General features: G+C 43.3%; 1 protein-coding gene across 1 annotated transcript; it reads left to right on the top strand.

Moving 5' to 3' along the window:
- Window positions 1–22,423: 22,423 nt before the first annotated feature.
- LOC115468671 (tissue factor pathway inhibitor 2-like) lies at window positions 22,424–44,196 on the top strand. Its single transcript, XM_030200560.1, has 5 exons — window positions 22,424–22,552; window positions 24,229–24,408; window positions 30,396–30,575; window positions 40,167–40,340; window positions 42,483–44,196. Exons 1-5 carry the CDS (start codon window positions 22,483–22,485, stop codon window positions 42,533–42,535), a joined length of 657 nt encoding a protein of 218 aa, XP_030056420.1. The 5' UTR covers window positions 22,424–22,482; the 3' UTR covers window positions 42,536–44,196.
- The last annotated feature ends 27,893 nt before the right edge of the window (window positions 44,197–72,089 follow it).

Here is a 72,089-nt window from a genome sequence, read left to right as displayed (position 1 = left end):
GGCTCACTCTATCTGCTGGCATTAAGAAAACTAAGATGACCATTTCCATGCTGCGTTTGTTACATCAATAAGTCACTATTTGCAACTATAGGGAAGTAAGTACTGTTTCGCAGTAGTTATTCCATTACAAAATAGTATCTTCTTTCAAGTAAATAGGTTTTGTCTTAGATAAACAAATACCAAAGTACCAAATTCTGACTCACACTTCTCAGACTAAAGGAACCTTAGCTATCTAATCCCCTGCACTGAGAAAGGCTAAATTAGGCCACCATATAACTTTCTGTGTCACAGTCTCTGGAAGGCTTTTGCACAGGGTAGCTGACCAATTATTCAAAGTCGTTAAATTGCGGGCCGATTGTGAAAAATTACAAGAGGACCTTACGAGACTGGGCGTCTAAATGGCAGATGACGTTTAATGTGAGCAAGTGCAAAGTGATGCATGTGGGAAAGAGGAACCCGAATTATAGCTACATCATGCAAGGTTCCATGTTAGGACTCAGGGACCAAGAAAGGGATCTAGGTATCGTCGTTGATGATACGTTGAAATCTTCTGCTCAGTGTGCTGCTGCGGCTAAGAAAGCAAATAGAATGTTAGGTATTATTAGGAAAGGAATGGAAAACAAAAATGAGGCTGTTATAATGCCTTTGTATCGCTCCATGGTGCGACTGCACCTCGAATATTGTGTTCAATTCTGGTCGCCGCATCTCAAAAAAGATATAGTGGAATTAGAAAATGTGCAGAAAAGGGCAACGAAAATGATAAAGGGGATGGGACAACTTCCCTATGAGGAAAGGCTAAAGCATCTAGGGCTCTTCAGCTTGGAGAAAAGGAGGCTGAGGGGAGATATGATAGAGGTCTATAAAATAATGAGTGGAGTTGAACGGGTAGATGTGAAGCGTCTGTATACACTTTCCAAAAATAAAAAATACTAGGACTAGGGGGCATGCGATGAAGCTACAATGTAGTAAATTTAAAACGAATCGGAGAAAAGTTTTCTTCACTCAGCGTGTAATTAAACTCTGGAATTCGTTGCCAGAGAATGTGGTAAAGGCGGTTAGCTTAGTGGAGTTTAAAAAAGGTTTGGACAGCTTCCTAAAGGAAAAGTCCATAGACCATTATTAAATGGACTTGGGGAAAATCCACTATTTCTGGGATAAGCAGTATAAAATGTTTTGTACTTTTTTGGGATCTTGCCAGGTGTTTGTGACCTGGATTGGCCACTGTTGGAAACAGGATGCTGGGCTTGATGGACATTTGGTCTTTCTCAGTATGACAATACTTATGTACTTATGCAGCATGTGCTAAGGCCACTTTTTAACTCAGGGCTCCTTTTACTATGCGGCTGCAGCAGCCCAGCTGTACTTCCCACCCCTAGTACGCTTTCATTTCCGGCACTACAAAAATGTATTTATTTTTGTAGCGCTGGAGTGTAACTGGCAATTACCGCCAGGTTAACGCGGGAGCCCTTATCACCACCTAAATGGGTGGTGGTAAGTGCTCCACCCCGAAATGGCCACACAGCAAGTGCTTTACTTGCATGGCCATTTCCTGCAGGAAGGGGAGACTTCCCTTTTACCAGTTACGCAGTGGCGTTCCGAGGGGCACTGACACCCGGGGCGGATCGCCGATGCACTCTGCCCCCCCGGGTGCAGCGCCCCCCCGTGCAGCGTGACACCCCCCGGTGAAGGGACACCCCCCCACCCTGGCGAAAGAACCCCCCCTGGTGCACGCCACTGGGGGGGATGCCACGTGCCGGTCAGCGTCGTTCGTTTCCATGCTCCCTCTGCCCCGGAACAGGTTCCTGTTCCGGGGCAGAGGGAGCATGGAAACGAACGACGCTGACCGGCGCGTGGCACCCCGCCAGCGGCGTGCACCTGGGGCGGACCGCCCCCCCTTGGTATTCCACTGCAGCTACTGTAAAAGGGGGCCTCGGCGTGGGTGTAAAACATGCACCGACACCAGCGCTGGACCCCTTTTTGCCACAACTTGGTAAAAGGGGCCCATAGTTATTATTTATTATTCTTTTATTATCTGTTACATTTGTATCCCACATTTTCCCACCTATTTGCAGGCTCAATGTGGCTTACATGTTACCGTACAAGCGATCGCTAATATCGTATGAACAAATACAGAGTGATGTTGTGGCAGAGTAGAGTTCATATGTGACAGACACATTGGGTAATCATAAGGAGGAAGAGTTATGTCCTGCATGAGCTTTGGTTACGTTATGTTGCAGAGTTAAGACATTTAAGTTGGATCGTTAGGGTATGCCTTTTTGAACAGGTTAGTTTTTAGTAGTTTCTGGAAGTTTAGGTGGTCATATGTTGCTTTCACGGCGTTTGGTAGTGCGTTCCATAGTTATGTGCTTATATAGGAGAAGCTGGATGCATAGGTTGATTTGTATTTGAGGCCTTTGCAGCTTGGGTAGTGGAGATTTAGATATGTTCGTGTTGATCTTGTTGTATTTCTAGTTGGTAGGTCTATGATGTCTGTCATGTATCCCGGGGCTTCGCCGTAGATGATTTTATGAACCAGGGTGCAGATTTTGAACGCAATATGTTCTTTGATTGGGAGCCAGTGCAGTTTTTCTTGTAGGGGTTTGGTGCTTTCGAATCTTGCTTTTCCAAATATTAGCCCGGCTGCTGTGTTTTGAGCAGTTTGGAGTTTTTTAAATAATTTGTTCTTTGCACCCCACATAGATGCCGTTGCAGTAGTCTAGGTGGCTTAGTACCATGGATTACACCAAGTTTGGTAAAAGGGCCCCTACATATAGGAAGGAACTTAAGAGCCATTTTTCTAAGCTACAGGAAGTGCTACCACGTGCTTATCACAGCTTAAAATGGCATAACACTGGGGGTCACTTGGGTGTCTTATGGTAACTGCCAAATTGGTGCCCTCTAAACATGGGCTACAAAATACTTTTGGGCCAAAATTCAGCCACTGACCATAAGCATTTTGCTCACCACTGATGGTGTTATTCCCGGATATTCAAAGCCTGGACCTGTGGGGCTTCGGATATGAATATACAGTTATTTTTAAGCTGGCTAACACATAGCCACTGAAGTCAATATTCATCACTTAAGTGGCCATGGGTTACCACATAAAAATAGGACAGACTTTTGTGCGGTAAACCTGGCCGCTTACCCGCTAAAATGCTGGCATTCTGTGCATTTACATGCAGTTCTAGAATTGTCCTTTAAGGGGGGTAGTTCCAAGGAGTTGCCCAAAGTTAGAACATGCATAAAGGCCAAGTATTCTAGTCATGTTTGTGCATATGTGTGCGTGCATGTAAAGGACTAGCATACTGGCTAAGCAACATTCTGGAAACATATGCATATGTGCCATATAAGGTGTAGTTTATGGGTGGGCGTTGGCATAGGCAGAGTTTGGCCAATGCATGGGTGGGGCACACATTGGCATATGCAGATTATAGAACACTATTATCATCTGTGTCCGTACTGTAGTGATCTAGTCATGATCATTTGTGGCTGGTGTATGACATATAGCTGTGTTTTTGTCATGATACACTGATATTCTATCCAGAAAAGGAGCCTATTTTTCTTGCAGAACAGACTCCAAATAGGCGTGTTATAGAGGGTCAAAGGGTTATGGATTTGATATACTACCTTTCTGTGATACAACCAAAGTGGTGGTTTACATTTATTATAGACCACAATGTACAAGAATAAGATGAAAATGATACAGAAAACTATTATCACCCTAGCATCCCTTAATCTTCACTATTTCAACTAATGTGGAGAAAAAGGACCTCAGCAAAAGGTGAAATTTCAAGATTAAATCAACATTAAATCAAAGTGACGTTCACATACCAGCCATCGTAGGTCCTAAAAGACTCCAAGTCCATCCATCAACTTTCTCAGTAAATTGTTTTCAATACATTTTTATATTTTTACATTCATACTTTTATATTTTTAATATAGTCAATTTAAAAAAGGATATATAATAAATGGCATTTATCTTGCAGCTACTGTTTTTGTCAGTGCTGGGCTCACAATTTAAGTCATTTTTTACAAAGGCATGCTCGTGTTTTTATAACATGTGTTAAATAGGTGTGCGCTAAATGCTACCCTTGCCCATATATTCCTATGGGCGGCTCTAGCGTTTAGAACATGCTAAAAACGCTAGTGCATCTTTGTAAAAAAAAACCCAAAGATTTTGTACTTGGGCCAAGGAAGGGTTAAGTGACTTGGCCAGGGTCAGAAGGAGCTGCAGTGGCAACCAAACCCAGTTCCCCAGGTTTTGAGCCCACTGTACGAACCATTAGGCACCTAAATGGAGACACTGCTTTATAGACAGCCTCCACATGATTAATTAGTCAGTAAACATGCAAATATGTATGACATGAATTTCTGAATGTCTGATCGTTATTGTGTCTGTGTTACTTGCCTGAGAGTGACTCTGTATAATTTTGGTCGTGGGCTGGATAGCTCATCTAAGCTTTCTGTGGTTGTGCAGGACTCTGTGCATCTTCTTTTAAGTCTTAGGGCCCTGTTTACTAAACCGCACTGAACTCCCACTGGCAACTGGAAAATAAAGATCAACAGGATGAGTCAGAAGAAACAAACTTATTGGGTATGATAGAGTATTTAGGAAAGTTTTATTTAGAAGTGGTGGCACCATCTACCTTAGTTAGGGCCATGTTTACTAAGCTGCGTTATAGGCGAGTTAGCATCTTTAATGCGCGTTAACCATGTATGCACCTACAATATCCCTATAGGTGCCTACATGGTTAGCGTGTGCAGAAATTGTAGGTGTGTTAAAAACACTAATGTGCCTTAGTAAACAGGGCCCTTAGTCTGTTTGGCCTGACATTCCGACCATGATTTATTGCTTTATGTGATTTATTTATTTATTGTTTCGGGAAAAGATATGTAGCTAAAACAACTCAACAGAAAAGGGAAAGGGGATGAGTTTACATATTATATACAGGTATTTATTTTGTACATGTGGAAGTGGAGGGTTAACTGACTTGCCCAGAGTCATAAGGAGCCGCAGTGGGAACTGAACCCAGTTCCCCTGGTTCTCAGGCCACTACACTAAGCATTATTACTCTTATGATTTTTGAAAATGAAATCTAAAGGTGCTTCAGATGGGTCTCCCTTTCTCCTTAGACACCTGTAAATGTAATATTAAGTAGCAGTGAGTGAGATGCATTTTTTTCAACCTGCTCAATTGACTTCTCTTCTCCGTAATAAACAGGATTGTGATGATGGTTAATCCCTTCTGAGATGACAGTAGATTGTGCGACCTGATGATTTAAGGTGGCATTTGGGATAGTCCCAGTTGCTGCTCTTTTCTTTCACATTTGAGATTGGATTTAGCTGAATGGATAATGTTTACAGGACCCCATTTGTGGGCTTGTAATTTCCATGTGGTGTTTATTGTCCTGCTGTTTCCTTTGTTTTCCTTATGTAAATGGACAAAATTGAGATAATCTTTTTCCTTTGCTAATTTTCTTGGGAAATATTTTGTAAAAAGCATAAATAAAAACAATACAAAAGAAACCTGGGTCTCTGTTTACTAAGCAGCATTAAGGGCGTGCTAGCATTTTTAGCACGTGCAAACAGCGCGCAATAAACGCTAAAGACATCCATAGGAATATATGGGCATCTCTAGCATTTAGCTTGCACTAATTTTAGGTGTGCACTAAAAACACTAGCATGTCTTAGAAAACAGGGCGGTTTCTTTTTTAGATTTCTTAAAACATTTTGGCTTCACTGTACAGAACCATTAAAGTTTCATTCATTAAAGGCCTGATTTTCTGATTACGCTTTATTCCCATAGACAGAGAGGAGGAGAAAAGGCTTAGGCCCAAGGAGGATGCTTTTTGAAGTGATGGATCAGTAGAAATTTTGATGATAAGCTTCCTCACCACAAAGAAGGTCTTAGCACTCTGAGAGAATGCCCTGTGAAACTGAAATAAGAAGGTACTTGGAATGCACTTAGGACTAGCTTCAGTAAATCAAGCAGAAAAATCTGCATGAAAAAATTATGTGTTAAGCAATATTCTTTAAAGGGTTTCTGCACGTTATAGAATAGTGCCTAATCCATGCCCAACTTAAGTCACCTGAATTTACGCCTGCTGAAAGTCTGGATCGGGCATATTCTATGAGAATTCACATAATTCACAGGAACACCCAAAATGCCTCCAAACAGGCCCCCCCCCCCCCCAAAAAAAAAGCCTGTGGGTGTCCACAGGCAGTTGGGTTTTCAGAATATTCCTGAATATGCATGAGAGAGATCTGCATACCTGTCATCTCCATTATATGCAAATCTCTCTCATGTACAGTATAGTTTAGGAATATCCCAACCGGCCTGTGGACTCCTTTGAGTACCCCTGTTCTAAGGCATGTGCATACAACCCTGGAAAGCATTCCTCAGACAGCTGTGCATACTGCATCTAGTCCTTTGCAGGACCCAATAAAGCTGGAGGAGCAGCAGGAATCCATGTCATTACTGACACCACTCTGGGCCACCCCTGTGGGCGTGTTTTGCATTAAAGGAAGGGAAAGGAGAGAACTGCAAAAGAGGAGGACAGATTTGAAGGGATTAGGGAGGAACAAAAGCACATGGAATCACAGTTATTAATGGTGGAAATAAGGCATCTTGCATGTCACTTTTTCTGTTTGGCCCGATCTCCTACATTCTTTTTTTTTTTTGCTCTAATATTGTTCTGTCCTCTGACAGCCTCGCACTAGTTTATAATGTGATCCTAAAATGTGTGTAATGCCTTTACTGTTATTCTCATTTCTAAGGACTATCATTGCTGCAGTTCTCACTCTGCATAGATACGTGAGCAAGGCATTGTGTGTAATGTAGTTCACAGGCAATGCAGCCACACTTGTCTGTCTGTATAAGAACGGTTACCACTGGTTGTGAGGCTGCCCAGGCCTTCTCTCTCTGTCAGCCAAGCTTGGCCCCTTTGTCTACCTGCTATCATTTCATGGTCATTCTTACTATCTCTGTCCTGAGAGGTCAGCCAGGTATGATTGTTCCCTCCAATCGAAGACCATCCTCTAGCACCTCCCTTGCCACCCGGTGGCAAGCTCTGTCCCTGTTGGTCCTTACCTGCTCCTCCCTGAGCCTGTGAGGCTTTTTGACCTCCTTGTCCCTTTCGCCATGAGGCATTCACCATCTTGCTTCAGACATGAGGCATTCACCATCTTGCTTCAGACATGAGGCATTCACCATCTTGCTTCAGACAGCACTGCCCTGCTGAAACTCCCTGCAATGATTATGGGAATGAGGTAGATTATTATCAGTAGCTTGCTAGTATTCATATTTATAATGCAATGCACTTAGAGACAGTTATGATCCTGCATTAGGAGCAATACATTTAGAAACAATTATAAGTTGTCGCTAAAAGCAGTGCAAATGAGACATTTAAAAATATAACAATAACTAACAATATGAGCTTTACTTTACACTCAGGCAGAGTAGCAAGCAGATCTAGCGATTAAACAGACATTTAGAGTCTTTTGCATTGTGATCATCAATCTGCACTGCTTTGAGAAACCCCCTGAACTTAGCAGTGGATACCACATCTATTTGCAGAAAGTGCTAGTATAAATCATACGCTTTTCTGCTTTGCTACAAGACTCATTTAGTTATTTTTTTTCTTGTGGCTTTCAAAGAATGGAATATTAGCATGAAATACTGTAACAAACTTTAGCATATAACCAGAGAAATGAATGCAATTAATGTGATACCCTAATGAGATATCGCACACTCCAGTCACCCAGCTTTGAGCCATTTCTATATGTTCAACTATCTTTCACCTCTGCAATAAAGCTACCTCTCTTCAGATCTCCACTTCCAACCACTGAAACAGCTCTCAGGATTACGGAGTCTCTGTGCCCTGGGGCAATACTTCTGAACATCTGACTGTGAGTAAATTACCTGTGTTTATGCAATAAAGGAAACTTCAGAAAATGATAGAGACTTCAGGTGTCTGGTGTGACAAGGTTATACTCCAAGATATGAGACTTTAAGTTAACAAGCCTCAAGAGTCTTGACAAATATATTTGAGGGTAGGGGAGAAAAAAGTGAAAGCACTGGGGGGAGAAAGGTATGACATTACCTCTGGGAAAAAGGGGAAAGTAGATTAGAACATCGGGGGGGGGGGGGGGGGGGAGTGTGGCAAAGAGGGAAGAATGAGAGAATGGGGATAGAGAGAGAGGGATTAGAGCAATCAAGATAGGTGAACAGTGGGGGGTGGATTCTATGTGTGATTTGGAGGGGCTTTAATAACCCCTTGCATCGGGCTTAGTTGATCATTGCTTTGCTTTCGGCTTACTAATGCAGTGTAGGAAATCTGAATACACCATAAACCATAATAAAGAAAAAAATTTACTTGCCAATACGGTCAGCAAATAGTATGCAAATAAGCTGTGCAGAAAAATGTGTGGTAACATGGGAGACCAGTCTGGTTCTATGCACAATTGGATCAATTGAGCAGCTATAGTTGAGAACATACATGTAACCTAAGGGTTAATATTAAAAATAAATACTTACCTGGGCTGGATCTGGTTTCCCAGGATGGATTGTGTCCAGTTCGGGCCATGTTGCAGGTCTTCGGGCTTTCTGGGGTGTTTTGGGGTTCGGGGGCTGGTGGTCTGGCAGTGCTGGAATATTTTTGGCCGATGGAGGCCGTCGCGATGGGGTCCGAGTTGCTAGTGGCGTTTCAGAGTGGAAACAGCACTGGTTTTCAGGTCGTTGGGGTGGCTCAGAAGCGCTCCAGCGCTGGGAGCACAGTTGGGCCCGCATTGGAGCCGTGTCGATGCCGTTCGGGAGCACCATAGGTTGTCAAAGGACTTCGGGCATTGTGGTGGGTTTTGGGGCCCCGGGGTTTTGGCCTTATCTTTGGGCCTGAAGAGAGCGGCGTCCCAGGGTCTGGTGATGCGTGCCACCTGGGACGGAGAGTGAGAGGAGAGCCGCAGGAGGAGAGAGGTAGGAGGTAGCACTGGGAATTGCGGTGGCCCGGGGACGGTTACGCATATCCTTAGGCATAATGGTGAAACATGGGTGGTTGGCGGAGAACCAGGACGCCCAGGCAGCGGAGGAAGAATCGGGCTCCTGATTTGCATCTGCTGCGATAACGCGGGGACACAGAAGACAGAGGTTCAGGGAACGGAGAAGCCGATTTTGGGGCTGGTCAGTTTGGAAGAAGGAGCAGAGTGGAGGAGGTGCACTTGCACGTGCGTCACGTGAGCACGTTTGTTCTGCCGCTTTCGGAGCTCTGGTTAGGCTGAGGCCTAGGCCTCGATTTTTATATGGCCTGGCTGGAGTTCCAGGAAATCAGCAGTTTTCGGGGTTATTTTTCTTTTAGCTCTGTTTTTGGATTGGGACATCGGTGACCAGAACCAGCGGTGGTCGTTTGGTAAGGGGAAAATCTGGATTAAGGTAAGGGGTTTTTTTGGCCCAAAATCTTGATTGGTTAATTTTAAAATTGTAAAAATGGAGATTTTGATTTTTTAAAAAATAGGGGTTAATGGGATTTGAATTTTGTTTGGGGATTTGGGTTCAGGGAATTTTATTGAATTGTTCTGGTGGGTTAAATTTAGAATTCAAATATTTTTAGGGGAAGTTTTGGAAAGGGGGCTTAAAAAAGGAGTTCTTCAAGGGTTAAAAGTTTAAATTCAACGTGGTAGGTAAAGAGTAAGTTAATTAAGTTTTTGATATATATTTTAATTTAATTTGGGATTTTAAAAGGGGTTTGGGGTGAGGAAATAGTAGGGTGGATATTAAAAATGATTATTTTCAAAAACTAAAAATATAATTCAGGAGGGAGAGAGGGGTTTAATTGTTGGGGAAAATTTGGTGTAATTTGGGTTAAGTTTGAATGGTTTTGTTGGAAGTAATTTAGTTTTTCCATTATTTCCTATGGAAAGATTGAAAGAAAAAATGGAGATTAAGTTGTACTGTGCAGAATTCCGTGGGTCAGGAAAAAAAATGGAATTCTAAAAGTGCCTTTTCATTGGCTGGGATGCTTCAGGTGAGCAAGCCAAGGTTCTGTTGGCTTGGAAACCACCCAGCTGACAGTTGGGCAGAGGAGCTGGAGCAGTGGAAGAGAGAGGTTGTGTGGTACTGGGTGTCTGTGTCCCTATGTTTGCAAGTATAAATATAGTACCTGAATAGGAGAGTAGTGGAGTGCAAGAAGCTATTGAGAAGTTAACACTTTGGGAAAATAAAATTAGAACTTACTAAGACAAAGCTACAGAAAATAAAAGAAATACTTACCTAAATCCACAGTGGAGGGCGATGAGCTTGTAGAAGTGTCTGTGCAAAGATAAACAGGGACCCCCCCCCCCCCCCACACACACAAATAATCAGATTCTTGATGAATTCAATGAAGAGCGTGAATGGTTAGTTTTGAAAACTTGTATTAAAATTGATATTTATGGAAAATACTTATCTGATGATAGCTTCAGGATGACATAAGAGGTTCCTGTTATAAGCAAAGAAGTTTACAATGGTTACTGAAGAGGTATAAATTAATACACATTTAAAAATTGAGTTCTCCTGCTTAAAATAGTGATCAATTACATTTGTTTCTACCTGTTAAATAAAACTTTCCAATTGTTTAAGAAAATCTGATTCCAATTGTTTTCCAACATATAATTCAGGGAAAATTCCAACTTTAGTTTCTTTTCCTCTCTCGCCCTTAGAGAGCGGGAGGTGAGGTTAGTGATCTGTACCGTTCTCTGTACACAGTAGTGTGTTCCCAATACCAGGTACGACTACTAACAACGGGTTTTGGGTATCACACAGTTCCAAACTGGGGCAGAAGGGGGTGTGTAACACACACACACATTGCACTGTGTGGCAATGCATGTATATACTGTACATCTGTGCATGTATTGGAATGTTATTCTGTGCATACAATTTTTGCAATACCAAAAATAGCTATTGGCACATGGGAAGTTGTATGCACATACATCTTTCTTTCTTTATCAATTTAATTAATACATTTCCAAACTTAATTATGCACAATGAAAAGAGAAAATCAAGCTCATAATCAGAAAAAGAGAGCAAATGCTACAGACTAAATAAACTACAAGATGTACAAAATAAAATGAAAGAATTTCAAAAGGAAATATGAGGAGTCCAGAGGGGGAAAAAGAAAGAAAGAAAAAAGACAATATAGATAAATTAACTCACAGTATATCCTGTCAAAGTAATAAGTGCCTCTTAAACCCTGAGCTACTGGAGTGGACTAAAACTGACCTTCCTCATCCTGTCTTACTATCTTCGTTTCACAAGCCTGGCTAAGGTCCCATAGTTGTAATAGAGAAAAGAAAACACACTCTTTCCCCTGATAAGTAATTACACACTTTCTAGGAAATTTAGGAATAAAAGACATACCCAAAGATAAACCTTTGGGTCTAATCTCTTGAGTATTAGGGGATAACACTGGATGAACCCCGAACTACACTGCCATGTAATTAGGAAGATATTTCCTTCAAAAATGAAAACAGAACTATCTCTTTCAGAGACTGGCAAAAGATACCACCACAGTGCCATATTGCTAGCTTCTTGTGCCAAAGTTTCCTGTATTTGATTAGCTGAATCCTCCCAAATATTCTTAATAGGAAAAAGAATATAAAACCCTCAAGATCTGCTTGTATTATTTGCAACAACTATGCTGTTTCTTTTCTTACATTGAAAAGGCAAACCTTATCCCAATTGTGCATGCTGTGATAACATCAAGCCTGAATTACTATAATGTATTCTATACTGGTCTAACTACAAAAAGACTGCACCAATTCTAATGGATTCACCAAAACTAATGAAAGAATACAGGTGATATGACTACATCACACCACTTTTATAAAAACTTTACTAGCTAGCAATATAATTGAGATAGGGAGGGTGTACATCCCCTCCCTGGGAAACAAATCCCCAGACAAGAAAACGGGTCTTTAACTAGGAAAACCACCTGGGTGTAGTCCATTTCCATTCTACTTGGGGTAGACCCCTGGGATCCTGTTGGGGTGGTTGTAGTCCAAGTTAGAGACTATGTGGGAGGTGCAGGGACAGACTACCCCAGTGCTGAAAGGCGGGGATTGGATTAGTAACGTGAGAAGAATCTATGGAAGAAATTACATTGACTGGACTAGTGATCTGCAAGCATATTTGCATACTTGGGCAAACTAAGAGTTTGGTCTGATTTAAAATCCCCAGGAGAGGGGGAGTTGGACCCATTGGTTTTCAGGGCTCAACTGAAATCCTAGACATATCTGGGGTGACCTGGATGAGGGGTGGTTGATGTGGAACCATTTCACCTTGAGGAAGAAAGGGACCCGTGAAGATGACCTAGCAGCCCAAGAAGCATAGGAAAGTTGAGTAGGACTCCTTCAGAGACTTGTATTTTAGTTTTTATTTGTGTTAGTGGTGGATTTAGGAAATAGGGCTCTGTATTTTGGGTTATGTTTGAAGTAGAGAATAGTGAATTTGGTTTCTGTTATCAGTAAGTAGTGTTCAGCTTACAATTTGTATTTCTGTACACAATCCTTTGTGACTTCAGCTACTTTCAGGTCTACACTGTTGGGTAGGTGGCCATTTTCTGGCAGTGCTGGTATTGCTGATACAGTTGAATGAGATTGGACCCAGATATATGTCCTCTTGGAGAAGGTGCTCCTTACCTGCCTCAGCAGGTAAAGGGTACTTAGGCTGGGGGGGAGTGTCGCGGCCCTGATGCCACTCTGAGGTAGGTGAGCTCTTAAGTTCTCCTGAGCCTCACTAGTCCCAGGAGATTACCGCGCACCCCGACTCTTCACCCGCGGCGACCGCCGTTCACCGAGGGTTGAGCCCTCAGCTGCTGGCGGCCAGCAGGACTGCTGGAACCATGGGGTGACGGTTGGCCGGACTAGGTGATAGCCGAGGCAGGGACAGTCTAGGAAACAGTTTGTAGGCCGGCTGGCCTCCACAAAGGAGAAACACAGTCTTGGGGATCGCTAGCAGGGCGGCTAGCCTCTTCGAGGAACAAACACAGACTTGGCAGTTGGCTAGCAGGGCGGCTAGCCTCATCAAGGAACTAACACAGACTTGGCAATGGGCTAGCAGGACGGCTAGCCTCTTCAAGGAACAACCACAGGCTTGGTAGTGGCTAGCAGGACGGCTAGCCTCCTCAAGGAACAAACACAGGCTTGGTAATGAGCTAGCAGGACGGCTAGCCTCTTCAAGGAATAAACACAGGCTTGGTAATGGCTAGCAGAACGGCTAGCCTCATCAAGGAATCAACTCCGACTTAGCAATCGTAACCGGAAGGCTTCTAACACGAAAACGGAAGCACTGGACCCTCTCCGTGCTTCAGTTTAAATTCCCCGCTCGACCTGGCCTGGGGAACAGCTGGAACCAATCCTCGCCGCCCAGGCCGGCAGCGGTTCCCGGATTGGCCCTCCTATCCGAAGGGCGGAGTTCCCTCGTGGATGCGCCAATCCGGCGCGAGTGGGCGGAGCCTCCTCTCGAGTGCTGCTGCTGTGAGGAGGGCGTCGACGCCGGCGCCGCCATCTTGGCCGGCGGATCTCCCTCTCCGAGACCGGCGCTAGTTCCCTGGAGTCGCCGGCCTCGGAGCACCTTGCGGTCGCGGCGATCTCCGCGACCGCCCTCCCTGGTCGGCCCGGAGTCCTCGGGCGCCACAGTCTCCCGCTCCGGCCCGTGGAGCCCCAGGTAAGGGCCCGGAACGGGACAGTATCCTCCCCGGACGCCCCCCTCCTCCGGGGCCCGGGTTTGGATGGATATCGGGCGTGGAAGGCTTGGACCAATCTTGGAGCATGAACATTAGCCTCGGGTTCCCAGGAATTATCTTCGGAACCAAAAGATTTCCATGACAACAAATAATACAGTCTTCCCCGCCGCCATTTAGAGTCAAGAATCTCCTCCACCTCGAATTCCGGTTCTGGGGACACCTGGAGATCTCTCTCCGGGACGGGAGGCGGGTGCCACCTGGACTCTTGAAACCTCTTGAGGAGTGAGATGTGGAAGGCGTTATGCACCCGTAGAGTGGCGGGTAGACGTAATCGATATGTTACGGGTCCGATTCGTTCTTGGATCGCATAAGGTCCCGCATATCTCTGTCCTAGCCTTCGGGAGGATCCTGGGATTCTTAGGTGTTTCGTGCTTAACCATACTCTTTGTCCAGGGTGAAGCACGGGAGCGGCCCGCCGGTGGCGATCCGCAAAGCGCTTGTCCTTAATCGCGGTCTTCTGTAGTTGCTCTCTAGCAATCCTCCAGACCTTCTTTAGATCGGCTACTACCTGGTCCCCGGCTGGTGTCATGGCGGTAGTCGAGAATGGCCCTGGAAGCCTTGGATGTCGTCCATATACCAGGAAAAATGGGGACTGTCTTGAGGATGAGTGGTCACTTTGGTTATACGCGAACTCGGCCCATGGAAGTAGCGAGACCCAGTTGTCCTGTCGTTGGTTGACAAAAGCTCTTAAGAAGTTCTTCAGGGTTTGGTTTAACCTCTCGACTAGGCCGTTGGTCTGCGGATGGTACGCGGATGAGAAATGACTCTCCATCCCCAAGGCTTTGCATAATCCTCTCCAGAAGCGAGAGGTGAATTGAGGACCTCGATCACTAATGACCCGAATGGGTAGTCCATGTAATCGAAAAATGTGGTGGATGAAGGCTTGAGCTAGGGCTGCTGCTGTCGGAACGCTCGTGAAGGGAACAAAGTGAGCCATCTTCGAGAATCGATCTATCACCACCCAGATCACCGTCTGACCCTGGGAACGAGGCAAATCGGTGATGAAATCCATGGAAATCTCCGACCAAGGGCTGGTCGGTATGGGTAACGGTTGCAGGTCTCCCACCGGGGGTCCTCCTACTGGCTTGGTCCAGGCACATACTGGGCACGAGGTGACAAACTGGAAGATGTCTCGTCTCATTTGTGGCCATCGAAATTGCCTCGTGATGAACTGAAGGGTCTTGTGGAACCCGAAGTGTCCCGCGTACTTAGACGCATGTCCCCATTGCAACACTCTTTTCCGGTCGGCGGCCACCACGAATCTCTTGACCGGGGCGACCTCCCCTGTGGCCGTACTGACACAAGCGGGATCTAACATAGGTTGAGTCTCCTGAGTCTCCTCGGGGATTTCAAAGGCCCGGGAGAGTGCATCTGCCGGAGTGTTTTGGGAAGCCGCTCGGAATACTAGTTGAAAATGGAATCGAGAGAAGAATAATGACCATCGGGCCTGTCGGGGATTCAACCGCTGGGCCTCTTGAAGGTATAGGAGGTTTTTATGGTCCGTGATAACCGTGAACCGGTGTTCTGCTCCCTCCAGTAAATGCCTCCACTCTTGCAGTGCGAGTTTCAAGGCCAAGAGTTCCCTGTCTCCAACTGTATAATTCCGTTCGGCTGCAGAAAATTTGCGTGAGAAGAAGGAGCACGGTTGGCGCCGACCCTCGGGGTTAATCTGGGAAATGACTGCCCCGGCCCCTAAAGCGGACGCGTCCACCTCCACCGTGAATGGCTTCTCAGGATCGGGGGTTAGAAGAATGGGCGCGGTTTCAAAAGCCTCTTTGACCTGCTGGAACGCCGCCTGCGCCTCAAGTGGCCAGTCCCGGACCCGAGCGTCCTTCCGGGTGAGCTCCGTCAGCGGGATGGTCAACCTGGAATACTGTGGGATAAACTGGCGATAATAATTAGCAAATCCCAAGAATCGTTGTAAGGCTTTCAGCCCCTTTGGTTGTGGCCATTCGCGAATGGCCCGGAGCTTGTCTGGTTCCATTTTTAACCCCCCTGGAAGTAAGATATGCCCCAAGAAAGGTAGCGATCGTCGATGGAACGCGCACTTACTTAACTTCGCGAATAGGTGGGCTTGGCGTAAGCGGTCCAGCACCGCACGGACATGCCCCGGATGTTCCCTGGGGTCCTTAGAGTAGATGAGGATATCATCCAGATAGACGATCACTGTGGAAGTGAGCAAATCTTCTAGGACACTATTGATAAGCCGTTGAAACACCGCAGGAGCATTACATAGTCCGAATGGCATTACCCGATATTCAAAATGCCCTTCATGGGTATTGAAGGCCGTCTTCCATTCGTCCCCTGATCGGATTCGTACTAGATTGTAAGCTCCCCGTAAGTCCAACTTCGTGAAGATCTGAGCTCCCTGCAGACGGTCCAAGAGTTCGGGAATCAGGGGTAACGGGAATCGGTCCTTTACGGTGATGGCATTTAGTCTCCGATAGTCTATGCAAGGTCTCAAGGTCCCATCCTTCTTGGTGACAAAGAAAAACCCTGCTCCGGCTGGGGAAGTCGACGGCTGGATGAACCCCTTCCGGAGGTTCTCGTGGACATACTCCCGCATCGCCTTAACCTCCCCTCGGGACAATTTGTATGGGCGACCCCGGGGAGGAACTGTATCGGTCTTCAAATTAATGGCACAGTCAAAAGGCCGGTGTGGGGGTAATACCTCCGCCTCCTTGGAGCTAAACACATCAGCAAAGTCTTTATACTCTAGAGGCAGGGAGCCCAATGCATCCGCTCCCTCCCCGGGCAATAAATTTAAGGCCGGACAGCTACCACCCCGGTCCTTACAGCAGGTCTCCTGGCAGGTCTTGCCCCAAACTTGAATCTCTCCCCTGGTCCAGTTAATTACCGGGTTGTGGTGTCGTAGCCAAGGCAAGCCCAGAACCACCGGGTGGATGGTCCGGGGTAATACTAGGAACTCAGCCTCCTCTCGATGGCCCTCCCCTACCTGCAAACCCAACATAGGCGTGATCTCAGTGACCGGCTGGGGCAGAGTAGTACCCTGGATGGAGGTGATCCGCAGGATCGGCTTGCGGGGCAGCGTAGGCCATCCCATCTGCTGCAACAGTTCGAGCCCAATAAAGTTACCCCCAGATCCCGAGTCCACCAGGGCTCGGGTATGAACCTGGGCCTCTTGCCACCGTAAAGTCACTGGTAGGATGAGCAAAGTCTCAGGTAGGGGAGCAGAGTGCCCCAAGAACCCTCCCCTCAGGGTGCCTTGGGGAGCGCATTTTCCCGGGCGGATGGAGCAAGTCCGGATGAAATGCCCAGCCTGCCCACAGTAGAAGCACAGTCCTTTAGACTGTCGGTGCTGTCTCTCGGCAGGGTTCAACCGTTGTCGGCCCAACACCATGGGCTCCTCTCCGGGCTCCGCCGAGTCTCGGTTCACCTGACGGGGCGCCGGCCCCCTGCTCGTCCTGGCGGAACCTCGTCCCCACTTCTGCCGCTCCACCCGGTCTCTGGCCCGCTCTTGGAATCGGGTGTCCACCCGGATACAGAGGGAAATGAGGACATCCAGAGACCCGGGAGTCTCCCTTCCTGCCAATTCATCCTTGATTCGTTCGTGTAACCCCTCTCTAAAAATGGCCGTCAAGGACTCCGGATCCCACCGCAGCTCAGCGGCTAACGTACGAAACCGGATAGCATAGTCGGCCACTGTCCCCTCCCCCTGACGAATCCGGAGCAGCTCGGATGCCACGGAGGAGGGTCGTCCCGGAATATCGAACACCATCCGGAACCGGCGCTGAAATTCGTTATAATCCCCCAAAATGGGGTCATGCTGGTCGTCCAGAGGAACCACCCAGTCCCGGGCCTTCCCCGTACAAAGACCCATGACATAACCAACCTTACTCTGATCTGACGCAAAACTCTCTGGTTGCATCCGGAAGGCTAGATTGCACTGATGAAGGAACCCCCGACATCCCTCCGGGTTCCCATCGTAACGTGCTGGCTCAGGGAACCGAGGTCCCATGCGGAACCCTCCCATACGGGGAACCGCTACGGCCTCAGGGACCGCAGCGGCCTGGTTCTGTACCTGGAGCGTGGAGAGTTGGGAGCAAACATTCTGGAGAGCCCCGGACAGGGCATTAAGCTGTTCCTGTTGCTGCTGGAGCACCTTAGCCAGGTCCCGTAGATCAGGTTGCGTCGGCGAGCTCATGGCTTCCGTTTTCTGTCGCGGCCCTGATGCCACTCTGAGGTAGGTGAGCTCTTAAGTTCTCCTGAGCCTCACTAGTCCCAGGAGATTACCGCGCACCCCGACTCTTCACCCGCGGCGACCGCCGTTCACCGAGGGTTGAGCCCTCAGCTGCTGGCGGCCAGCAGGACTGCTGGAACCACGGGGTGACGGTTGGCCGGACTAGGTGATAGCCGAGGCAGGGACAGTCTAGGAAACAGTTTGTAGGCCGGCTGGCCTCCACAAAGGAGAAACACAGTCTTGGGGATCGCTAGCAGGGCGGCTAGCCTCTTCGAGGAACAAACACAGACTTGGCAGTTGGCTAGCAGGGCGGCTAGCCTCATCAAGGAACTAACACAGACTTGGCAATGGGCTAGCAGGACGGCTAGCCTCTTCAAGGAACAACCACAGGCTTGGTAGTGGCTAGCAGGACGGCTAGCCTCCTCAAGGAACAAACACAGGCTTGGTAATGAGCTAGCAGGACGGCTAGCCTCTTCAAGGAATAAACACAGGCTTGGTAATGGCTAGCAGAACGGCTAGCCTCATCAAGGAATCAACTCCGACTTAGCAATCGTAACCGGAAGGCTTCTAACACGAAAACGGAAGCACTGGACCCTCTCCGTGCTTCAGTTTAAATTCCCCGCTCGACCTGGCCTGGGGAACAGCTGGAACCAATCCTCGCCGCCCAGGCCGGCAGCGGTTCCCGGATTGGCCCTCCTATCCGAAGGGCGGAGTTCCCTCGTGGATGCGCCAATCCGGCGCGAGTGGGCGGAGCCTCCTCTCGAGTGCTGCTGCTGTGAGGAGGGCGTCGACGCCGGCGCCGCCATCTTGGCCGGCGGATCTCCCTCTCCGAGACCGGCGCTAGTTCCCTGGAGTCGCCGGCCTCGGAGCACCTTGCGGTCGCGGCGATCTCCGCGACCGCCCTCCCTGGTCGGCCCGGAGTCCTCGGGCGCCACAGTCTCCCGCTCCGGCCCGTGGAGCCCCAGGTAAGGGCCCGGAACGGGACAGGGAGTGTGTTTTTCCTAGGAGGATGGCATCAGAAGCGGTCCTGAAATGGATGGCCGACCAGATACAAACCCAGCAAGAGGCATTTCTCCCAAGTTCTGGAGCGGTAGTTGCAACAACAACAGCCCTGATTTTACTCATCAATATCTGCGCTGCAGGTTCCAAAATGCATCAGGTTAGGATTATCAGAAATCCAAGACTGGTCTAAAATCTTACTCATGGAACTAGATAACTTGGAAAATCTGTGTGGAGGTAAGTTCCATACAATATAAAACTGTGCAATGCAGGGGTGTAGCTTGGTGGGGCCACAGGGGCCTGGCCCTCCAAAAAAATTTGCTCTGGGCCCCTGATTGGCTGGTGGGGGTCACCACCCCTGCCAGCTGAAGACTTCGTCTAACACTGATCTGCGGCAGCCCCATGGTGGCGCTGAAGACCAGTGCTAGACAAAGTCTTCAGCTGGGGGGGGGGGGACCCCCGCCAGCCAAGGTATTTGCAGCGGCGGTGCTTCAGCTGGCGGGAGTTGGGGATCCCCACCAGTCAAGATGTACAGCGGTGGCAATGGGTGGCAGTGAGGGGGGGGGGCAGCGAGGTGGCGGCAGGGCAGTGACCAAAATGTGCCCCCCTTCACCTTGGGATCTGGCCCCCTCCCACCTCGAGGTCTGGCTACATCCCTGGTAGGCAACACTAGGTAAGTGGATTTAGGGTCCCTAATTGCAAGGTGATGGAGGAGTGCTGTCATATGGCACTGTGACTTAGCTGAGGCCTTAAGTATGTAAAATTTGGGAGTGGGGGGAGTTATATAGGGCATGGCTATAAATGAAGACTCCAGATTCCAGCCCTGGGATCCAGTGGCGTACCAAGGGCGGGGCGGTGGTGGCGGTCCGCCCCGGGTGTCAGCAGGTGGGGGGGGGGGGATGCTCCGGTCCCGCTGTTCCCACCCTTTAAAAAAAATCTGTGAAGCGGCGTGGCAGGCAGCGCCTTGCGTCTGTCCTGCTTGTAAAAGAAGCAAATTTCGTCATCATCAGGCCTTCCTTCACTGTGTCCTGCCCTCCTCTGAGGTAACTTCCTAATTCCACGAGGGCGGGACACAGTGAGGGAAGGCCCGACGACGAGGAGATTTGCTTCTTTTACAAGCAGGGCAGACGCAAGGCGCTGCCTGCCACACCGCTTCACAGATTTTTTTAAAAGGTAGGGTGGTGGCAGGAGAAGAGGGCTGTGGTCTGTCGATGGAGCTGGTAATTGGGTTGGGTCGGGGGGGTTCTCAGATAGGAGAAGGGGACGGGTGGGGGTTCTCAGATGGGAGAAGGGGACCAGGAGGGCGTTCTCAGATGGGAGAAGGGGGGGTTCTTAGATGGGAGAAGGGGAGGGGGCTCTCTCAGATGGGAGAAGGGGGGCTGGGGAGAGGGTTCTCAGATGGAAGAAGGGGACTGGGGTGGGGAGGGGAGGGGTTCTCAGATGGGAGAAGGGGGCTAGAACTGGGGTCTGAGAAGGGGCCATGAGGGAAAATGGGGGCCATGCCTGGGGCTAGTGGGAAAATGGGGCATGCCTGGATCCGGTGGGAGAATGGGTCTGGGGCTGAAAAGGGGGGCCCTAATGCAAGGCATGTGGATGAAGGGAGCTGGAACTGGGGGCTGAAAAGGAGGGTAGGTGGGATAAGGGGGCTATTACTGGGACTGGGGGCTGAAAAGGGGCAGAGGCTGAAACTGGGGACTGGGGGCTAAAAAGGAGACAGGGGGAAGTGGTTGGGGCTGAAGCTGAGGACTGGTGAGAGAAAAGGGCTGGGGTTGAAACCGGGGGCTGAAAAGGGGGGGGGGGGCAGGTAGGAGATGTGGCCTGGGGCTAGAACTAGGGGCAGGTGGGATAAGGGGGCTGGAACTGGGGGCTGAAAAAAGGGGCAGAGAGAGGGGACAGATCCTGGATGGAAGGGGGAGCGAGAGGGAGGGCAGACAGGGGCAGATGTGGATGGAAGAAACAGGGAGAGAGGGCAGACATTGGATGGAGGGGACAGCAGAGAGGGCAGACACTGGATGGTAGAGAGAGAACGAACACAGATGCTGGATGGAAGGAAGACAGTGAAAAGAAGATGAGAAAAGCAGAAACCAGAGTCAACAAACTGTAAATAAAATATATATTTTTATTTTTTTTGCTTTAGGATAAAGTAGTATTGTAGCTGTGTTAATAAATGTTTATAATAGAACATGTAAACAAGGTAATCTTTTTATTGGACTAATTTTAATACATTTTGACTAACTTTCGGAGAACAAAACCCCCCTTCCTCAGGTCAGGATAGGATACTGTAACAGCACTATACTGTATTGACCTGAGGAAGGAGGTTTTGGCCTCTGAAAGCTAAATGTATTAGTCCAATAAAATAGTATTATTTTCTTTTCTTTTTTTGTTTTATTTCTGTTTGTTAATTTGTAAAGTGGTAATTGGTATTTGTTAGTTTTTTTTTTCAAATTTACATCTGCTGTCTTTATATTTTGTACAGTACTGGGGGACATTTTCTGTTTCTGTGGCGTTGCATTGTATGCAGAGTCTGGCATCTTGGGGGTTCAGTTTAATTTTTGTCTAAATAGAAAGTTTATTATTACTTATTCTATAGTGGATTAGAGTGTATCTGTGTTTGTGAAAAAGACATGACTTTCAGTTGGCATTGACTGTGCAGGACAGACGATCTGTACTATTCTGTCTGGTTTTGTTTTACAATAGGTGAATTGATGTTCTAGTGCTCACTGTAGTGTTTAAGATGCTTTCCTTTTCCTTGTGTGACTTGTAGAAATGACTGCTTATGGTAGGGTAGAATTGCTCTATAGGTCCTGAGTGTTTTGTATTCTCGGCATGCCTAGTACTGAATTTTGGAGGAAGGTGTTAAAAAATGACCAGCCCCGGGTGTCAACGACCCTAGGTACGCCACTGCTGGGATCCAAATGGGAGTGGGGGAGTTTGAACAGAAGGCGATGTTGGAGGAGAAACAGCATGGGCTAACTTCAACACACGGGCCCCAATCACGCACTCACATACACAACCCCATCCGGGGTCCCGACCTAATATACACACAATCCACCAACTCAAATACACTGCATTCACCCACTAACTCACTGGCCACTAAACTCTACATGGAGCTATTATTAGGCATTGCGGGTCCCACGAAGGTCTCTTTGGTGGTTATAGAGTGGTAAAGCAATGTGCAAACTCCCCTTTCTAGATTTCTTCTCATTTGGTGAGGGGTTTTCTTACTAGCATGGCACGTTTAGATAATTTTTCCACTCATATTTACCATACTCGGATAAATACTGAACCCCCCACCCGCATACGTGTTGTTACCACAGTTCGCCTTACTTTTTTTCTATCACGACACTAAGGTCTCGGTGCCCCCACATCGCGCAAGGTCCGCTCGCGCTCGCTGAACATGGGGCGGGGCCACAGGCGCCCCGCCCCCCCGGGCGCTTTATAAAGAGCGCGATGGACGTACTTTTAGCCTCGGGTGTCGTTTTGTTTTTCATTTACTTGGGCCCGGCGGACATGGTTTCGGCTTCTGTGGGGGCGCTGCTGGGTGCCAGCCTTGTGCTGCGAGTCCTGGGCACGCTGCTAGGTAAATGACCGACGAGCTTTCTGGCTTTGCATCTGCAATGAGCTGCGGACTCTTTTCTAACTTTCCCTTTCCTGTTTGCATTTCTTTTCTTCGTAAATCCTATTTGTAGCTAAGGGCTATTCCATTTGGAGTGCATTTTCTGCCTACATGGAATAAATGCCAAGTGGTATTAGTGTGTATTCTTTTCTTACAAATTTAAAGTGATACCAGCTTATTAGATTGGTTTAATGCAGTTTATTTAATTTCGCACTGAGTGCTAGCTATTCAAGTAACGCTAAGGTGTAATCTGTAGTTATCACTCGTTTTTAAATGACCCCATTATGTGTTAAGTGGAGAAGCATTCTTGAAACTGAAAAATAGGTGATGAGAATGTTTGAACAGGAGTGAGAAAAGCAAAATACAAAAACAGACACAGAACTGGCCAAAAAGTTTCAGCCATAGCGGCACTGTGGGTTAGATTTGCTAAGTATTTCTATTATGAATCCAGAATAGGAAAAAAAGACCCATTGAATCATAGGGATGTGTGCAGACAAAAAAAAAATAATTGTGTAGTGTTTGTCTTCTACTAAACTTTCCATGATTTGGGGACATTTTCTTTCTGGTTAGTTTCACCATTTTAATAATGACTTTAAATGCATGCTATTGCATTTTAACACACAAATTGGATTTATCACCATTAATTTGTAGGTTAGTGTGTCTGGTAAATCACAAAAATGTATAAGGCATCCTAACAAATATATATATATATCCGTTGTAAATCAGGCTCTGGGTATGTTAATGGATGATGAAACCATTACCACTATTAAAAATCCCTTTCTGTTTCACTGTTTGGATCACTTTTAATTTGAGGTGGTATATAGCATCCTGACTACAAGGTCACTGATGGAGTAGTTTAGTCTGGAAAACGTTCCTTCGCAGGAGTGTCATCTTGTTTTTCTCTCTCATGGATTGCTTGTGTCTGCGAACAATTATTAGCTGTTTTCGCATGCCAATGCGTTGGTTATAGTTATAACTATTCACCTAGCAGAAGTCTAGAATCAAATGCGCATGTGTGTGGCAGAAACACCATAATGCAAACATGATTCTTAAGATATTGTGAACTCAAACTGGACTATCTAGTCTTTTTCTACACCACACGTATAGATAACTTTTTATATTATTCATTAATTAACTATGGGGGGTCCTTTTACCAAGGCACGCTGAAAAATAGTTTGCGGTAGTGTAGGCGCGGGTTTGGGGCACGTGCTGATCCATTTTTTAGCACACCTGTAAAAAAGGCCTCTTTTTTTTTTTTTGCCGAAAATGGATGTGTGGCAAAATCAAAATTGCCCCGCATCCATTTTGGGTCTGAGACCTAGCCACAGACCTAGCAGTAAAGAATCTGGGTGGTAATGACCTACGCTAATCACATGCCACTTGGTGCACGTCCATTATGCGCACCAGAAAATAAACATTATTTTTCAGATGCGCGTAGCAGATGCATGCCAAAATTGAAATTACCGCAGGGGCCACGTGGAAACTGGGCGGTAACTCCAATTTGGCATGCGTTCGACACGCGTAGGCGCCTACACAGCTTAGTAAAAGGGGCCCTATATATTTGATCATCTGGATTTGATATCTGAATTGCTAGTCTAGGAAATCTTATGAAAGGTCTTTCTCTTCTGTTGACTTTGTAGACAACAGAGAGATCTGTTTGCTGCCTTCGGATGACGGTCCATGCAACGCTCTTTCCTTTCGCTATTATTATGACCGTTATAGTCAAAGCTGTGAGGAGTTTGCATATGGAGGCTGTGAAGGAAATGCCAACAACTTTTTGACGCTGGAAGACTGTGAGACAACTTGTTGGATGATCAAGAGTAAGTCTGTCATTCCTGACCTTTCCAATCTTTACTTCTGGGAAAGAAATCAGACTAAAATCAACTAGTCACCTTTTAGACATGCATGAACCCTAATTTTACGAAGTCAGAATATACACACCTAAAACTGAAAAATATGCATATGTCAAGGGGATTTAGTGTAGACGTGATTATGGCGGGGAAAAAAAGTATTCCCTCTTTGAAAAGAACAATGCAGGTCTGTCCAAAAAGATCGACCTTGGGATTTACACCTGCTACCCAGGACGTCAGGGCTGAAGAAAAGCACTTAGTGAGCAGCACTCCACTGGAGATGTTAGGGAAAGTTGTCACCTTAATCATCCAGTGTTTACTGCCCCCCACCCTGATTATGAAACTGGCAAGGGAAATTGAGCTCTGTGACAACTTACGTACAAGAAACACTTGTTTCAAAAATGGTAACATAAAAATTTATATTCCACCACTTAAACATGTATGTTGGCTTTTCAGAACATACATTGTTTTGGTCTCATTAATATTTAGACATTTCTGTTTGTAAATTAGATGCTTCTACCACACAACTGGCACATAAGATCCAATTCTTCGTGGATCTTACAAGAGGCTCTACATCAACAGATCCTGTTCTAAAATATTAGCAGAACTTGACTCCACAATTTATATGTTCTTTCTAAAGTGCCAGCTTGGAGAAGAGACGTCTGAGGGGGAGATATGATAGAGGTCTATAAAATAATGAGTGGAATGGAATTGGTGGACATGAATCACTTACTTATGCTTTCCAAAAATACTAGGGGGTGCAAAATTAAGCTATTAAGTAGTCAATTTAAAACAAATTGTAGGAAATATTTCTTCACTTGATGTGTAATTAAACTCTGGAATTCGTTGACAGAGAATATTTTGAAAGCAGTTTGCATAGCAGGGTTTAAAAATTGTTTGGATAAGAAAAGTCCATAAGCCATTATTACAATGGACTTGGGGAAAATCCACTTCTTATTTCTAGAATAAGCAGCTTAAAATATATTTTACTGTTTGGGGGATCTTGCCAGGTACTTGTACCCTGGGTTAGCCACTGTTAGAAACAGGATAGTGTGCTTGGTGGACCTTGTCTGTCCCATTATGGCCTTTTGAAATGACCAAAGCTAATTACACTATGTTGGGATTTTTTCCTACAGGTGGAATAGTGAGTAGGCTCTGTACTCAAGACTTCAAATACATCACATGTAAACTGCAGGTGTATTGGTGTGCCAGTCATGGTGCCTGGGAAGTCATTGCTTTGGTTGATTTTTTGAAAGATATTAAAGACAGCTGAAGTCATGCTTGTGTACTTCCTTTGCTATACAGTAGTTATGGTGACATGGTTTTTGAAACCAATCCTACTACTGAAGTGACTCTCCACTACTCAATTTGACATAATCAAGTTTTCTGTTTGTACTGTTTTACAAGGCATGTGCATTACTTTGCCCCTTCAGCTACATTGCTCTTAAGTTTGCATATATGCCTTTTTCACCCATGCATACCCAGCCATACATCTTGTTGGATTAGATGTGGTAGTCCAGTCCTTTGAGCACATACACACATATATAAAATATAGTAGGAAGATGATGGCTATGTCCTTGTGAATGCAAGGGTCATATTGAGACTGAAAAATAGTGCTCTCATTTAGTGAGATTAATAAAATTGTGACCTGCTGAGGGAAAAGGTACCAAAAGTGGGGGTAACAAATCAGAAACAAAAGGCTATAAATGTTTGGAGGGGTAATTTAGGGCAGCTTTCATTTTTGAAAGTTTTGGTGCTCATTTTCAGAGTGGATGGTTGTCTTAAAATGCCTAAAATAAAATCCATCTGCTAGAATTTGGACATTTCATGCTGGAGTTCATCCAAATAGCAAGGGGGTACATTGTGGGCATGTTTGGGGTGGGACTAGGAAGGACCTAAAAATAAGACGTCCACCAGGGATTTTTGAATAGGAAGGAATATTCCATGTTCAAAAATATGTTTTTATCTAGACCTGTGTGAATAAACAGTGTGTTTTTAAGAGTGTAAAATGTACTGAATGTTTTCCTGCCTAAATTAATTCTGAAGAGTATTTTACTAGTTTGGCCAGCAGATAGTGCATGTTTGTGCTTAAAGCTGTTACAGAGGTCTGACTTCTTTCTTTTAGTTGGCACATAGATAATAGTAAGTGCCTTTAGTGATGTAACCAGTTTTTATTTGAAACTTGACTATTCTGGGCGCTGATTGGCCTGGAGTTTGAAATTACTACTACTCAACATTTCTAAAGCGCTACCAGACTTACACAGCGCTGTACAGTCAAACACAAAGAGAGACAGTCCCTGCTCAAAAGAGCTTACAATCTAAAGGAAGATGCTGGCTGTTGCTTCAGTTTCAGCCCGGGAGAAGAGAGGAGAGCTCTTTGCTGGAGCCCTGTAAAAAAGTTATATTTGATAACTGGTGAACAGCTATATATGTCCTGATCTCCCCAGGTACTTTCTAGGAGATATGCAAATATTTAGTTAGTTTTCTAATTGATCTATTTTTCAGTTACTTGTTAATGTTTGCTATTTGCACATTTTTTTTGTCCATTGTTCCAAGTTCTGAGAATAAACAATTTTTGTTCATTCTGCCTGTCTGGACTGAAAAAGAATCCGAGTGGTTTGTGTGTTGGATCTGTGACTGCTTTCTGGGAACCTTAGGACCACTGGGAGTGTGACCCCAGTAACCTAGAAATCACTGGAGATAATTTGAGAGCGGGAGATTTGCCCAGAGGCAGTTGTGACCGAGTTGGTAGGAGGAGGGTGCTAGTGTAGAGCACAACCAACAGGTGCAGGCAGACCTGAACTGTGCTGGGATAGACCCTCTAAGTGGCTGCGGGGTAACCCCAGGTGGGTGGCTTCAGTCATATATCCAAGTTACAAAACTGTGCTGTAATTGAGTATCCGACGACTGGAGGGATTAAGGCATAACCCCTCCTTAATTCTCCAGTGGTTGCTGTCCCCCCCCCCCCCCCCTCTTCCCTGAAAGTGAAACTGGAAAGGAAAATCAGGCTCTGTTAGCTGCAGGCATTATGACCATTCTGTACAAAGCAATAAGGTTAGAGAAGTAGCCTAGTGGCTGGTGCAGTGGACTCTAAACCAAGGGACCTAGACATGTCCCACCTCACTTTTTTTTTTTTTTTTTTTTTTAATAATTCTGATCTTTCCAGAAACAGAAAAGTACCAATTGTACCTAAGGCACCTGAAGGCTTTTTAGGGTAGTGTACATTCAGATACAGTAGGTATTTTTCAGGTCCTGGAGGGGTCACATTTACAAAAAAAGTTATAGTGGGGTTTGAACCTGTGTTCCTTGGTTTAGTCAACTGCACTAATCACTAGGGAGCCCTTTTAAAAAGGCACAGTAGGTTCTATGTGCGTGCAGTGTGCATCAAAATGAGACTACCGCCAGGCTAGCACAACCCCTGGGGATAATTTCAGATTTATCATGCGCCCATACCACCAGGACAAATTATTTTATTTCTGGTGTTAGTTGGTGCATAATTGGCAGTTAACATGCACCAACTGGTCACTGCGCATGAGCTCTTACTGCTGGATCAATGGGTTGCGTTAAGGGCTCAGTCCATAAATAGGAGAGCACTGGTTTCAGTGTTACCGCAGACCCTTTTCCCGGCCCAGACACGGTAAAAACTGGCCCGGCTTGTGCCAAAAATACGCACCCACACTACCGCAGGCCACGTTTTGCCGCAGCTTAGTAAAAGGACCCCTATGCTGCTCCTCTGTTCTATATGGACTTGTGTGTGACAATGTTTTTGAAAATGGCAGACATTCATGTCCCTGGTTTTTTGTCATTCAGAAGTTAGACATTTCACTTTGGAAAATGGCTATTCATTTTGGATGTTCTCATTGCAAAAATATCTTACAACCATAATTGTACAGGAAATCTAAGTTTTTCCTGTTTGAATATGGCTGTGAGCTGGCCAGGGATTTTTTTTTTTTTTTTTAATGTTATGAGCAGGACTTTTTTTTTTTTCAATTCATAACTTCCCATGGATTACAGAGATAGATGTGTTTGCTATTTTTCCAAATGCATTTTTCAAAAAAACATACTTGATAAAATGTTTCATTTTTTCAAAAAATCTCTCACCTTGGATGCTGATACGCAAAATATACCAACAATAACTTCAGTATCTGCTGCTTTAAAATGACAACCAAAATTGTTAGCAATATTGTTAGTAAACAGGAAAAAAGGCCTCAAAGAGCTCACAGATCGCGTTGAGTAGCGGAGCTGTTTTTCTCCTCCATTATGATACCGAGACCCTGAAGCAGCCTTGCGAAACGCTGGCCATCATCAGCTCGGCACTGGATTTTAGAGAGAGATTACAGTGAGCAACGCGGTGTCTTGGCACAACCCTGAAAGATAAGTGTTTGTGCCTAATATAACAATACTGCAAGAGGATTTCAAATTGTGAACTATTTGATAAAGAATTGTTCGAGTTAGTCTTATAACAGGAAAGCATTATATCATTAAAGGTTTTTGGCCAATGATGAAGATAGGATCTATTGATCCGGTTAAGCTCGTACAGGTTGAATATAATTAAGATCTGTGAGCTCTGAGGCCTTTTTTCCTGTTTACTAACGATATTGCTAACAATTTTGGTTGTCATTTTTAAAGCAGCAGATACTGAAGTTATTGTTGGGTCATTTAAAAAAAAAAAAAAAACCATAATTCATACTTGAGGCTGAGGATTACAGTTGATGGATGACTATCTTGTGGTATAAATAAGTTACATATCCCGCTTTTGGTAACTTTTTGCTTAGCGAGTCACAATTAAATCATGGGTCTCTTCTGACGCTGAAGCTCTTAGAAGCTTTATCCTTGTTTAACTCATGTGCTTGCTTTCTCGTTTGGTATTTAGTCATTGTGTGTTTGTTTATAAATATTTTACCTAGCCCTGGCCCTAAATTAACTTTTTGACCCATTTTCAAGTTTCTTTTTTATTCCCATCTTATTTAACAATTTTATACCTCCATTCCTTAATTTTTTCTTTAGCAATTTGACAGCTATGACTAACACTGTCATTAGGAATGTGGAGACCTCTCAGCCATGTACAAACCCGTTCATTAGATTCCATGCTGCTTTTGACACAATATTAGAGGACATTTACCCCTGGATTCTATGTCATTGTCACCCAAAGTTGGGTGTTGGAATTTGTGCGCAGATCCGAGAGCTACGTGCAGCTGAATTGATTAATGGGTGATTTACCAGCACCAATTAGGCACATGGGTATTTTTAACTCACATTAGTTTATCGGTGAAGCACATACTCTGGTTCTGCTAAATTTCAGCAAAAGGAAAAATGGTACCTCTCAGTCTGGTTGCACTGGTGCTTTAATTTCACTTTCACAGGGACTGTGCCTGACCCTTGTAACTAACCATGTTCAGAGTGATTGTGAAATGTTACTGTAGCCATTATGGCTGATTATAAAGGGTAAGAGGATTGGATTTGGTATACCACCTTTCTGTGGTCATAATCAAAGCCATTTATGTTTTATATACAGGTACTTTTGTATTCTGAGGAAGTGGAAGGCTAAGGGGCTCTTTTTTTTTTTTCCTTACAAAGGTGTTACCATTTTTAGTGTGCGCTAAAATTAGCATGCACTAACCATGGGGTGCCTACATGCTCACCTAATGCTAATTTTTAGCACATGCTAAAAACACAAGCGCAGCTTTGTAAAAGACCCCCCCCCCCCCCCCCCCCAAGTGGCTTGCCCAGAATGACAGGAGCTGCAGTGGGAATTGAACCTGGTTTTCCTAGTTTTGAGGCCACTGCTCTAACCATTGGGCAACTCCTGTACTGTGCATTTGAGTCTGTTTTTAACTATAACTATTTAATATATAACCTTGTTTTCTTTTCCATGTTTTATTGTTTTATTTCTATTGATGAACAATGAATGCATTTAAGGTTATAGTTAATCTGTTATGTTTTTGTTTTCATGGTAGAAGTTCCTAAAATCTGCAGGCAGGAAGCTGACACAGGACCTTGCCGAGCTAGCATAAAAAGATATTTCTATAACTTAATTTCAAAGCGGTGTGAGGAATTTATTTATGGAGGATGTTACGGAAATGACAACAATTTTGATGATGAAGCTTCTTGTATGGATTTCTGTGACCCTAAAAAAGGTAAATAACTTTACCAAAATTGTATGCTGTCTCTTTCAGGGACTGTGCAATAAACTTTGTTGTTTAATGCACTTGCAAAAATTAGGATTTTTTTAAAATGATCACTGTGTAAGCCTTTGGAAGCAACTAGAAAAGTGAGGTCGATATTTAGAAACATTGAATGCTGTCAACACCACTGCCAACAGCAGAATTGCCCCCTTGGAGAATAATTTTACACCTGCTCGAGAGCAGTTGTAAATATTCATGCATACTTCCAAATTTTATACATGTAGATTAGCTTATGTTATATATAGTGCATGTTCTTGCAGACTCCACCTGTGCTCCACCTAGACTGTACGTCGGTAGTGTTGGATTATTTGTAGTAAATAATTAGCAGATTTTAGTACACACAGCTTCAGCTTTAGAAATGTTAATTTCTTTCTTCATCTCTCTCTCATTCACCCCTGAATAATTCACTGCTGAGTCACTTTAAAGTTGAAGTAACAAAACATCTGTTTACTCACAGTTTGTAGTTAGATTATAATCAGACAGGCTTATATTTACATATTACTATACATTTGTCTTATCAGCTCCTTCCATGTGCTTAGATGGTAATGGATGCTCACACCACCATAGATCCTCTCAGGTTAGGAGAGATCATGAGCTCCATGTGCTCCATGTGCTGCATGTGCTGCATCTAACCCCCACAGGAAGTTGCATAGCTATGTGACCTCTCTAAGTAATTCACATCAGAGGTCACAGAGTAATCACAGAGAAATAATAGGTGACAGGCAATGCATGTAAAATACAATTACATTCCAACAAACCCCTTCTCATGCATAACTGTCATGCAATTATTTATTCATACAAAGTCCAAGCTTTATACGCAGATTCACAAAATGTTCTCTGGGTAACGGTTTGGTCATGATGTCAGCTGTCATCTCACTGGTGTGACAATAGTGTAGACTGATGACCCCTTCTTTTGCCAACTCTCGCACGTTGTGGTATTTCGTTGCGATGTGCTTGGTGCGTGACTGAACCTTGTCATTCTGTGACAGTCGGATGCAGCTCTGATTATCTTCCATTATCTGGATTGGTCTCTTTTCAGCTATACCAAAATCCAGCAAAAGTTTTTCAATCCACATCAGTTCTCTGCACGCTTCCGATACAGCCACGTATTCAGCTTCTGTAGAAGACAAACTCACAATACTTTGTTTATGACTGGCCCATGAAATTTGTACATTTCCATACATAAACACATATCCACTTGTGGATTTATAATCAGAATGATCCCCTGCCCAATCTGAATCACAGTAACATATTAGTTTTGGATTACTATTGGCTGAAATCTTTAATTTACAATCAATGGTACCCTTTAAATACCTTACCATCCTTTTAACTGCAGTCCAATCTGATTTGGTAGGTGAGCTGACCCTTCTGCTCAAAATTCCTACTGCATTTGCTATATCAGCCCTGTATGTGGTAGTTAGATATAAAAGCTTACCTATGGCTGATCTATATTGGATGTTATCTGGTAAAGGTTCTCTTACTGTTTCATCCTTCAGAAAATCAGTGATCATGGGAGTGCTTACAACTTGGGCATCTTGCATACTTAAACTTTCAATAAGCTCATTTATTTTCTGCTTCTGGCTTAGAAGATAAGAACCATCATTTTGTTTCTCAATTTCTATACCAAGATAGTATGACACATTACCAAGTTCTTTTATCTCAACATTCTGGTTTAAACATTTTACAATGTCCTTGTACTCTTGCTCACTTTTGCTTGCAATGAGCAGATCATCAACAAAAGCTAAAATGTATGCATATTGTCCATTTGTGCACCTAGTGTACAAGCATTTATCTGCTTCACCTTGCTTAAATCCTAAATTTGTCAATATTTCATGCAATTTTTCATTCCAACATTTTGCACTTTGCTTTAATCCATAAAGACCTTTGTTTAATTTACACACTAGCTGTCTTTGTTTTGTATTTATGAAACCTGTTGGCTGTTCCATGTACAAGTCTTCAGTTATATCTCCGTGAAGAAACGCTGTTTTCACATCAATGTGTTTGACTTGCATGCCTTTTGAGACTGCAATGCTCAGAAGTGTTCTTATTGTCGTGTGTTTCACTACAGGTGCAAACACTTCATCAAAATCTTCTCCATATTTTTGAAGATATCCCTTTGCCACTAATCTGGCTTTATACCTTTCCACTTTTCCTTGTGCATTCCTTTTTAACTTGAATACCCATTTGCATCCTATAGCTTTCTTGCCAGGAGGTAATTTTGTAAGAATCCAAGTATTATTTTTATCCAATGCATCAATTTCTTCTTGTGCAGCTTTATGCCATTCAGCAGCTTCTTCTGCTGGCATTTTCTCAATCTCATCCCATGTTAAGGGCTCTTGAGCTTCTGCTGACTTTGTTAGGTAAGACAGTCTTAGGGGTGGAACACCTTTGTTTTCCCTGGATGAGCGTCTGACAACAGGTTGGTCTGACCTTTCCGCATCCTCTAAATCTGAGAGTTCTTCTCCAATTGATTCCCCTTCTCCAACTGTACTGTCTTCTTCAATGATTCTTTCTGTGTCTGCTTCCTCTGCCTGTTCCTCGTTAGATACAGATGAGTTGCTTTCAGACATCTGCCTTGGTATGGCACTTATATACACTGGCATGTCTATTATGGTTCTAGTTTCATATTCTGGATGATAAGGCTCATCTGGGATAATCCAGCCTTTATCAACCCTTTTGTTTTCATCAAAATATGTAACATGTCTTATGCCAACAATGCCAGTTTTCAGATTCAAAATTCTATATCCTTTGTGTCCTGGAGTATAGCCAACTAAAATGCCCCTTTCTGTTGTGGAATCCAGCTTATGCCTTCTTTGCTTTGGTACATGAGCATATGCTGTACTTCCAAATGTTCTTATGTGTGACAGGTTTGGCTTCCTACCATGCCATGTCTCATGTGGTGTGCGCTCAGCGCCTTTAGTTGGCATTCTGTTTTGTAGGTACACTGCTGTGAGAATTGCTTCCCCCCATAGTCTTTTAGGGAGATTGCTATCTGACAGCATACATCTGGTCATTTCCACAAGTGACCTAAATTTTCTCTGCAACAGAATTTTGCTCTGGTGTATAAGCTACTGTTGTGATATGCTGAATGCCTTCTTGTTCTAGAAATGTGCGCATGCTTTGTGAAGTGAACTCACCACCATTGTCGGTCTGAAGAACCTTTGGTTTTCTTTCAAATTTATTGCTCAGCCATGGCTACGTATTTCTTCAGCATGTCTGTGACTTGACTTTTTTCTTTCAGCAAATAGGCCACACAATATCTAGAGAAATCATCCAAGAATATTAGCACAAATCTGTTATTTCCCAATGATGGGATATTAAACGGTCCACATAAGTCACTGTGTATTAAGTCCAGCACTTTATTACTCCTATTTCCTGTGTATGCAGGAAATGAGGGTCTCACACCTTTTTGAGTAACACAGTCTATGCATTTCTCAATTTTACCAGCATCTGCACTTATCTGAATGCCGGTGGCCAGTTGCTTACTGTAAAGATCCTGGATCACCTTAGAATCACGATGTCCCAGGCGGCGGTGCCAGATTTCCAGACTACATTTACCATCATTCTTCCTTACTTGCGCCAGATGTGAGGCTTCACCTGAAATGTTCAGCTTATAAACATCATTATGCATAAAAGCTTCAGCATACACTTCATCATTTTTAGAGATTGTGCACTTACTGTTTTCAAAATGAATCACAAATCCCTTCTTATCTAATGTAGATACACTAAGCATATTACAAACTGCTTGGGGAATATACAAGACATCACTTACAGGAATTTCTTTAACTTCATTAGACACTTTGCATTTTAAGAATCCAATACCTTTTGCTTGGATCTTAGCAGTCCCTGCGTTTGCAGTTTTAAGAATACCTTCCTCTGGACACATTTCCTGAAAGAAATCCTTACAATTGGTTAAATGGCATGTGCTCCCTGAATCCAAAATCCAAGTACTTTCATTTGAATTATTATTTACCATAGTCAAAGATTTTTCTGCCATTAGAAAGCCCTTGTGTTTATCTTTGTCCTTCATACATTTCCTGGTTTGAAAATTCTTTAGTTCCATTGGCTTTGGTGAGCTAGAGGGAGTGTTTTGTGTTTCCTTACACCATTTAGATACATGTCCCTCCTTTCCACATGAGTAGCAAATCAGCTTGCCCTTGGGTGGAGTTTTCCCATAGCTCCGCCTTCCTCTGTTCTTTGCCAAGAAATTTGTTTCATTTCTCTCTGACTTGCTTTGAGAACACATCTCCTCAGAATCATTTATTATGCATTCCTGCCTTAGTTTTGATGTTGCCTGTTCAAAAGATTGCCCTTCAATGGCCTCATTTACAGACCTAAAAACATCAAACTTCTTTGATAGTGAGGTAAAAAGAAATGCTCTTTTCAATGCATCACACATGGGAATTCCAGAAAGTTCTAACTTTTGAAATGAAGACATAAGATGCATAATGTGATCATTACATTTACTTTTATCCCTTAATTTGGTTTCATTCAACTCTGCCAGCCAAATTGGTTGCTGCTTTGCATATGTAGTTGCATACATAGTTCTCAGTTTATATAAAATGTCCTTTGGTGTATCTTTTCCCTCCACTAATATGGCTTGTTTTTCTGAGAGAGCTTCCAAAAGCATGCACTTCACATAATAGTTTGCATTGTCCCATTCAGCCATATTTTCAGCTGTTCTGTCTTGGTCTAAGCATATATTTAATCTTTTTGCTCGAAGGAGACATATGAATCTTAGTTCCCACTGCTGATAATTAAACTCAGTTAATTTAGGCACCTTGAGAGAATAGAACAATGGTGAATTTCTTCCCTCAGCCATTTTCTTAGCCTTCTGTCTGCTGTGTGGGGGAGAGAGAGACAGACTGAATCTTTCCTTTAAAACTTAAGAGAAAAAATGTGGCCTTTTTTCCTGCCTGGTAATATTTCTCTTCTTTTTCAATTCCTGGCCCTGGGCCCATAACCCTTTTGTTGGATTATTTGTAGTAAATAATTAGCAGATTTTAGTACACACAGCTTCAGCTTTAGAAATGTTAATTTCTTTCTTCATCTCTCTCTCATTCACCCCTGAATAATTCACTGCTGAGTCACTTTAAAGTTGAAGTAACAAAACATCTGTTTACTCACAGTTTGTAGTTAGATTATAATCAGACAGGCTTATATTTACATATTACTATACATTTGTCTTATCAGCTCCTTCCATGTGCTTAGATGGTAATGGATGCTCACACCACCATAGATCCTCTCAGGTTAGGAGAGATCATGAGCTCCATGTGCTCCATGTGCTGCATGTGCTGCATCTAACCCCCACAGGAAGTTGCATAGCTATGTGACCTCTCTAAGTAATTCACATCAGAGGTCACAGAGTAATCACAGAGAAATAATAGGTGACAGGCAATGCATGTAAAATACAATTACATTCCAACAGGTAGCACCTACAGTAAAGCTGTAGCACATTCTTTTACATCTGGCACTATTGAATGTAGTGGTTGGAGCTGAACACAGAAACAAGGATGGGAACAAGGGCTCATTGTCAACAGCAGCAAGATACATCGACTTCCAAGGCAGGAATTTTATTGCCGAAACACGGTTCCGTGTCGAGTCTACATGACAAATTGAGAAGAACGGTGAAAAAAAAAACGTAGAGGAGCAGTTGTGAAGGTCAAAAATTTACATCAGGCATGGATGCTGTTCAAAAATACCATCCTGGAAGCCCAGACCAAATATATACTCTGTATTAAAAAAGGAGGAAGCAAGACCAAATGACAGCCAGTATGGTTAAAAAGTGAGATGAAGGAAGGTATTAGAGCTAAAAGAAAATCCTTCAGAAAATGGAAGAAGGATTTGACTGAAAATAATAAGAAAACGCATAAGGAATGGCAAGTCAAATTAAAGTGCTGAATATGGAAGGCAAAGAGGGACTTTGAAAAAAAGATTGCGTTGGAGGCAAAAACACATAGTAAAATTTGTTTTAGGTATATTAAAAGCAAGAAGCTGGCAAAAGAATTGGTTGGACCGGTAGATGACCAAGGGGCACTCAGAGAAGACAAAGCCATAGCAGAGATTAAATGAATTCTTTGCTTCAGTCTTCACCAAGGTAGATTTGAGACAGATACCGGTACCAGAAATGCTATTCAAAGTTGATGAGTCAGAGAAAGTGAATGAAATCTCTATAAACTTGGAAGATGTAATGATGCAATTTGACAAATTGAAGAGTAGCGAAATCGCCTGGACTGGATGGTATTCATCCCAGAGTACTGATAGAATTAAAAAAATGAACTTGCAGAACTATTGTTAATAATATGTAATCAAGCATGGTACCAGAAGATTGGAGGGTGGCCAGCTTTTTTTTTTTTTTAAGGTTCCAGAGGTGATCCGGGAAATTATAGCCTGATGTCAGTGCTGGGCAAAATGGTAGAGACTATTTATAAAGAACAAAATTACAGAGCATATTCAAAAGCATGGATTAACGAGACAAAGCCAAAATGGATTTAGTGAATGGAAATCTTGCCTCACCAAACATATAGATAAAGGTTAGCTAGTTGATGTTATGTATCTGGATTTTCAAAAGGCGTTTGACAAAGTACTCACAAATTAACTCACTAGTTACTCCAATTTACTGACGACACAAAGTTATTCAAAGTTAAAGTTGTTAAAATCGCAAGAGGATTGTGGAAAATTACAAGAGGATCTTACGTGACTAGGCATCCAAATGGCAGATTACGTTTAATGTGAGCAAGTTCAAAGTGATGCATGTGGGAAAGATGAACCCAAATTATAGCCGTGTGATGCAAGGTTCCACATTAGGCATCACCGACCAGGAAAGGGATCTAGGTGTCGGCGTTGATACGTTTTGAAACCCTCTGCTCAGTGTGTGATGGCGGTGGCTAAGGAAGAAAATAGAATATTAGGTATTGGGAAAGGAATGAAAAACAAAAATGAGGACGTTATAATGCCTTGGAATCACTCCATGGTGCATCCGCACCTTGAATATTTGTGTGAAATTCTGGTCACTGCATCTAAAAAAAGATATAGTGGAACTAGAAAAGGGACAGAGGATGGCAACGAAAATGATAAAGGGAATGGGATGATTTCCCTATGAGGAAAGGCTAAAGCAGCTAGGGCTCTTCAGCTGGGAGAAAAGATGGCTGAGGGGAGATATGATAGAGGTGGAGTAAAACAGGTAGACATGAATTGCTTGTTTACTCTTTCCAAAAATACTAGGACTAGGGGGCACAAAATGAAGCTACAAAGTAGTAAATTTAAAATGAATTGGAGAAAATATTTCTTCATTCAATGTGTAATTAAACTCTCAAATTCCTTGCCAGATAATCTAATAAAAGCAGTAGCTCAGTGGGGTTTAAAAAAAGGTTTGGATAGCTTCCTAAAAGACAAGACCATAAACCATTATTAAAATGGACTTGGGGAAAATTCATTGCTTATTTCTAGGACAAGCGGCATAAAATATATTGTACTGTTTTAGGATCTTGCCAAGTACTTGTAACCTGGATTGGCTACTGTTGGAAACAGGATGCTGGCTTGATGGACCTTGGGTCTGTCCCAGTATGGCAATACTTATGTGTTTTGATATTTGTAAAACTTGCTGCAGTTAACCTCTGGACCTCTGTTTCATTGGTTGGCCTATGTCCCTTCCCTACTACTTTGACTTGTCTGTTCCGTAGGGAACTTTTCCTTCCTGCTGGCGAGTATTTCATTTTACACACACATTGCCATTATGCATAAAAGTGCCTTTAGAAAATTACTCCCCCCCCCCCCCCTTCTCCCCATTGAGCCTTCGGAAAATGCAATTTTAGGGTGGAGAATGGGTAGGGGCTGAACTCTGACAGGGTGGTCATTACCACACGTTAACTGTTAATGTGGCAGATATGGAGAGCAGGTAGTGCCACTTAAAGGTACAGATAACATGCAGTGTAGTTATCAGTCATGTCAGCACATGTAGTGACTTTCTTTTGCATGAACATTTTGGGAAAGCTGCTCTGCAGTTAACACACAAGTTTTGCAGTTATCATATATTAATTTTGCCTATTACTGTAACCACAAAACCTTAGTATACCTGGTTATCTGTTTTGATTTGGGGTAATTTAGGGGTGGAGCTAGAAGTGAAGTGATCAATTAAATGACAGTATGCAGCTGCTCACCCAGATCTGTTTGAAAGTTATCCTTGTTACTTATGTGGTGCAACCTGCCTGGGTAACTTGTCTCCTGCATCCCTACTTGGATTTGCTGAAAATTCCTGTCTGTCCAAGTTAGAGTTGCCAAATGATCCAGGAGGGAGATTTTCTGGCTAGTCCTGTTCTTGAACTTATATTCCAGTGCAGTGTGGGATTTGTAGTCCTGATATTTTCCTATTGCAATCATTGTTGCAATTTCCGTTATGCATCAGGATAGAGTTAGAAAGCCAGGATTGACCAGAAATCTCTCCCCTGGAACTGGGGAACTTGGCAGCTCTGCAAATGTAAATAGTCACCATGCTGCTGAAGTGACCTAAAGAATTACATTTTATTTATTTAAAATATGTTTAGCCTGCTCTATTCTACCACTGTAGGTGAGTTACAATAAAAACACATGTAACGATAATCAATAAAATAGCACAGACAGTATCATAAAAACAAAACAAAAAAAGTCTTTTGAAAATGGAGGCTTTAAGTTGTTTCCTAAACCTGTTATCGAGATAATGCATCTTTCAAAAGGCAATGCATTCCACAAAGGAGCATCTTGAACTTTAAAAACTGAAGAGTGATAAATATCCAGCCTAATATGCCAGAACAAGGGTACATCAAGTAACATTTTATGAACCGATTGCAAAATGGGTAGGAGAGTAGATTCTTAGTGAAGTAGCAATGGCGAGTGAGGTTTTGTTATTTTAGGCTTTATGTATCAAACATAACACCTTAAATTTAATAATATTTAACAATATCCTGTCTGTCTATTTACAAAATGATGTCCTTCTTGCACAATGTCTCCTCTGCAGTCCCTCATCCTTGGCATCAAAGATTCCTTATGCATTACTGCTATAGTGCTACTTTCCCAGCATGTTCATTCAGGGTGAAATTTCAAACTTTTTTCAGCTTTGGTTTTTGTGTCCTTAAAAAAAAAACAAAAATGTATTGAACTAAAAACAGTAGACCTGATGTTCAGCCCACAGCGGTCAGAAATTGTTAGGAGGGATGATTGCCACAATCTGGGCACCTGTATCAAGCAGACAATATTCAGAGCAATAGGCAGATTACAACCCAGATAACATTAAGACAGCCTTTTTGCTGGCCTGACTTGATCCAGGCAGTGACCCGGCTAAGAGACTGAAAATCACCACTAACCAAGTGGTGCCCTGCTCTGTGATCTGTGGTATTGGTGTGGGGACCCTTGGAGCCCTGTTCTATGCGCTATGCTTTGTAATGGCTGAGATCGGTAGTTTGTCGCTCTGATGCAGCTTCTATTTCAGTCTGTAGGGGTAGGACACTCTGCTTTTTTCAGATAAAACTATTCACTAACACTTCTTTTTTTTTTTAATTCATGTTTCAGTGTCTCCCATGTTCTGTTATACCCCAAAAGATGAAGGATCATGTTCAGCATCTGTTACACGATATTTCTACAATGCGGAGAATAAAGCTTGTGAGGAGTTTAGCTACACTGGATGTGGTGGAAATTCAAATAATTTTGTCACACTAAAAGATTGTAATAATGTGTGTAAAAAAGGTAATGTATGATATATGGTTATGTGAAGACGGATTTTATTTTTGATAATCGGTTGGGCTTCTTCCCCCCCCCCCCCCCCAACTATGACTAAGTCTAAAGCACCTTTAGGAGGTGCCATTAATTGAGGTAGGCACCTGTGGGCAATAGGTCCTATTCTATAAGTAAGCACCTAGGTGCCATGGAGGGGCATAATCGAACGGCGCCGGCCAAATAGCTGGTTGGGGCTGGCTAAATTGATCGCCAGGTGTAGAGGAGATAGCCATCTTCGTTTTTCAGCCATAATGGAAACCGGGCCCAGCCATCTCAAACCCGGCAAAATGCAAGGCATTTGGTCATGGGAGGAACCAGCATTTGTAGTGCACTGGCCCCCTCACATGCCAGGACACCAACTGGGCACTTCTAAACATTAAAAAAAATAAAAATAGTTCCCTTACCTTGTGTGCTGAGCCCCTCAAATCCCCCCAAAACCCACTACCATAGCCCTTAGGGATGAAGGGGGGCACCTACATGTGGGTACAGTGGGTTTGGGGGGGGGGGTTGGAGGGCTCCCAGTTACCACCACAAGTGTAAGAGGTAGGGGGGGATGGGCCTGGGTGCACCTGCCTGAAGTGCACAGCACCCACTAAAAACTGCTCTAGGGACTTGCATACTGCTGTCAGGGAGCTGGGTATGACATTTCAGGCTGGCATAGAGGCTGGCAAAAAAGTTTGTTTTTTTTTTTGGGTGGGAGGGGGTTGGTGACCACAGGGGGAGTAAGGAGAGGTGATCCCTGATTCCCTCCAGTGGTCATTTGGTCAGTTGGGGCTCTTTTGTGAAGCTTGGTCGTGAAAAAATAGGGACCAAGTAAAGCTGGCGAAATGCTCATCAAGCCTGGCTTTTTTTTTTCCATTATCGGGTGAAGCCGGCCATCTCATGAGCACGCCCCTGTCCTGCCCCGTCCCGCCTTCACTACCCTACCGACACGCCCCCTTGAAGTTTTGCCAGCTCCACGACGGAAAGCAGTTGAACCCAGCCAAAATCTGCTTTTGATTATACCGATTTGGCCGGTTTCAGGAGATCGCCAGCCATCTCCCGATTTGTGTCGGAAGATGGCCAGGGATCTCTTTCAAAAATGAGCTGGATAGTGCCTAACTGGAAGAGGGGCATACACTTAGGTGGGCCGTATATAGAGAATAGTATAAGTTACTTAGCAAACCAGCTTACACTGATATTGAGGTGGTGTAAGAGGGCACGCCTAAACATGGGTACTAATGCTGACCTTATGCTTATGTTCAATAATGGAATATTGGTGCCATAAGTGTTTCCATACAGTTACTGGACAGAAAACCCTTTAGCATGCAGTGAGTGTGCAAAGTAACTCAGTGCAGGTGTGCTTGCCACAAAAGTTTGCTGAACTTTAGGAGGCAGTAAATGTATGTGTTGTCAGAGACAGTCCATGCCCATGTTTCTCCCCTGCCCTCATTTCAGGATAGATTATCTTATGGCATGACAATTATATCGTATAATATGTGGTAACTATTGGGATTTATTAAATGCCTTTATGAAGTGATTCACTAAAATGCTTATTCACACAGGGGTAAATTCAAAAATTTGGGTGCTAACTGCCAATTCTGTAACGGCAATTATGTGCATAATTCTTGTGATATAATACTAATGTACGTTGACATTCTCTCACACACCTAGCTTTAGGCTTGTGCACTTCTGTCAGCTAAATAAGTGGTAGTAATGAGTGCTGCAAGATGCGCCCCAGACCTCTTCCCCCCCCCCCCCACCCACCCACCCATCTGCTCCTTTGCAGTTCTACACTATTGAACTTGGGTGCTAATTTTCTAGAATAGCTGCTAAGGGCAGTTACAGATGTAACTGCAAATTAGTGGTAATGAGTGCCAGTTAAGGCCCATGCCTATTAGCGTGTAATCTAATAATTATGTTGGTGCCTGACAGGCACTGTTCTGTAATTTATATGCATGTGTGACTTTTCTCTAGTTTATAGTAGCCAGTAACTGCTTGCCATAGGCCCCTAAACCTAGCAAACCTTTTAGTCTTGCTAACTGTAGATCTCCTTTATTTTCTGTGTGTAGGAGGTTGAGTTGAACTACACCAACTCACACCTATTTGTAATTTAATCTCATTCTCTTCTAGTAAGGAAGTCAAGACGCAGGCCACTGAAGATACCACAGAAAGCAATTGCCTAATGTGAAGGAAAACACTGTGAAAAGTTGCCAGTAAATGGTTCAAAACTGCACTGTTTTCATTTATACATCTGTAACATAGTATTTAATTATTTCAGTCTTATGTTTGTTTTTGTGAGAATATAATAATGTATCATGTCTAGAAAAAGCTTTGGGTTTCTTTTTTTCATACCTCCCTCCTGTCAAATTGAAGGTTAAAACAATACCTATGTTGGGTGTGTCTAATATGAAGCACCTCTCTTTAAAATTCAGGCTGATCACTTTTGTGCAGTTAATTTTTAAATGTTGTGTACAACTTTAAAACTTTGACCTACTTTCCTGTGAAGAGAGACACACAAAACCTAAACATGAGCTACTGCTCTCAACACTTATTTTCTCTTCCTGTTAATTTATTCGCATCATTCTAATAATGGAATGATGCGAATAAATCCTAAGCCGATTGCTTCCATATTTCATGTGATCTAGAGCTGTAGAACTGCTTTAGAGCTTAGATTTTTCTAGACATAAATTATAATTTTTTTAATATATATATATATATATATTTTTTTTTAGTAAAACGAGCTTTATTCATGGGCCTTTGATGCAATGTACCAGCAGTTCCCCAAATTTTGCTACTTCCCCCCCAGCCTCTCTAGCTTCCACAATGCACAGGAATGATGAGTTGAAAGCAGTGCATACATAAATTTTAAGGAGATCTTGAAAACCTGACCATCTAGTGGGGACCCAGGACTGCTTCAGGAGCCACTTAAATTAAAGATTAGATGGGACTATCTTTTCCACCCCTGATTTACTGCAGAGCTGATGCAGGTTGGTAGCAAATAATCTGGGTAGTGTCTTGAATGTGGTTTTTTTTTTTTTACTTCACATGAAATAAGCTGATAAGCTTGTTCCTTGCAGACCTGCCCACCTAATCATGGGCTACATTAAGTAGACCACAAAAGCTGAACCTACTCTACCCTCCCTCTGACATTTTGCTGTGTTTAAGGAAGTTCACATTTGGTATTAATCATCCTGCTAGCTACCCAGTGGCTATCAAGATACTGAGGGAGATACTCAGGAGAAGGTCCCTTGATTTTCAGCGGCACATAGCTGAAGAGTTGCTATGTGGTTAATTCTGGGTTGGTCTGGGCACAGCAGGGCACCACTTGGTTATTGGTGATTTTCAGTCGCTTAACCAGATAACTGCCTGGATCAAGTTAGGCCGGCAAAAAGGCTGTCTTAATGTTATCCAGGTTGTATCTGCCTATTGCTGTGAATATTGTCTGTTTGATGCAGGTGCCCAGATTAGGCCTGAAATTGAATAGCTGGATCAAAATCTGCTTGTGGCAATCAGCCTCCCTAACAATTTCTGATCCCTGTGGGCTGAACATCAGGTCCACTGTTTTTAGTTCAATACATTTTTTAAGGGGTCAAAAACCAAAGCTGAAAAAAGTTTGAAATTTCACTCTGAACCTGCTGGAAAGCTCAAAGCTCATGTGGACCAATTGATTTGTTTTTGCTCCTTCATTAGTTTAGAAAGTGTTACTGCCATAATATTTAATATTAATATAAAAACTCCTTTGCTTAAAATTTGTATGTTTTATTTGTGTAATCTAGGTTTTGGCTTCTAATATTGTTTGTCATGTGAATTTTGTAATAAAATGGAGCATAAAGTTTGATTTTTATTTTTTCTCCATTATTCTAATCCTCTCATTAACATCGGTGTCAGTACGGTACTACTGGTCTAAGAACCGTTCTATGGGGGTCCTTTTACTAAGCAGCGGTAAGCACCTTAAACTGCCTTACTGTGGGGCATGCTCAGGTGATCTGTGGTAATTTTGGCATCAGCGTGTGCTTTTCATGCATATTTGTTTTAACAGGGCGGGGGGCGGAGAGTAAACATGTTCTGCACTAATCGGTGCAGCTACATTGCTGCATACTGCCTACAAAATAGGTAGTGGGAGCCCCTAACAGCCATGTGGTAATGGGAAAATTAGTGCGTGGCCATTAAGTGAAAAGAAATAGAAAAAGCAACCATTTACCCATGTGGAAAAATTGACCTTAGTGTGCAGAAATGACTCCCATAATCGTGCGCTAAGGCCACTTTTTAACTCTGTTTGGTAAAAGGGCTCCCATATGTGGGAAGGAATTTAAGGTCCCTTTTTCTAAGCTACAGGAAGTGCTACAACATGCTTACCACAGCTTAAAATGGCATACCATGAGGGACACTTGGGTGTCTTGCGGAAACTGCCAATTTGGTGCACGATAAACACAGCCATTGACAGCTTGCATTTTGCTCACTACTGACAGCGTTATTCCCGGATATTCAAAGCCAGGAACTTTGTCGGCTTCAGCTTTGAATATCTGGTTACTTTTAAGCTGGCTAACACGTAGCCACTGAAATCGATAGTCATCACTGAAGTGGTCATGGGTTACCACATAAAAATAGGACAGACTTTTATGCGGTCAGGGCTGGTCTTAGGCAGGGGCGGTTGCACAGGGCCTTGCGCTCCTAGGGGCCCCGCATCTCTGGCACATCAGTCCTCCTGTCTTGGAACATCTCCCTGCGCCGTACCTTAATGTGCATCCACATTTCAGTAGAGAGCATCGGCAGCGCCAGCGATTTTTCATATCCTGTCAGCTACTAGGCCCAGAGCTTCCTTGCTGCTGCATCCCACCCCTTTTGCTGTCATTTCCTGCTTCCACAATGCTGTGGGTTCGGCAGCTGACAGGATTTGAAAATTGTTGCTTTCTACTGAAACATGGTGGATGCATAGCAAGGTGGGTGAGGTGGGGTTCCAAGTGCTTTAAACATCCTTTTAAACTGATAAACTATGGCTTATGGTGGCAGGTGGGGGGCCCACTGAACTGGTCTGCACAGGGCCCTGCAAGTGCTAAGACTGGCATTTATGTGGTCCCACTTATGTGGTAAACCTGGATGAATTTCACATACCAGCCATCATAGGTCCAGAACCAGACAAAAAGAGTCTTCTTTCTTTGGGACGACAAAATAGATGGAATATCAACCCATGCCCCTGGAGGAATGGGATGAAGGCCCCCAGTCATCTTACAGAGGCTAAGGTAGTTAGCACTGTTACAAGATGACACCATGAAAAGATCTGTGAGTGGCTTTGAAAATTCTAGCTTGTAGCCATGGAGAAAAATATTAAGGACCCATTGGTCTGCAGTAATGGTGGTCCATTCCTTGTATAAGCAGGAAAGATGCCCACCTATGTCTACTTACAAGGAGTGAACATTGACCCCCATCATTGCAAGGGCTGTGAAGAGGGAGAGGTCTTGAAGCGGAAAAGGGCTTCTTGCCTCCTTGAAAGGAAGACTGAGTCTGAGGAAAGCGAGGTTTTTGAGCAGAAGCATTAGCCTTCCCTGGTCTATATCTCCATACTTCTTGAAAACAAGACTTAGCCACCCAGAGATGAGGCTTAGGCTTTTCTTCAGGGCCAATGGACCTTGGAATCTCCCAGGTCTTTAACAATCTTCTCCAAATTCACTCCATAGAGTAATTTCCCCCAAAAGGGTTACTTTGCCAGATGAGGTTTGGATGCCACATCAGCGGCCCAATGCCTCAACCATAGCCAGCATTGCACCTAAATGGCCAAGGCCTTAGCTGACGCTTGGAGAATATCATAAAGGGTGTCTGATAAACAGGACTACTGCGCCTCTAGTGTAGGGAGAAAGTCTAGATCCACGATAAAGAAGCCCTGGCTACAAAAGAAGAAGAAACTGCTTCCTGAGAATTTAACGCAGCTAGTTGAAAGGCAAGCTTCAAACAAGCCTCAAGCTTGCGGTCATGCATAGCCTTTAATGCAGTGCCACCTTCAACAGGGATAGTGGTACGTTTAGTAACCGCCATGATGAGGGCATTCACCTTAGGCAGAGCAAACTGCTCTAAAGCAGATGGCAGAAGTGGATATAATTTGGACATAGCATGAGCCACCCACAGGTTAGAATCAGGGGTCTCCCACTGAGTTGGAATAAGCTCCTGCATAGCCTCATGAATATGGAAAGATACAAGAGATCTGTTAGTACCTGACATAATAGAAGGAGTAGGACCAGAGGACTGAGAAGTGCGCACAAGACTTTCAGACATAAAGAATAATAAATGTACTCACAGAAAATAGCCAGTCTCATGACCTCCAAGGTATCGAAGCCCCACAATCTTTCCATAGCACAAGCACTCTCAAAAAGAACTTCAGTGGCTGCTTTTTTTTTTTAATTTTATTTAGATAGAGGCAGGAGAAAAAAAAGAGAAGGTTAGACTGAGATAAAGAGGTAGAAAGTGGCAGTGAGAGAGCAGGGAGGGACTTAGACCACTGGGTTTACACCTGTGGCATAGGATATTCTCAGTCCCAAACCTGAATCTTCAAGCAGGACAGGAGGTCACACAGTGCACAGGAGCTTCTATCTTTCCTGCTGGAGATAGAGAATACTGGCTTGGTTGCTAAGCACAGGAGCTTATGAGGTACAACTAATTAGTTCTATCTCCACCTCCTGGTGGATGGTCACAACCCATTTGTCAGGACTGATCCTTTGGATGTAATGGAAGACACAAATTTCTGAATGTCTGATCTTCACTGTGCCTGTGTTATTACTTGCCTCAGAGTGACTATATAATTTTGATCATGGGCTGTCTGTGGCTGTGCAGGACTCTGTGCATCTCCTTTCTTCCTCTTTACTAGAATACAATTAGGTCTACTTCCTCCCTTTTCCAACCCCTACGAACTAGACAAGAAGAGAAAAAAGGATGTAACTACCTTTTGGCACCCTTTGAGTCTACTAGCCTAGCTCTCTCCCTGACTACTGATGCACATTATTGTTTTGAGTAGTGACAGATGAAAGAGGAAGGTATCCTGGCCTATGTGTCCCTGTTTCTGTCTCTAACTGTATCCTCTTCAAAGGCAATCACAAGATGTGACACCTGCTGGCAAGCCTTCACTCCCAGAGGGGCAATGCATAACTCAAGACTAACTGTACTTCAGCCTGGCTGGTCTCCTAAAAAAGTAATGACTTTGATGACTGACTATCTACCCACTTTGCCTCTGACTAGTATGGCACACACCCTATAACTGAGACAAGTTCCACATACCTTATTCAATTGTACATAGAATTAACTTTCTATCTAGCTACTCACTTATCTATCTCAATTGCTCTTGTCTGTCCATATGTCTCAACTGCACTTGTATCTCTGCTGCTATTACGATGTTTCATTGTATTATGACATTGTGAGCATCATTTCTATTATATATGAATGTTCTAATGTGTTGCCTATCAAGGTTTTTCATTTGTTTTGTGTTAACATTGTGAGCATAATATCTGCTACATGAATGTTTTACTATGCTGCCTATTATGATGCATCATTTGTATACTGCTGACATTTATCATTTGAATGTTCTACTGTGTTGCTTTAATATGTATATTTCTGACACTATTAGGCTTATTTTCAAAAGAGAAAAATGTCCAAAAAGTGGCATAAGTTTGTATTTGGACGTTTTTCTCATAAAAATGTCCAAATTGGTATTTTTCAAAACCAATTTTTAGACATTTTTCTATCAGGTCCATCAGAAGTGCATTCAAACCACAAGGGGGCATGTCAGGGGCATGCTAAGGGTGGGACTTGGGCGTTCCTAACACTTGGACGATTTTCAGCCATAATGGAACAGAACAAAACCGTCCAAGGTTAACACTAAGACATTTTGAGCTAGACCTGTTTTTATAACAAATAAGGCACAAAAAGGTGCCCTAAATAACCACTGGAGGGAATCAGGGGTGACTTCCCCTTACTCCCCCAGTGGTCATTAACTCCCTCCCACCCCCCAAAAAATGTGATTAAAAACATTACTTGCCAGCCTCTATGCCAACCTCAGATGTTATACTCAGGTCCATTAGAACAGCATACAGGTCCCTGGAATAGTCTAGTGGTGGGTGCAGTCCATACCTCTCCCTACCTGTTACACTTGTGGAGGAAACTGTGAGCCCTCCAAAACTCACCAGAAACCCACTACCCACATATAGGTGTCCCCTTCACCCGTAAGGGCGACAGTAGTGGTATAAAGTTGGGGGTAGTGGGCTTTGGGTGGGTTTTGGGGGGGCTCAGCAGACAAGAAAAGGGAGAAATGGTGAGATGTATACCTGGGTGCATTTTATGAAGTCCACTGCAGTGCCCCATAGGGTGCCCTATTGCTTTCCTGGGGACCAGTCTACTAAAAATGCTGGCTCCTCCTACATCCCAATGGCTTGATTTTGTGCGTTTTGCACTTGGACGTTTTTTGTTTGAAAATGGACCAAAAAAAACCCCCCCGTCCAAATCACAAAATCTTGTTCAAAATAATATTTTTGAAAACAAAAGACAGACGTTTTTCTTTTTCCTATTCAGATTTTAGTTGGACTTAGACGTCATATCGAAAATGCCCCTCTATATCATACTATTGCTATTACTACGATTTAGGGGCCCTTTTACCAAGCTGCAGTAAAAAGGGCCCTACGGTAATGCAGTGGCCATTTTTGCCACATGCCAGGGCCCTTTTTACCTCAGCGGATAAAAAGCCCGAAAAAAACACATGGCCATGCGGTAATCTTGCATTTACTGCATAGCCATGTGTGTGTGTATGGGGGGGAGCACTTATCGCCACCCATTGAGGTGGTGGTAAGGGCTCCCGTGCTATCCTGGTGGTAACTGCGCTGCCCGATTACTGCCGGGTAATTCCCTGCAGTATATATATATTTTTTAAATCCAGCAGCAGCAGGAATGGCGCATGCTGGCAGTCACGTTGGGCCAGCAGTAGTTCTAGGTTGCCGCACAGCAACACCCCTTAATTACCTATCTCCTTTGTCTCCCCTGCGGTTGCTATGGTACAGTGCGTAGGGCAGGGCACTAGGGAGCATGTCGCCCAGGGTGCAGTTCTGGCTTGGGACAGTCCTGAGGCCAATTTCAGAAATGAGGCTATGCAGAGACTGAAGAGTGGACAGGTGCTTTTCAGTTCTTGCCTTCAGCTGATACTAATGGCAGTTGGCTATGTACAGTATACACAGAATGGCTTACCTGCAGAATTCCAGATTTTGTTGACATGAGTTGAATGGCTGTATGTTGGAAAATGGACAGGGCTATCACATAGGGAAACAAGGCAGCTAATGCATTCTATCTGCAAAACAGCCCTTGGTCCAGCTTTGAATAGCAAATGTTTTAACTCTCTGGTCTTTCTCCATGAATTAATCAATCAACTGAGAAAGATAAAACAAATTTCTAGTATTGGGAGGGTTTTTTTTTTTTCGTATGTGCATATGTTTGTAACTCACAAAAGCATGTACATAAGTATTGCCACTCTGGGACAGACCAAAGTTCCATCAAGCCCAGTATGCTGTTTCCAACAGTGGACAATCCAGTTCACAAATAACTGGCAAGATCCCAAAATAGTTCATTAAATTTTATGCTGCTTATCCCAGAAATAAGCAGTGGATTTCCCCCCAAGTCATTTTAATAATGGCCTATGGACTTTTCCTTTAGGAAGCCATCAAAACCATTTTTTAAACCTTGCTAAACTAACCTCCTTTACCACATTCTCTGGCAATGAATTCCAGAGTTTAATTGCATGTTGAGTGAAGAAATATTTTTTCCCAATTCATATTAAATTTACTACTTTGTAGCTTCATTACATGCCCCCTAGTCCTAGTATTTTTGGAAAGAGTAAACAAACAATTCGCGTCTACCCGTTCCACTTAACTCATTATTTTATAGACCTCTATCATATCTCCCCTCAACTGTCTTTTCTAATATTCACTGAGGCTATGGTCAGATATCCTCTAGGATACTGTACTGTAGGTTACTTTTGGTTATGCCATTTTTTTTCAGGCATAGCACATAAAATGTATGATTCATGCCAAGACAAAGTTGGATTGACTGTCAGATCTTGTTGAACACTCCTCAAACACACTTGCACTTTTAAATTGTTATCTGTTGCCATGTCTTCACAATGACAAATCATTAACCATGATAGCAATACAAAACATGAGGTGAGTGTACCTCAGTCTTTGAATAGACTTGCTTTCTCATCACTGACTCAAAGGCTGAGAGAGAGGTCAAATGCTCAGTCTAGTTGTTCTGGCATGCTCATGGATGTTAGCTGTATCCTTTCACAAGATTCTGGGACTGTATGAACTCCTGTCCTCCTGTTTCAAGGTAATACATATATACAGATATTCAGTTGCTGTTTCTGCAGCTTACTGGGCAATAAGCTACATCCTCCAATACAGGCGGCAAAATGGAAAATTGTTATTACTGCTAAGAGAACTCTGGGATCCACAGTGTGATTGATTTATAAACGATTCACAGTTCTCAAACTACGTTTTAAAAGTACAACTGCTTAATCACTTTCAGTTAAGTCCTCTATGTGCTACATGAAATTTGTAAAACTAATTTTTATAAGTCAGTTTCAGAATAGTGGTACAAGAGTATATGATAACATCTTCTCAGATGATGTAGAGATGACCTGATATTTCATTTTCAAATAAAATAACACTGATTTGTTAAATATAAATGTGTTACATGTGTATTTTAAAAATTAGTATGTAGAAGCAATTCCCACTTCAGGCACAGGCAGCTCCTTGTGACTCTGGGCAAGTCACTTAACCCTCCATTGCCCCATGTAAGCCGCATTGAGCCTGCCATGAGTGGGAAAGCGCGGGGTACAAATGTAACAAAAAGAAAATAATAATGGGTAGGCGGTTAATACATAGAAACATGACGGCAGATAAAAGCCAAATGGCCCATCCAGTCTGCCCATCCTGTGTAACCCCTAACTCTTCCTGTTCCTAAGGGATCCCACGTTCTTATCCCATGCTTTCTTAAATTCTGACACAGTCCTCAATATTATATACTTGACCATGGTCTTTCTTTGGTGTTTCTGGCACTGTCCTCACGTTCCACGTTACTGGAGTTTCCGTTGAAATTCTCTACAGCCCATCCTACACCAGATTGCTATATGTGGGACTCAGACCGTACAAGCCAGCTCAGCACCGACCTTAGTTGACACAGCCAAAGTTACCATCTAAGCACCACTTGCCATGCAAAAGTGCAGATCATAACGGTGGCTAACTTTAGGTGCCATTTACTAAATTAGATCCATTGAATGTAAAACTATTTGTAGATGTGATGCCTACGTAAATAATTTATACACATAAGTGCTGAATAGCAGCTGCAACACTTGTAAATTATGTTTTCCATGCTACCTAGGTTGCACAACAAAACGTATATTCCCCTGACTAGTTAGTGGGATTGGTGTGAGAGAATTACACATCCTAAGTGAGCCTTCAGCTTTTCCTCTCCAATTAACTGCAAGGTCCCCTAGGTGCCTTCCCCACTGAAATTTTGGTAATTAAACTCAACAATCCTGTTCAGCCCAAAGAACACCCCTTCCAAAACATCTAGTAAAAATACAAACTAGACAACTTTCCTGCAGTTAAAAAATATGTGCTGATGGTTCTTTTGAGTTAGTGTGACTGTCAGAGTCTATTCTTTTGCTTTGACAGCAGCTGCTCTTTGTTGCCCCCCATAACCTGCCACCCTAGGCCACCATATAGATTGCCTAATGATTAAGCTGGTCCTGCTAATTAGGGTTGCTAAGAAATAAGTATAATTATGGAGAGTATGTCTAGGGACAGCTGGCTATATAGCTAGATTCTTCTATGACAACTTGTTCCTAGGGATTAGAGAGAAAAGGTCTTGGGAGGGGTAATAGGGTCAAATTTTTATTAGTTTCTATAGGGTAGTACATGGTCCTGAACTGTTTTATTCTGTTTTATTGTTAATTACAAAGAAATATATATATATATATATATATATATATATATATATATATATATATATATATATATATATATATTAGGTATTATGGTATACAAATTTTTAAAAAAATTAAAATGAGTACAGTTCAGAAGTACATGCATAGATTTGAAAATATGCTAAGCTCAGACATTTGCATGTGCTTGAGGGCAGGTTTAGGTATCTAAGCCTGTAAGGTAGGCATAATTTCTGCCACTTATGCAAGTATTTTATATAGACACATGGGAGCCTATGGCTCTCATTTTACAAGTTCCAGTTACATTTGAGATGTGCATAAACCAGCACTTAAATGTTAATAAATGCTTATGTTCCCATTTAAGAAAGCCAGTATATGCACATACCAAATCCAAGTGAGTGCAAAATGGAAGGGGGCTTATTTTGGGTGGGGTAAGGGTATGGCAAGTAAATACATGTCTATTCCCCATTTCTGAAGGGTACTAAACGTGTATGTTCTAAAAGATCAACAAAAGGAATTACACCTGCTTTCAAGCACATTTTGGATTTGGTAAACAGCTGCTATTGAGAAGCACTCCACTGAAAGGAATGAGGGGTGGTTGCCCTCTTAATGCCTCACTGGTTGTTCTCTCCCCTAAATGCCCCAAAGTGTCTGTGACAGTCTCAGGATAAGACATGTCACCTTAGAGACCCACACACATCCGGTTTAAACTAAATAAAAGGGAACCACATATAATAGAAACTAATTATGACTTGAATAAAGAAAATATATTAGTAGAGAATTAAAAGGAAGCACAATCACCTAAACAGTTGTACTAGCAAAAGGGTAATAGGAGAAGCTGTGTGAGAGCTAAAAAGGCTTGGTTTCCATGCTACCCGATTAGAAGACGCATTGTTACAAAGGTCTTTTTCAAGACCCATCCCCTGTATTATCAGATTGTAAAGACATGATATTGGAAATTTTGTAACCTATTCGTTACCAAAAGACTCCTGAAGCAGGCCACAGGCCGAAACACAGTACTGTGTCGAGTCTATGATCAATAAATCTTCTTAAAGTATTAAGGTTGTCTTTCTCATTTCTAGAGTCCGTGGTCAATTTCCCAATTTTCTTTTGCTTCTGCTACATTTCGTGGGATTTCAGAGTTGTACGCCTAGGTGGATTTCTGTTGTAACTTAAGTTGTCTGCAATGCTGGAGCCTAAATTAGGTATGATTGGGTGTATTTTATAAGAATGTGTATAATTCATAGGAATGCCCATGAAATTCCCCCAAAATATGCCCCCCCCCCAAATACCCATCTTAGGATTTATGGGTGGATCGTTATAGAACACAAGCTGCACGTAAATCCCAAATAAAGTCAAGTAATCCCAATAATTATTTGTTACCAGTCAATTATTGACACTGATTGGCTCATTAAACAATTAAGTTGCGCACACAAATTGGCAATGTGCACTGATTTATACATGCAACTTTAGTCGCCATATATAGAACCTGGGGGATAATAGAAACAATTTTCAGTTGATAACTGCACCTCTAAGTCAATATGACCATCTTTGGCTCTAGTACTAGTACCTATTCTGTAAGATAGGTGTAAATTATTGGAAAGAAAAATTACTATAGAAATAATCCCAGTAAAAACTCCTTTCTACTTAAATATTTTAGCTATTGATACAGATTTGAATGTCCAACCATCATACAGTTTACACACTCATTTATTTATTTAGTTATTTATGTTAAAAATTTATAATCTGCCTACAGCTAGGAGAAGTACAACAAAAACAATAATCAAATGCAGATAAAACAAAGAAACAAATAATTATAGCAGCATGTACTACTCCACCCTCAGAATCAGTACTGCTTGTTCTATTTAATCAGGAGGAAAAGCAAGAAGTAAATGTGTCTTCAACTAGTTTTTAAACTGCTTCAAATTTGTACAAAGACACAAATACTCTGGCAGGAGATTCCATAAAAGTGGACCAGCTACTGAAAAGGCAGCCGACCTGGTTACTGCATATTGGACTGTGCACAATGCAGAAATTTCACTTTACAAACGACTGGTAGCCAGTGCAACGTTTTCAAAATCAAAGTCAGTCATGACTCAATATTCAAAAGCATTTATATGTTTGGCACCACACCTAACCTATAAGTGTGTATTCTTACATTAATGGGTGTTAAAACAAACCAGTGAGGTAAGTCCAAGGAGGATAAAAGAAACTTTATTGTAAAGGGTAATGACGACCTGACACGGCCGTGTTTCGGCCCGAAGGCCTGCCTTAGGGGTCCTGATCAATCTTTGATGTCGTAAAGTATGCATCACTTACATTGGCTGACTACACGGCTATTTTTTGCAGCGCATCCGAATAATAGAAGATTTCTGAAGAACTTCAGCACTAGATCCTCACAACAATTTATCTGGTCATCAAGCCATACTTTACAACATCAAAGATTGTTGAGGACCCCTGAGGCAGGCCTTCGGGCCAAAACACGGCCGTGTCGGGTCGTCATTACCCTTTACAATAAAGTATCTTTTATCCTTCTTGGACTTACCTCACTGGTTTGTTTTGTTTCTCACGGTTTCGTGAGGTTCCTCTCCTCCTCTTGTTGTTTCATTAATGGGTGTTACACATATAAGGGTATATTCTACAAAGGGTTCCAAAAATTAGGCATCAGAGATAGGGGTGCTAAGTGGCAATTCTATAACGGCATTGCATGCAAAATTGCCTTTCTAGAATACAGTATAGGTCGGCATGCGCACGCCTAACTTTAGGTGTCAGCACTTACGCCATGTCAAAGGCTGGTGTATGGTCACAGCTAATTTGGCAGTTGTGCACTTACGTGACTGTTACATACGTGCACAACTGCAAGATGCGCCCCTGATTCGCCCATGTGCATGTCCCCTTTGTAGTTCAACGTTATAGCATTTAGGTTCTACATTTATAGACTAGGGCCTAAGTGCAGTTATGCACGTAAGTTCAAATTAGCGCCAATTAACACCACTTAAAGGCTATTAGTGTGCACTACTACTACTACTTATCATTTCTATAGTGCTACTAGACGTACGCAGCGCTGTACACTTGAACATGAAGAGACAGTCCGTGCTCGACAGAGCTTACAATCTAATTAGGACAAACAAACAGGACAAACAAGAGATAAGGGAATATTAAAGTGAGGATGATAAAATAAGGGTTCTGAACAAGCAGAATCAAAAAGGTGGGCTTTTAGCTTAGATTTGAAGACGGCCAGAGATGGAGCTTGACGTACCGGCTCAGGAAGTCTATTCCAGGCATATGGTGCAGCAAGATAAAAGGAATGGAGTCTGGAGTTAGCAGTGGAGGAGAAGGGTGCAGATATGAGAGATTTACCCAGTGAACGGAGTTCCCGGGGAGGAATGTAGGGAGAGATGAGAGTGGAGAGGTACTGAGGAGCTACAGAGTGAATGCACTTATAGGTCAATAAGAGGAGTTTGAACTGTATGCGGAAATGGATAGGAAGCCAGTGAAGTGACTTGAGGAGAGGGCTAATATGAGCATAACGACACTGGCGAAATATTAGTCGTGCAGCAGAATTTTGAACAGATTGAAGAAGAGAGAGATGGCTAAGTGAGAGACCTGTGAGAAGCAAGTTGCACTAGTGAAAAACGTGGGTGCCCAGCTTTATAGAATCCAAGAGACACGGGGTAATTTTATAATAAGGTACCTGGTTTAAGAGGGCAAGTAGGCACTTTTATAAAAACATGGGCAACCCCATTTTAGACAGGTCATAGAACTCAAGATTGTACAGGTCAGTACATCTCAAGTGTTACAAGTATTTTAGAACAGAATCTGCCAGCATAGAACCTGTTGTAAAATACAGGAGGAATGGAAATTTGTGTGCTGGATGCATGCAGCATACACATCCATTTTAACAACATAAATGTAGAAAATATCAACGAGTTCAAAGCCAGCACATAAATGGGTATGTTTATCTTCAGCGCTTTAAAAACATAACCGTGTAATTTATTTAACATTTTTTATTACAATCTTCTGTTTCCTTCTGACATTTTCAGTAACCGCTACCAGGATTTTTCAGTTCATAATTTTGTTGTTAGTGGATTGTGCAATAAATATTAACTATCTGGAGATGTGGAGATTGACGGTGATGTAGGAAATTTTCAGCAAACAACAGCCAGTCTGTGTTCATTTGAAAAAGAATGACCTTAGTCTGAAAAAGATATTCAGAGCATGGAGGGAGGGCTGCTATCACTCTTCTGTCTGCCTGCCCCTCCACTCACAACACTTATTCACAGTGCCGTAGTGAGGGTGCCTGACACCCGGGGCGGGTCGCCGCTGCACCACCCCCCCAGGTGCAGGGCACGGCGCCCCCCCTCCGGAGCGCCCCCCCAAAATGCACCCTACCTTTCAGCGGGGGGGCAGGCGGGAGGGCCGATCTGCCCCTAGTGCACGTCACTGGGAGCTGCGTCGGCTCTGCTGCTTCCCTGCTTTCTCTGCCCCGGAACAGGAAGTAACCTGTTCCGGAGCAGAAAGAGCAGGGAACCAGCGAGCCGACACCCCCCCCCCCCCCAGCGCGTGCACCCGGGGCGGACTACCCCACCACCCCCCTTCCTACGACACTGCTTATTCATCTATAAACACACGACACTTTATTTGCCTTTGACGGGTCTCAGACACAAATTTATTTGCCCCTATTCAAAACTGATATGATTCTGTGCCTGAGAGGTGCTGCAGCTCCTCAGCTCCCTTTACTTCCTGTAGCAGCAATTTGTTCTGCTATGATCTTCGATATGGAGGGGAGGGGGAATATTGTAACTTCACTTAGGGACAGATGCTCAAAACCTAACGCTGGTGCAAGAGGTGATTAGCGCTGGACTAGCACCAGCGATAATATGCGCAGAATGCTCAGAAAAGGCTGTAGCACAGAAAACGACATGAGCATCAAAAATTAGCACAAATTGCATTTAAATGTAGGCAAACTGATGTAAATGAGGTCATTAGCTAATCCCTCCCAATACTCAGAGAAACAGAGCTCAAAAAACCCTGCCCTAACGCTGGAAACCTACTGCCAACTCTGAGGTCGCATTGAGGGGTTAGAAGACAGGATTTCTCACGATTTTCCTTTTAAAATCTGCCAATTTTAATTTTATTTGAAAAAGGAAAGAAGTCTGCGCAAGCCTCTGAGCGCCGGTGGTGAGGAACATAGGCGTGGGAGTCCAAGCAAAACTGAAAGTGGAAGCACACATTGGCATATGTTTTCTGCACTTAAATATAAGCTTTTCAAGTGAAAAATGTTTTTGAAAAGCTTATATTTAACGAGCAGAAGAACAGCACTGATGCGTGCCTGCATTTCAGGGTCTGAATTAGAAACCTGCACAGGAACGAGGTTTGCGGGAATCCCGTGGAGACGGAAGCAGTTCTGTGGGGATCCCGTGGAAATATATGCTGCACTTTGTGCCAGCCTCTCACCTACTGAGTACCAAGTTCTTTGAGTGCTGTCTCCTCCTCCTCCTCCTTGCTTAAACAGCACAGATGCAGAAAGTCTCCATTAAGGAGGTGGTAGAGACACAAATAGTGATGGAATTCAAAAAGGCATGGGATGAACACAAAGGATCTCTAATTAGGAAATGGAAGTTATAAAAAACCTAAACTTAAATGGCTGCATGTGTGTGGATGTGTCGAGTGACACTTAGATGGCAACTCTGGCTGTGATGAACTAGGGCCAATACCAGGCCGACTTGTTCAGTCTGTGTCTCATATATGGCAATCTGATTACAGAATACTATGGGTTGGAAAGGACTTAGACAGCAACTTTAATGGGTGGAACATGAGGACAGTGCTGGACAGACTTTTATGCTGTGTCCCGCAAATGAGAAGATGAATAGGCTGGAGTGGGCTTTGACGGCAACTCCAGCAGTTGGAACATAAGGCTAGGGCTGGGAGGACTTCTATGGTCTATGTCCCAGAAATGACAAAAAAAGAGAGACCATAATAAAATATATAATATCACATTCATTGTTGATTTAATCATGAATTGATAATGAGTGTGACTATTGGGCAGACTGGATGGACTGTTCAGGTTTTTATCTGCTGTCAGTTAATATGTTACTATTAATCCTCTCTGCTGCTAAGCTGATGCGCAGATCTCAGCTCTGACACAGGCACAAGCATCAGATGTCACCTGACCTACTGGCGCGTGCATGTGGCAACCTCTTAGCACACAGTGCCAGTGAATCAGAGACAAGTCTTACATGTGCGCACCAGAGTGTTCCAAGTTCCAACTTCCGTTCCTTCCTTCCTTCCTTGCCTGCAGTGCTGCAGCTTGAACCCAGACAGAAGCAGATAGTTGACCGGAATTTTTTTTAAGTACCATTAAATTCTTGCAGGGACGGGTGGGGATGGGTTAAATTCTGCATGGATGGGTGGGGACGGGTAAGATTCCAGTGGGGATGGGTAAGATTCCAGTGGGGACAGGTAAGATGTCTGTCCCTGTGCAACTCTCTAGTCTGAATGGGCATGCGCACAAGAGTTTTGCTTACCGCTGGAGTTCTGAGCAATGGCCCATTACTCTTAAAAAATGAAACAAAAATGAAATCTCTTGAGCTGAATCTGTGCGCTACACCAACCCGACCCCCCCCCCCAACATCATCCAATGCCTCCCTTGATACCAACCCGACCCTCCCCAACATCACCCAAGTCCTCCCTTGACATAATCCCAACCCTCCTGACAAGATCCACAACTCCTCAACATTATCCCACCCTTCCCCATGACAGGGCCAACCCCCGATCAAATCGGGAGCCAGCACAACTGCCCGCCCTTTCTCCATACTATGCCCCTTACACTGTTTAACCCTATCCTCTGCCAGAGACCTACCCTCCCCTTCCTCCTGACCCTTCCCTGGGATTTACCCAGGTTTTAGCATTAGTGTCAGTGGGATCCTGGGTGGCAGTGATTCCACTAGCTGCCGCTTGGGTCTGTGCCGTCAGTGGTTAGGGTGGTGGACTTTGGTCCTGGGGAACTGAGGAACTGAGTTCGATTCCCACTTAAGGCACAGGCAGCTCCTTGTGACTCTGGGCAAGTCACTTAACCCTCCATTGCCCCATGTAAGCCGCATTGAGCCTGCCATGAGTGGGAAAGCGCGGGGTACAAATGTAACAAAAATAAATAAAATAAATCCAAGATGGAGCCAATGACTCCTAGAGGCAGTCTTGCAGTAATACTGCTAGGGATCCCCACTGACACCAATGCAGACCCCCAGGTAAGTCCTGGGAGAGGGTCAGGGATGTTGGAGGGTAGGATTCTGGCAGGGGGTGGGGTTTACAGTGCAAGAGTCAGGGTTTGGGGAAGGGGTGAGCTGGTTGTGTTGGCTCCTCATTTGATTGGGGGTCAACCTTCTCATGGGGGGGGGGGGGGTTGGAATGGTGTCAGGGGGTTAGGTTAGAATCAGAGGAGGGTTCGGGTATTGCTGGGTTGGTGACTTATTGGGGTCAGGTTGGTGTTGGGGGGAGGATCAGGTGATGCACCGCTGCATCAGCACTATCAGCGACAGCGTGCTGTGCCACTGGACTCCTCTTGAGGTGGCAGTAAGTTCAGCCATGTAATCGGCAGTCAGGACAGCTAGCACATGGTAAATACCTGTGTGCTAGCTGTCAGAGCCCCTGTCATCTGTCATGCCCAGACTTGTGTAGTGCATTAGACAGTAGCACTGGCCTGCGCTACTGTCTACTACGTTGATAACGCTACATTAGCTACTTAACGTAGCTTAGTAAAAAGGCCCCTAAATATCATTCTCTGTGTACTTGACAATCACATATTTTTTAGCCCCTCAAATTATCTTAGCTGCAAACAACTATAATCTTTTATATGTGTTCTTGTCTCCAGTAAGTTGAATGAACCAGCAGACTTACAGGAGAAGCCCAATAGATACCAGTACCGGAGCAAAAGATAGTTAGATTGAACTAGGGGCTGCCCTTAAGACGTTTGTAACCCCTTGGTTGATGTGGTCAAAGCAAGTGCCTAGACTATGCTTGGGAAGGGTGAACAACAGGGGTGCTGCTATTTGGGACCAGGATAGGATTACGATTTACCTAGGGGGCTGAGCATGCTCTGCATCACACTTCACACTTCATACAATGATGAAGACCACACTGGTCCTTTTTGCTTAACAGCAGTGCCTCTACTATCCTTCAATTGATGAGGGTACAGCTTCAAACATCTCAAAACACATTGCCAACTATATGCGATATCTTTTTCCTTTCCTCCAATATAGCACAAATATTACAGACAGTTCCTCCTTATTCTCCTTGTTACTCATACCTACTCAGAGATTGGTGGGGGCGTGGCTTGCACAGTTCACTTTGCTGAAATGATTAAGCAGATGTAAATTCAATTAGCTGGTAAACACTTACAGCAGTGGCGTTCCTAGGTGGGGGGCGGTCCGCCCTGGGTGCACGCCGCTGGAGGGGGCGGTGCCGCGCGCCTGTCCGCTACGTTCGTTCTGTGCTCTCTCTGCCCCGGAACAGGTTACTTCCTGTTCCAGGGCAGAGGGAGCATGGAAACGAATGAAGTGGACAGGCGCGCGACACCCCCCCCCTAGCGGCGTGCACCCAGGGGGGGGGGTCCTTCGCCGGGGGGGGGGGTGTCTTTTCGCCGGGGGCGAGGGTCGTGCTGCACCCGGGGGGTGGGGCGCATCGGCGATCCACCCCGGGTGTCAGCCCCCCCTAGGAACGCCACTGTCTTATAGGCTCTTGGATATCTAGGTGACACACTGTGGCTCTGCATATGTTATCAGATGTTAAGACAGTCACTTCTTTCTCGTCCTGCCTGCTAAGATTGTGTAATCACCTATTAAATTGGGATTACTAAGAGTGTAAGTCCCTGGAGAGAGTCAATAGGGGGAGTGAATGGGAGGTCCCTGGCTGGGAGGAAGCCCAGCCCATGGGGTGTAGCTTTAAAATAAAATGCAGAAAGATAGTGCTAGGAGAGAGAAGAGTGCCAATGGGGGAGGAATTTAGGAGAAGATAAAGTTAAGTGTTTGCCCTTTAGAGGGGTCTTTGGTTGCCTACAAGCCCCTGCCAAGTGACCTGAAGAAGGAGAAGGGGGATCCCATTTAAGAGAAGTAGACTTTTGGCTGCAAAGAGGAGTTGTGGCTCAGCAAAACTACAGATGTGACAGAGAAGGGCTACGGAGAGACCCAGTCTGGATGCATGGGATCGCAGTCAGCAAGTGCCCATCCCAGGACCAGGGTGAGCCAACGCAAAGGTCACCATGGATCCAATAGGAGGAAAATATAGCTAATACAAGTCCAACTATATCCTCCTCCTTTTATGGATCAAAAATAAGAAAAAAGAAAAATCAAGGGAGAGAATTGTATTTAAAGTCCACAATTAGGGGGAAGCAAGGCACAATTCAAGGAAATATTGTAATAAGAAAAAGGCATAAAGCCAAGTCCAAACAAATTATACTTTACGGAGCAGATGTAATAGGGGTCAACGAAGGGGGAGGGGGAGTAGAGATCAGTTTAGAGTTTAAAAAGGTCACCAAATGGACCTGTTAAAAAAAACCAAACAAACATATTTAACTGACTGTGTTTTAATCACACATTTACAAGGAAAATTGAGCCAAAAAATGCCTCCTAACTGCAAGTGGATGTAATTTCAGGAAAGACTGACGCCTACGCTGTTTGTCTAGAAACATCAGGAAAATTTCTAATCTTATAGTTCAAAAATAATTCTTGCCTATGGCGAAAAAGCAACTTCAAAATTCAATCACAATCTGGTTGTAACACAAAGTCTATAATCAAAGTAGCAGCTGGACTCCAATGGTTTCATCTTCTACCGTCTGTGTCAAATTCAAATTATCAGAAGGTACCTCAGACCCTTCCGTAATCACTTGATCCAAATTTTTCTTTGTGTAAGGCTACACATAATATATTCTAGATGCGGGGGGGGGGGGGGGGGGGGGTATGTCTGCTCTGGTATTTTCAAAATTTCAGCAAGATATCTGTTAAAAGTAATTAAAGGGGCAACAACAGCTAACTTAGGAAAATTAATAAAGTGCATTGTATTCAATGTTTGCTGATTCTCCAAATGTTCTATTTTCCTTTGCAATGGTTTAATTAATGCACATTGTCCCTCTTGAAGTTTTCCAATCTTAGACTTAGTTGATGAGCCAGAGGTCTCCAAACTCTGTACCTTGGACTCCAAATCAACTACTTTACCAGGTAGTCACTGGGTTTGAGTTACTAGAGTTGAAATTTTAGTGGATAAAGAAGTCTCCAAATTCACCAGGGCTTCCCATATTGACTCCAGTGTAATCACAGCTGATTTTGCAGGCAGCAGGGACTTACACTGAATACTCTCACTGCCTCTTTCGAACAATTCCAAAATATACACATTTAACAGCACTGAAATTCAAATAACAGATATGATACGATGTAAGTATAATAATGAAGGAATATCTAAAAAGCACACAATGACAACATTCAAACAACATTGCTATGATACTGGTGCTTTTCTATAATACATCTTATGATATAGCTGAGGGGTCAAATGCAGATATATAGATGGGGACAAGTTGTGTGATACAGATCATAATTTTAATTTGTGTCAGTACTTATACTCAATGCATATTTTTCTAGCAAAAAATGTGTTGGTACTCAAATGCTAGGCCATCCTTCAGGGATGAGCTGATTACTGAGGGATCTACCCCACAGTAGTCAGGCTCCCTGTAACTAGCCGTAGAATCTATGGGAAAGAAAGGGGAAAGGGAAATGGGACTTGATATACTGCCTTTCTGAGGTTTTTGCAACTACATTCAAAGTGGTTTACATATATTCAGGTACTTATTTTGTACCAGGGGCAATGGAGGGTTAAGTGACTTGCCCAGACTCACAAGGAGCTGCAGTGGGAATTGAACTCAGTTCCCCAGGATCAACGTCTACTGCACTAACCACTAGGCTACTCCTCCAAAGGGGAAGAGCCTTTATATACCACCTTTCTGTGGTTACAATCAAAGTGGTTTACTTATTATTTACAGGTACTTATTTTGTACCTGAGGCAATGGAGGGCTAGGTGACTTGCTCAAAGTCACAAGGAGCTGCAGAGGCAGGGCCGTGCTGATGCAGTAAGCGCCGCAGGGGGGTGCTTGCCTTCGAGGGGCGCCACTGCCCTGCCGTCCCTCTGCTCACTTGCAAAATCTTTCACCTGAACTTGTGATTCTCCTATCTCCGCTGCCCTCCCCTTTTCATGCAAAGGAGCAGTATTAATTGAGGCAGGCACACTCTTCAAGTTACGTAAGAATACAACCAGATTGCTATTTATGCTTCGGTTTGGGGATAGCTCCTCAGTCAGGGTGAGTTTCAGAGCTTGAAACAGCATTCAAATTAAAGAGAACCTGAAATTTTAAAAGTGCTAAAAATAAGTTTTAAAAGTATTTGCCTTAAATCTAATTGCAGAATTCAGGTGCTGGGAGTCTGTACTTGGTTGTCATATGCTCAGATTTGTTTAAATCATATGCAAATTAGTCCTGTGTTTTTCACTAAACATTCCCATGAGTGTCTGTATGTTAATCTGCATTCAAATAGAGCTCTCTGATTGGATGATCAGCTTCTGTTAAGAAATCTGTCCGGGAAGTGAACAGAGTGAGAGCTGTCCTTTGCCAAGAGAGACATCCAGCTGTGACTTCCTGTGTTTGTTGACTGAAGTTATAAAAGAGTGCCTGATTGTGGTAAATGAGAAAATATAAGTGAAAAGAGATTGGTGGCGATTGAAGTTTCTCTAGTGAGAAAAGGATCTGAATATTTCAGGATTACTTGAAGTTTATGAAGAATAGAAAAGGGTGAATTTCAGTTTAAGAGTGTTTAAATCCTATAAGCTATATAAAGGCTAGGTAGATTTAAGTGACTGTAAGCAAGGAAACCTTAATATTTGATCTGAAATAAATATTTGATCTGAGATAGTTGATCAGAGATAAATGTTTGATCTGAATTATATGCTTTGGTGCAAAGGAGATTAGAATGCAATAGAGTATTTCTTTCTGTTTACCAGTACAGTCAAATAATTCCATTCCACTTAAATAATTTTTTGTTATATATATGAGGGAGTAGTATCTGGATTTATTGTAAATCAAATTGATTCCATTCACAGGAATTCATATTCACCTTCATGCATTCATCCAATATTATCTTTTAAGGATGAAGTTTTATTTTATGTTCACTCTGTCTCTTGTGAGCTGAGCACAGTTAGTTTCCTCGGCTGGCACGACTACATATTAGAGGTATTTTGATACTGTGTGAAGTTTTACCACAGACGGGTGACATATATAAAACATTCTCCTCGGATAGGATGTGATATGTGAAAATACATTTTGCTTTAATGAAATTGCTAAACTTTAGAGTCAGAGACTTATCAATGAGGGATACATACAGTGCTATTTTTTCCTGAGGTCCGGCTTACTTGCCTGCTCCCTTCTGTTCCTGCTCTGCTGGACGGGGGGGGGGGGGGGGGGGGGGGGGGGGGCGCCAACCGATAGTCTGCAGGGGGGCACCAGAGACCCTAGGCACGGCCCTGTGCAGAGGAAATCAAACCCAGTTCCCCAGGTTCTCAGGCTGCTGCGGTAACTACTAGGCTACTCCTCCACTCCTATTTTATTAATATTTGAAGTCCATGGGTCAATTTTAGCAGACAATGGAAAAGAGGCAGTACTCAGTACTCCCAGTACCCCTTGAAAAAAAACCCCCTGTTTATACATCACAAAATATAAAACATAGATACTTCCAATTAATGAAAGGCATTTCATTTCTGGATGTAAAAATAAATTTCATTATGACTGACAAATCACAGTATGAGATGTAGTCAGTGCTTTTTTTGTGCTGGTACGCAATGGTACGGCGTACTGGCACCTTTTTATTCTCTACCGCACAGGCGCAGGTCTCCTTCCCTCCCGACTCAGCTCCCCGACCGGAAGCCCGACTCAGCTCTTCCTCCGGTTAACTGCATGTATTTCTTTGGTCCCAGACCCTTGCACTTAAGCGGATTACACTGTATATGTTTTTTAAAAAGCAAAAAACTGAGGTTTTAGACCAATGATTGAGCAGGCCGCCTATGGAATGCTTGAAATTGTCTGTGCTGAGGCACCGAGCATGCTGGGCTTCTGAGGTCTTTCCTCCTAATAAATTCAAAACATTAATAAAATTGGCAAGAAAAACCTTCCTCCCTTAATAGTGGGAAAAGGTTTTAATATATTCTTTGTGAGGGTATCACAAGACCTCAAGTAAATTTGTGCACAGTTTAGGATTAAATAAATAAATAGCCGTAAGTTTAGTCTAAAAGGTGACAGCAGGGTCAGGTTTAACCAAGGAGTCAGTTTGGGAAAGCAGAAGAAGCAGGTTTGGAAAGAATAGGAACAGGTGAAAGTTCAGGAGGAACTGGGCCAGGTTCAGATCCATGGGAACAAGGTATAGGGATTTTGATGTACCAGCTAAGAACCAGCACTGTAAGGGATTTTATGTGATGCAGATGAACAGGACTGTCCTCCTTGCAGGTCCAATAAGTGTCAGGTAGTCAGGACCAGAGTCAACAGAGGGATCTGATTCCACAGGAAGATCCTAAAACCTGACTTTCAAATGTGGCATCACTGATATATGTGTGAAATTTTTAGAAATATGGTGACTTCACTCTGCAGATGGGTGAGCTTTATAAAGTTTGATTCAAACACCTGGCTCTGGTTTGACTCATTGTTCTTGCAAATGATGAGCCTAGAGCAAGCAGAGGCAGGATTATTCCGCTATAGCTGTTACCTACATTCTGTATTTACATTGCTGCTCTCCTTATGATCCCAACTGCCATAGGAGCCAACTTTTCAAAATTATTGGGGGTGCTAAGCCCAATGGAAATGACCCCTCTCAATATTGGGGGTGCTCAAGCACCCACAGCACACACAGAGTTGGCTCCTATGCCAACTGCACGTCCCACCAACACTTGTGTCTACCTCATATGATACTTCCTCCTCTGTTCCCCATTTTCACTCCTTTAAATTCCTTTGCAAGCTAGAAAATGAAGATCAGCACTCCTTAAATGAGCCAACTCTCCTCTACCATCTGACTCCAAAACAGACTACTTGACTGAACTGTGCAGTCGTGATAGGTCTCACAAGAAGAGTGCTTTACGTTTCTTAAATAATTTTAAATTCTTACAGTTTTAAATTATAAATTGATTTAGAAACATAAAGAGAGCTGTTCCTCTCCTCCTTTTTTTTTTGTAAGGATGCTTTGATTCTACTATAAAGTAAATTTTCTTGGTAAAGAGTGAAAAATTCCTTTGTGCAGTTTTGAAACTACAGGTATTGGATTCTGCCACTAGGTGGGGATGCAGAGACTCCAGCAGGACTTTCTAATTTGGAATTTCTATTATCCACAGAAATAATTCATGAAAGGGAGATAGGTGCCCTGTGAGCAAAGAAAGATTTGCATTTTGATCTAAAGAAACTGTGACTATGGTGTTTTAAATTGAAAACAATAAAAACAGCCCTAGGGAATTAGATTAAATGGCAGAGGCCCACATCTAGAACCTTCTGAATGGGTAGGTCTCTGTGAGGCTTTTATTCTTGCCCCATGGTAATACTCCTATAAGCTAAGATGCTTATGAAAGCAAGAGCTATAAAGAAGTTTGTGCCTTAATAAGAGAGAATACAAGGAAGAAAGGTGTGTAAATGATTGCCTGCACCAGCTACTGGATGTATTTGTTTATTCTTTTTCCCAGGTTGAACTGCATCTATTCCTCTCCCTGATATGTCATTGGAAGAGATATTTTTCTTGATACTTTCATTGGGTATTTGGGAACAGAAGTGGTGTTGGGTGCTTTATTTCTTCATTTGACACGACGACTACCCAATGGGAAGTGGAAGCTTGAGAATTCTTTATTGAAGCACCAGAATAAGATCCGACATGGGGCCGTGTTTCGGCAGACACAGCCACCTGCTTCAGGGGTCACAATAAACACTCTGATAGTTAAACTGCTGTATGTAGTGTCTGGTCTAACAGCTAAGTGCTGTTGTGGCGATTTTGGTGTTTGTATTAGCTTTACAAACTGCATGGTTTGCCAGCATTGTTGTGAAGCACTTAGCAATTCCACCAGACACTACATTCAGCGGTTTAGCTTCCACTCCCCATTGGGTAGTCATTGTGTCATCCTCTACCGCTTGTTTGGCTTCCTTTGGATTCCTGTAGAGGTTTGTTCCTGTTTCCGCTTTGGACATTATTTCTTCACTTGACATAAAATGACATTACCCCTGGAGCCAGGATTTTCTGCTGAACAGCATCCCTTTCCAATGGCAGCAGGAAATGCCTTCTAAAATATCACCTTCTGCTTTCGCTGTGGCAGCAGGAGATGACGTTTTATGAAGGTGTCTCCTGCTGCCGCTGGAAAAGGAGGCTACTTCTGGTACCCCTGGCTGCAAATCAGCATGTGCCGAGGAGCTATGGGCGGGTCCTAAATCTGCCACTCAGAAGGTCAGCCCCTTTAGCAGCTCTGAAACATCCTTATACAATCTGTCTTATGGTCTCAACATCTGGATGTAGCAGGCTGCCAAAATGCTTTCCCAGACAGAAAACATTCTGTCCTCTGCTACAGAAATCAGATGCCAATCAAAGTGTAACAGTGAGAGGTATATTAGGCAAATCTGTTTAGATCAATATTGTGACTATGTTTAGCTTTGCAGGTTCAATTATATAGAATGCTTTACTGCTTGATCGGACAAATACCACTGAGAAGCCTTTTTTGTAAGCAACTGAATGAGTTTTTATATAGGCATGCATTTATAAATATTTAGGGGGTCTTTTAATAAAGCTTAGCTCGAGTTATCTGCAACAGGTCCCATAGGAATAAAATGGGCTCTGCTGCAGATAACTCAAGCTAAGCTTTAGTAAAAGAACCCCTTAGTTCTCGGTTTTGATACTATTAGTGGATTATATGCAACTTGGCAGTTTGATATCTGTTTTATGGAAAGGGCAGGCTGTTAATCTTAGCAGACGTCTGTTTTTTTTTTTAAATTATAGTTTGTGGTGATGTTCAGGGCTGTAGCTAGCTGTATGTGGCTGGTGCAACTGTACAGGCCACAAGGGAAGCCAAGGCACCAAAATGTGGCTTGCATAGAAGTGAATGGGGTGAGAGCGTGGTGGGAACACTTGAGGGCTTGCCACTCAGGGTGCATATATTTTATGCTTTTCCTATGTATGTAATTATGCAACCTGCCTAGATTTTTAGATAGGCAAGATATATTTTTAAAAATACATAAATAAATATGTTCATACGGAAGAATGTTCTGATATGCCAGTTCCTAATCTGACTTGTCAGTAGTGCAGAGTCATGGAAGATGAGTCAGCTTGCAATGCAAGGTGCGCGGGAAAGGGAAATATTTTTTCCTTCATTTTTTGGAAGGAAGAATAAATAGCCCTGTAATGAGGGGTTGCGTGTCCTCCTGTGCCCTCCACAGTAGTTCAGGAAAGAAGTTATTGCTGGAGCCCTAGTGGTGCTTACCCACAGCTTGGTACACAGCCATTTTAATGGACGGCTAGGTCATAAAACCACAGGGAGTGTCTTACTCCCAAGCTGGGTAGGTTTGAATCAACTGAAATTACCTCAATTGATTGAAAATATAGGAATCAAGCACTTTGACCATATGACGCCACTTTTTAAGGCTCATCATTGTGCTTCCAGTGACTTATTGAATAAAATTTTAAGATTCTTCAACTTACACATTAAGTGCTATATATACTGACTGTCCTTCCTATTTAGCTGATTGATTCTCTACTCCTCTTGTAGGAACTTAAATTCCTTTCAGGACTTGTTGTTTGTTCCTCCCTGTTCTGGAACTCACCTCATCAGGTGCTCTATGCTTGTTTGGCGCCATGTTTCTGATATGCTTTACTATTATATCAAGAAAAATGAACTAAAAATGTAAAAAGAACATGAAGACTTGATTTTTTTCAGTTGGGCCTTCGGGGAAGCAGGTTAGGTTGAGATGGGAACTGACTCGTGAAGAAAAGTGCAGTGGTGCTAGGGCAAAAAAAAAAAAAGTAATCTAATACATGAAACTTGGCTCTAGCACTAAACATTCAAACCAGCACATGTACTGTTTCAAAACTAATTAGTCAGGAGAAAAGCCCTCAGAAGCCAAGGTCACAATGCCTTTGATTTTAAACACTGTTACAAAAACAGTTTCAATGTATCCAGTGTTTGGTTTCAATCATCGGGCATAAAAACTCCAGATGTTATCTCAACTTTTAATAGACAATTCTTAGATAGTTGTCTTTCTTGGTCTAAAGTCATACAACCTTCCCTCCCAAGGTTTAAGGAGACTCAAAAAATTGTTTGGATGAGCTGTGTTAATGTCTCTTAAGTCTACCCCAACATAGTTGATCTATATGTTCATTCCTTTCTTATGGGTTCATTGCTACTGTTACCTCCTTTCAGCCTTAGATAACAGATATTACTTATCCTGGGTTGTGACTTGATGACAATCAGTCAATGTTGTGACTTCTACTCCTTTGCTGGATTAATTTCTCTCAGTGAGTTAACTGAGAAATACTGGTCCTCAAAGACCCTCTGCTATGATTGCTTTACTTGGTAACAGTTCTCCTCAACCAGGGGTGTGCTGGTAAATTTATAACAACAGGCTCTTTCTCCGGACATAGCCAGCTCTGCAGTTGGAAGGGCTAGGGGTGGCCGGGGTGGGGGGGGGGGGGGAGCAACACTTGCCTCTCTCTCCTCCCTCCCTTCGTGCGGGCACGCTAGGCATACCTTTGCTAGCAGCCAATAAATGGACTGCCAGCACTCTCAAGGTCTTGCTCTGAGCAGCATGCTGAAACTTCTCATACATGCTGGAGAAGTCCCAGCCTCCTGCTCAGAGCTGGAAACAAGGAGCAGGGAGCAGCAGCAGTCTATTTACTTGGCTGGCAGGGCTCAGCATCCCCACCAGCAAAGTAAAAGAGAATTCAGCAGGTGGCCCAAGCCCACATTTTGGGAGTCAGTTGTTAAAGTAGCCATGGAGGGCCCTACTTTAACAACCGGCTCCCAAAATTCTTAAAAACTTAACAACCGGCTCTTGCGAGACTGTGAGAGCCTGCTCCAGCACAGCACTGTCCTCAACCCATATTACCTGCTGTGCAATCCCATCATACTGACCTTATGCTGTCTTTAAGGAATTTGCTGTAAGTGGTATCGTAGACAGAAGAGACTCTTTTAATATTGAGCTTACTACAGTTGGGACCTTTGGTTATCCTGGTTGATTGGATGGATCAGCCCCCAGTGCTAACCTACAAGGACCCTCCTTTGTTAACCTACTGCAGAATCTGATACCAGAAGATTTGCAGAATTAGTTATAACCTCTATTAACTTTTATACAGAATTTCTGTACTAAAATTTGTGATGGCCCTTACATCTTGGTTAGCATTTTAGTTCCATCGGAGATATCATGGTATATGCCTGGAGGCATGAGTTTACGTATGAATGTATGTAAAATGACGAGTACATGGATTGTGGTTGAATGAATAGCTGAATGCTTATGCTTATGGCAGAGCACTTCTACTTTGAGGCTTCTAAGGTCCTTTCAACAAGCATCATAATCTGTACCCTTGTCAAAAGAAATCACACAATATGAGACACACCATAGAGTCTTCTGAGGAGTAGCCCCCACACTCTGAAATTCTTTCCCAGAGTGGCTACGCCTAATTTAAGACTACTTCTACATCAGGAAGTAGGTAAAAGCCTGGCTCTTCTCCTAAGTCTTTAATACATGTGGCGACTAATTATCCACTCACTTCAGATCTGGATTAGCTTACCAAAGACCCTGTAACCAAAACCAGTTTCTTATACCTTATTCAACTATACATATCATTTGCCTTCAATTTATCCCAATGACTTTGTACTATCCTGCAAGTCCATCTATATTTCTTAACTGCATTTTCCCCCTTGGCTGCCTATTAGGATGGTTCATTGTATTATACTGACATTATAAGCATATTGTTTATGTTATTTGATTGTTCTAATGAGTGTCTTTTCAGGTGTATCATTTGTACTGTGCAGATATGGTATTTACAATATCATAACTGTTTTATTTCAATGTTCTAATTTGTGCATATTACAGTATTTCATTTGATGCCTGATGCAGACGAATAGTCACCGAAATATGGACTTTCTATTGTCCTGCTCCTGAAGGCTCAATTGTGCTTTTTCTCTGTTTTATTTGTATTGTGCTGATATCATGAATATTGTGCTGACATCATCAATATAATATCTATGATATGTGCCTTCCCTAACATCAGAGTCCACCCAGCATCAGATCCTCCCAACCTGCTCACAATCCCCCCTAACTGGACAAGACTCCCAGCTTTGATTCTATCTCAGAACAGTTAAGATCTGGAACTCACTGTTGGAGGATGTGATAACAGTGGTCAGCGTATCTGGCTTTAAAAAAGGTTTGGACAAGTTCCTGAGGAAAAGTCCATAGTTTGTTATTGAGAAAGACATGGGGAAGCTACTACTTGCCCCAGGATTGGTAGCATGGAATATTGTTACTATTTGGGTTTCTGCCAGGTACTTGTGACCTGGATTGGCCACTGTAATAGTCTATTATGTGGGATTAACCTAGCTGAACAACGCTGCCTCCATCTAGTACAAAAAACAGCTGTAAAAATTTTGACAGGCTCAAATAAGTACGATCATGTAACTCCCTCCTCAAAGAGGAATGTTGATTACCAATATCTCATCATATTACCTACAAA

Source organism: Microcaecilia unicolor, chromosome 1 (assembly GCF_901765095.1).
Source record: "Microcaecilia unicolor chromosome 1, aMicUni1.1, whole genome shotgun sequence".
NCBI classification, from domain to species: domain Eukaryota; kingdom Metazoa; phylum Chordata; class Amphibia; order Gymnophiona; family Siphonopidae; genus Microcaecilia; species Microcaecilia unicolor.
This window is presented reverse-complemented; position numbering and strand designations above follow the sequence as displayed.

Coding starts and splice junctions, on each gene's coding strand:
- LOC115468671 (XM_030200560.1), top strand. CDS start 22,483: ATGGTTTCGGCTTCTGTGGGGGCGCTGCTGGGTGCCAGCCTTGTGCTG. Junction 24,409..30,395: donor AACTTGTTGGATGATCAAGA/GTAAGTCTGTCA, acceptor TTTTCATGGTAG/AAGTTCCTAAAATCTGCAGG. Junction 40,341..42,482: donor TAATAATGTGTGTAAAAAAG/GTAATGTATGAT, acceptor ATTCTCTTCTAG/TAAGGAAGTCAAGACGCAGG.